The 72,089-nt window shown below is 41.0% G+C and overlaps 1 long non-coding RNA gene across 1 annotated transcript; it reads right to left on the bottom strand.

Annotated features, from left to right (window-relative positions):
• Nucleotides 1-36,217: 36,217 nt before the first annotated feature.
• Nucleotides 36,218-67,616, bottom strand: LOC134071586 (uncharacterized). The gene is made up of 5 exons (XR_009937088.1): nt 67,488-67,616; nt 45,677-45,716; nt 40,260-40,438; nt 38,086-38,202; nt 36,218-36,874 (listed from the first exon to the last, which is right to left on the bottom strand). It is a non-coding gene; the product is annotated as an uncharacterized LOC134071586 (long non-coding RNA).
• Between the last annotated feature and the right edge of the window lie 4,473 nt (nt 67,617-72,089).

The raw sequence follows: 72,089 nt of genomic DNA, 5'->3' as shown, positions 1-72,089 counted from the left end.
AGCAGTGACAAGTAAACATAAAGGTCAAGCCCGAAATATAACCATAGAGTCTCCCATGGCAGCACACTGAAGAGTGTCAAAATATCCTTTAGCGAACATTTCATTGTTCCGTGACCTGTTCAAATGTTGTTACACAGGCACGTCTAACAATTGTGACCTTCCACGGCGAAATCAGTCACAATGTCCAAATTTTCAAAATCAAAGTTATTACGTTTTCAGGAAGGGGCATAATCAACCTTCAAAACGATACCTATATCTAATGAATTGAACGTCATATTGCTGAAATATAAACATTCAAAGGAGTTGAGTTCATCCTGTCATGCCAATAGAAAAACGGAGAAATCTGCCTTTGAAGTTAACCGTCGGCTCAACACTCACGAACGCTTTGTAAGGTCGCCGCTATTACAAGATTTACGGTACTTGTATCAACGACACAGCACGCGGATGGCTTGGTGGTTGTCGATGAGTGCATTTGCCGTAAAGCGGCAAAAAACGAGACGCCTCTAACTTCCTGCTTCCTCTAACTTTCTCACCTCAACAAACTCACGTTTTTAGACTACAAAGGGTCAGTTTTTCGGCGAAATGTATTCACGGCCGTACAGTGTAGACCTCCCACTGTTTCAAAACACTTACAAAAAAAAATCCACGATTTTAGCACAAGTGACATACAGTGCCTATAGAAAGTTATCATACCCTTTTGAAATAGTTATTTTTTTTGTCTTACAGCCTGAAATCAAAACCCATTTAAAAAAAAATCTTTTCCAGTTTTATTTACAAATGTAGCTGTACAACATCAAAATAATGAAAAAAAAGTCAACAGTTCTGAAAATTAATAAAAAATTAAAAACTAGAATAGCAGGGTTGGAAAAGTCATCATACCCCTGACTTATTACTTTGTAAAGCTTCCTTTTGCTTTCATTACAGCCATCAATCTGTTTGGATATGTCTATTACAGCTTTGCACACCTAGATAGGGGAATATTTGCCCAATTTTCCGTGCAGAAATGTTAAAATTTCGTCAAATTCTGTAGGGAATGGCCATGGACTGCTCTCTTCAAGTCAATCCACATATTTTCTATAGGATTTAAGTCAGGGCTCTGAGTTTGCCACTCAAGGATATTCACCATCCTATCCTTAAGCCACTGCTTTGTTCTTTTGGCAGTATGTTTAGGATTTTTGTTGTGTTGGAAGGCGAATGACCTCCCCATCCTCAGCTGTTTAGGAGAGGGACGCAAGTTTTCCTCAAGAATTTTGGTGTACTTGGCAGCATCCATTTTCCCTTCTATCCTGACCAACTGCCCAGTCCCCGCTGAAGAGAAACATCCCCAAAACATAATGTTGCCCCCACCATGCTTCAAAGTAGGTATGGTGTGTTTTGGGTGTGTTTGGGTGTGTATACTGTGTTTGGTTAGCGCCTGGAGCTCAGTCCAAAAACTTCAATCTTAGTCTCCAAAAAGTTCGATCTTAGTCTCATCTGACCATATAAGCTTTTTCCACATGGTAGCAGAATATTCCAGATGTGTTTTTGCACTGAACTCCAAGCGCAATGTTTGGCGAAAACCAACACAGTACACCACCCAAAACACACCATACCTAGTGTGAAGCATGGTGGGGGCAACATTATGTTGTGGGGATGTTTCTTTTCAGCGGGAACTGGGCAATTGGTCAGGATAGAAGGGAAAATGGATGCTGCCAAGTACACCCACATTCTTAAGGAAAACCTGCGTCCCTCTCCTAGACAGCTGAGGATGGGGAGGTCATTCGCCTTCCAACACGACAATAATCCTAAACATACTGCCAAAAGAACAAAGCAGTGGCTTAAGGATAGGATGGTGAATATCCTTGAGTGGCAAAGTCAGAGCCCTGACTTAAATCTTATAGAAAATATGTGGATTGACTTGAAGAGAGCAGTCCATCGCCATTCCCTACAGAATTTGACTAAATTTGAACATTTCTGTACGGAAAATTGGGCAAATATTCCACTATCTAGGTGTGCAAAGCTATAATAGAGACATGTCCAAACAGATTGATGGCTGTAATGAAAGCAAAAGGAAGTTTTACAAAGTATTTAGTCAGGGGTATGATGACTTTTCCAACCCTGTTATTCTAGTTTTTCATTTTTTATTAATTTTCAGAACTGTTTACTTTTTTTTCATTATTTTGATGTTGTACAGCTAAATTTGTTAATAAAACTGGAAAAGATTTTTTTTAAAATGGGTTTTGATTTCAGGCTGTAAGACCAAAAAAGTAACTATTTCAAAAGGGTATGATGACTTTCTATAGGCACTGTAAATGGCCATTTTTCTCAGAAACGCCTGTTGCGACAAGCGACTGGTTTTGCCGTGGAACGTCACAATTAGGACACTCCTTGGTTATCAGAGGCCTGTGCAGTCGATTGAGGAACCAGCCTTTTCTCCCCCCAAAGATTAATGACCAACAGTCAAGCAGCCATATTGGGATGATAAAAATGCCACCTGTCAACACTTTACTTCTTTGGAACAAAGAAGGGGAACTCTCAAGGATGCAGAGCAAGCACAGCTTTTGTGTGGAGATCTTTATTTGGCACAGTATGTCAGTGTTGTCGTCGTCTCACTGATTAGTCAGCTTTCCTTTTTGTTTTCACTTCAAGATGTGCTGGACAGCCCCTGCCCACTTTTGTGTAAGGAAGGACAAATGTGGGTGGTCAACAGAGTAAGTGATGACAAAAAAAAAGATGTATGGCAGCATCCTAAGCATGTTGACTATTCCTCTTTTTCACAAATCTGTGTTTTTTTTTTGTATTACCTATTTTCTGGGGTAACAAAGGATACTAGTTGTGCCTTTTCAAAATAGGTTGTAGGGGGTTGTTGTCTGCATGTTGTAACTTTTAAGAGAAGTCATGATAGTCATGATGTGACACAAATGCTGCCAGTACTTTATCTCTCTGTTGGAGTTGTACTCAAACTCAAAAAGTGTCTCATTTATTCTCACTAGTGGTGTCAGGGGTCAGATCTCAATCAAACAGCAAATGGACCATGCTCAAACGTTTTTTGTTTTGTTTTAAAGAAAGAAAGAATGAATGAAAAGTGAAATCTTTTGATTTTGCACATTGATTTCTGTCATCCAGGTTGACTCGTGATTTTCAACCCCCTCTGAATCGATAGTTGCCCTGAATGGTGTCTGCTGTGCCTTTTATGTGTTGCTGAAGGGCACCAGTATTTAATTGGGCTCCTATGGGTCCATAGAGTTTATTTGAGCAGCTGGACACAGTGATCTGATGGCCAATCAAAAAGTAGACAAAACTTAATAGTAATGTGATGTGTGATAGAATGGGGGAAAGGGTGGTGTGTGTGAGTGGGTGGGCTAACAAGGTCTCCTTTTTCCACTATGAAAACCCAGTGCTGGCTAACACATGCACAGCAACAATGGAAGATTTGAAGAGTGCAGTGGGGTGGTTTCATTTAGAGCTCTGACCTATTGAAATGATACTTTTCGAACGTCTGGGGTTATTGTATTGTTGCTGTACTGAGAATGCTCTGGCAGTGGAGGAGATAATATCATAATTATCCGCATCTGCTTTGACCAAAAGATTACCCAATAGGATGTGAAAATGACTTCATTGACAAACGCTAGGGATGCACCGATCCGATATTTGGATCGGATATCGGCCCCGATATGAACAAAATAGCTGGATCGGGGATCGGAAAAAATGAGCCGATCCATGGGCCGATCCGAATTTAATATAGTCTCAAAAAAAGCCTGAGCTATGACGCGCAACCAGCCATTTAGCGCCGCTATAGCAGTAGCTCACTGCTGCGGGTTAGAGTGTGCCTCACCTCACTGTGTGCTCTGAGTGTCTAAATTCATGGATGGGATAAATACAGATACCAAATTTATGTCATAGGATCAAAAGAATATCTATACTAACCACCATTTGTCATAGATTAATTACGATCTTCATGCGTTTTGTTGCATTTAGGCAACACGTCTAATGTGTAACAGTCAACACAAAATAGGCTACTCAAACTAAACACATTGTCATTTTCATCTCATCTGTATAAACTGTTCTTGGTATAAAGACATGCAAATGTTCAAATTGGCTGTTAAAAACGTATAATTTATTAGATAAAACGTACAACTTCTACCGTTTACCACCATTCAAACTCCGTGTGAACTAATTAGTTTATCGTGGGGAAACTGCGGGACCGTACCACTATGAGTAAATAGAGGGGTTTCGCGGGTGACACCATTTTAGCAGGGGTGTTTCAATGTTATTCACTAATATGGGATTTTTATCTGCAAAATTGTTTTTTGTTAGATTTATTATTTAGTAATAACTGTGAACTTGAATTTGAATGCTGTTCCAAGTTGCTGTTGGTGTACAACTGTTTATTTTTAATACTAGTAATATAATCAATAATGATGATAATAATAATAATAATAATAATAATAATAATAATAATGATAATAATAATACATTACCTTTATATCTAAGTGTTATTTTGTTAGATTTTTTAGGAAAGTAATGTTTAGTTAGGGAAAGAGTGAAGAATCAAGTCAAGCCTGATGCCTTTAGTCTTTTCCACATGGTGAGGTATACAGTTTATTAATTAACAATGGTATCGGATCGGTATCGGATATCGACCGATACGCAGAGCCCAGGCATCGGTATCGGTATCGGGACTGAAAAAGTCGGATCGGTGCATCCCTAACAAACGCACGGACAAACGTATTGAGCATACAGGGCCATGCCTACCATGAAAATGTCACTCACATTAGCTGGTACTGAACATTAGAGAGTTCAAACTTGGGTGTGCTGGTTAATAGGTTTTTAGTGGTGCCTGAAAGCTTGCTAAAGAATGGTCTCAGAAGCATGAAGTTAATTGTTTGGAATGGCCCAGCCTTGACATTCTTCCAATAAAAAATGTTGTTGAAGGCCTTGAAGCTATAGCAGTTCATGCAAGGAAACCCACTAACATTCCAGGGCCGCACTTCTCAATAACAATGGATCTCAGACACCTATGCGGATGCTTATCAGTAGATGTGTGCTGTATTGTAGTGTTTTTAGTATTGGGCCCAACGAGTTGAATACAACTAAAAGCTCTTATTCACACACACGTACATAACCTTGCAGCGAAGCTGGCCAGGTATCATGATGAATCATTTATGTGGTGGGGTCAGATGATGTGTGTGTGTGTATCTGTCTGTGTTGTTAATCAACATGATTGAATTTAGCTGGCAGAAAACTCAGAGCTTTGGCAATCCGAGTACTAATCTGTCAAATACAGAACCCTGGATGTGTCATCATTGCAAGATATTTTTTGGTATATATTGTTCTTAGTATAGTAAATTGTGTGCACATTTTACTAAATCGTTCACACATGTTACAAAATAGAAGGCTCATTGTACTAAATGTACTCTTATCTTAATTGAGTGCACAATTTAGTCAAATGAGTGTACTATTTACGAAAACGTGCATACAATTTATGAGCCGACAATATAATAAATTGTACACACATTCTCTCGATGCACTCTCTTTGTCAGTGGTCTGTTAAAGCAACAGTCAGTTATACAGAATTGTCAGACCTCCGAATGTTGGAAAGGCCTATTCAAGTGAATGGAGCATTCTAATCTACAGCATTATGAAGATCGGTGTAACAATAAATGATACGTAGCACAGAAGTAAAAAAGAAACACGGCATAACATGGGATGTCACAATTCATCATAACATCTATATTAATGCAAGGAACATCTGTGTGTGTGTCACTCTGTCTGTCTGTCTGTCTGTTCCACGCATAACTCTCGAACCACTCATCCGACTGACCTAAAATTTGACACATGTATAGCTAATGACATGCGTGAGTGCAGTGCAAAGATTGGTCGTGTTCGGACAAAAAATGACTTTTACTTTGCAAAGTGAGTAAAAAGCGCTACTAACTGCACGGACATCATCGCCAATCTAACATGATCAACCTGCATCAAGTTTCTTGGAAAACGTTGGTTTGTACGAGCACTGCACTAGTGGGAACAATTCGGCATAACATGGGATGTCACAATCATGTAATTGTATGAGTGCAGTCTTGACTAAATAATTGTATAGACCTACAGTATGTCAATCATCATGAGGTGTTATAAGCCCGTAGTAACCCCTTTATGAACATGTTATAATACTTTATGGATATTAGCTTAATTAGTGTTAACCTAAAACAACTCACGTGCGCTTACGGTTTTTACTGGTCTTTTTGGGAAGAGCAGTTTAGACAAAAATGTGGACGCCAACACTAGAATACAAACCACCCCTGAATTACTATTTGAACATTTTTGTTGGTCAATTTTATCAGCTTTATTTGCATTGGTTAAAGGCTATTCTTGTTTATATTTAAAACATGCAAGCGTCTTCTGGCTTACACAATGACTGAAAAGACTGTGGACTGATAATGTCAGGTTTCCCCCTCAATGTAGTTAGGCCACATGGCCAAATTGTGTTGTGACAACCAACTAGGGCTAGACTCTGAAATAGCCAATCTTCACAGATAATTTATAGAAAGACCAGTTTTTCCTTTCGTACCACTGAATATAACATAAACCTAAGTGTGCATCTCTCCATTTAAGGTTAAGTTACCTCCAATCACCGTCCTGTCACTACCTGAACAAGCATAAATAGATGCCTGGAATGGGAAGATCTGCATGCAGCATGCAGTAAACAATTTGTCATGAGATGACACTATAGTGACAAGTAGCCTAGTACTATGAGATGACAGTTAACAGATAACAGTTTATTGGATGAAAATCGGAATCATTAAATCAAATAAAACATTTAGAATTTGTTATGCACATATCTATGGCTATGGCTATGGTTATGGTTATGGCTATGGCTATGGTTATTTAGCAGACGCCTTTGTCCAAAGCGACATACAAATAAATAACAATACAAATTAAATTAACAGTGAACAATTACAAACTAGGGAGAATAGTAATATTATCAGTAAAACAATAATTTTAAGCACTAACCTAATGAGAAATAAAACAGTGAAATGAGAATAGCAATCAAATAAGTCACTCAGTTAATTATATATAATAATAATAACTAAAGCATGGTATGGCTAAATTTAAGGACAATAGCAAAATAAATTTCAAATTCTATCAATAGACAAATTATAACAAAACAATACTATTATACAAACCATAACACATCACAAACTCAAAGGACTAAGTGCATATTAAATAAATATCTCTGTGCACACTGCATCACCATAGACACCTGAAGAGTTTTACTTTGCTTCAGAGTATGTGTCTACACCTACAATTGCTTTCAGTAATCTCAGCTCACCACAACTACAGAACTATTTTTTGTAGAGTCTGATAAAAGCAATCACTTGTGCATTTGTAAGGGCTATTGAATAATAGACAATGTTTTAGTCTCATGCATTCATAATCATTGCTTAAAAGATGAAATAAAAATAGTACCTGTGCATGCAGTTCATGCAGTATTCCTTTGCTTGTCAGCTTCTAATTGTTGGGTCATTACTTATTTCTAGAATTTTGAGCCATCTACCATCTTATCCCCTGAACTACCATTTAAAATAATATTTGAAGCATTCAGCATATCAGTTCTTTTACACACTTCTGATATATTATTTTCATTATAACTGGGTAATAACAAAGTTATCATGCCTACTTAAGCATGTGTTGTTAGCAATAAATGGTCGTAATGGCATGTGAAATGTATTTTGTTACATGACATTAGAGCTATCAGTGCATGGATGTTGGAAAGGATTCTGTAAACCATCACAAGCTTTATCATTACAAACTATTATACGGCTCCGACATAAAAGGAAGTGTTATCCAGCACAATACAGAATAGTGTAATGTGGTGTGTAATAGTGTGAGCGTCTTCAATGAGACATGTAAATCATCTCAAAAATAAAGATGCACATCTTTCTAAAGGGTTGCACTGCACAAGGCCATATTAATGAGATAGCTTAATACATACATTTTCCTGTCAGAAATCCATAGCTCTAGGAGGTGAATACCCCTGCTAGACTTCTCTATTGTGTATTGAGGTGAAATTCTGCTTACTATTCATGTCTAATATAAAGACTAAGGAACAGCTGAATACAGCAGGAACTGGGGTTTGAAAGCTGCAGAAAAAAATAAGGATGAGGAGGAGAAAAGTGAAGATCAAGGGGATGTTTGAAAACAAGTCAATGTCCAAAGCCCAGGCTTTGGTGTTTTTGATGAACTGGTGATGTGATTGTGTATGTGTCCGATAACCTTTGATATGGTGTGTAAGTCATGCAATCTGCCAAGCTTTGAGGAGGGGATAATTGACAGATAATGACTATCCCTCGAACCGAGCCGAATCAGCTCTGCATATCATGGGGCCACATTAGGATACAGCCTTCTCATTTAAGGAGATCTGCTTTTGGACCTTGTCCTTGGTGTTTATTTTCTGCTTGGCTACTTTTGTGAATTGTTGTTGACCCATGAGACGAAGGGAGAGAGAGAGAAAGAGAGAGAGAGAGAGAGAGAGAGAGAGAGAGAGAGAGAAAGAGAGAGAGAGAATGCATATTTCTTCATTAGAATTGTATGCCTGTAGTATGTAAAAGTCTCAGAGTTGAACCTTGAAGGTCAGATAGTTTCATCCTCCTCACCCAGTCCTAAGAGATATACAAGTAACTATGGTAACCATCATTCAAAAATCAGCTAAATGTATTATTATTATGACGAGCAGTGTAAATAGTGGAGCAAACATCAGCGATAGTTCAAGAAACATTCACTGTGTTGATTATGTCACAGGCAACAGAAGTGTGCCCAAAATTGAACTGAGAAAGTGTAGCCTAATCAACATTCAGGAATTCAAAGGCTTGTACTGTAAAACTTCTGGTGGAAAATGCCTTTTGAAAGATAATGGCATTGTGCCATGCAAGAACAGCTCTGAAAAAAGAAAAAGAAAAAAAAAACTGTCGGTAGAATGATAAGTGGCATGGCAGGGTCACATCAGTCATTGCATAGCCCACTAGCAGAGCTAAAGTTATACTGGCTTGCTGTTGTCCCTTACATAACGGCACTACTTCAGGTCTCAGAACAGTTTTGCAGTTTAACTTTCCAAGAGAACGGAAGGCGAAGACAAAATATTACAGGGAGACATGTAATTGTATGTGTTGTCAGCTGTGCTTGACATTTGAGACACAGGATGGCTGGGGTCTGCATTAGCCTCTGTGAGACAAATTCCCACCATCACCTGCTAGCATGTTAAAATATGTTGTTGTTGTTGTTGTTGTTGTTGTTGTTGTCGTTGTTCTTGTTCTTTTGGTTGGCAACACATCGCTTTAAGACTGACAGAACCATGTCATAAACATGTCATGGATGATGCCATTTCCTGTCATTTACCATCATGACAGTCACACCCCCAAAATATGAGCACCTTGTTGTCATTATCGATTCTTATGACAGCTTGCAGAATTTTAGACACCATAAAGCTTACGTCACATGCTAACAAGCTGTCATAGCCTCAGACACTTTGAGAGTTGAAATCATCATAAAAGTCCCTGATAATAGTAACATGACACTGATATACTCAAAACAGAGTGGTATGGTGATTTAAGGGACAATAATAATATGCCATGGCATGTCTAACACAGTTCAGATGAAATATTGGATAAAATAAGCAACGGTATACTGCTAGTGGAGCCCCTAAATTATGAGAGTGCATCTGAATAGTTCACGCCAATGTTAACACCTTGTTTTTTTATCCACTATGAGGTAGACAGAAGACTACTCAGACAGAAAAAGAGGAGATTCTGCATGTTTTAAGAAGTTGTTTATTATTTATCATTTGTCTTTATTTTCTCACAAATGAGAGACAAACCATGGCAGTAATCTTGAAACTCAGACACATTTAATAGAGGGAGAGTGCACTCACTAACCACAATTGTTTTATAGTGCAGGAATAGATAGTAATAAATTAATCAAATGTATAAATAAGAAATGACACATCTGATCAAACTTCAATTGTGTGAGTGCGTGATCTTCCATTCTCAGTTTTCCGTGCTGACTGTAGAATTTACCCTCAATATACTCTCCACATACAAAATAGAAGGCTACTTGGTAACAGACTGTGTATCAGTGTTTGAAAGAAATTGACTGTACATGGTGATATTTGCCACTGTGGAGCTTTAACACTGTTCCATAACGTGGTGTTGTTTTGCAGATGTCTTCTGAGTGCTGTTTAGTTTGTTTGTGTGCACTTAAGTTTATAATAGTAGAATAAAACAATAATAAAATAATAACAAGTAATAATTTGACTACACCTCAGAGTTACTGCCGCTTTAATATTGAATAAAAAACTGTTATTATACAATTAACCCATTGAGAGGTATGGAGCATTAATGTTTATGACATAATACTTCTGTTATTCAATGTCATTTGTTTTTTGTCATGACAAGTTAGGGTCAGGGTTAGATTTGGGCTGATTGGGGTTAGAGTTAGTATTAGGGTTAGGGTTAGGGTTAGATTTAGGGTTCATGTGTCATGAAAGTATCATTTCACTCTTATATACCTTCAATTAAAGCGTTACCTAACATTTTTTAGATGAAATGGCTAGAGTGGTGGGTTTGCAAATCAAGGTCATTATCAGCAAGAGGTATATGCTACATAAAATGGCATAAGAGGACTTTCATTTCAGAAAGTTACATTAGTGCTGCAATTAGTTCATTAGTATTTCATCTGAAGTATTTATGTACGGTGTTGTGATAGATAGATAGATAGATAGATAGATAGATAGATACTTTATTGATCCCCAAGGGGAAATTCAAGAATACTGTATACTGGATGGAATCATAATACACATGAGATGCTATCACCGTTTTAGATGAATGTGTGTCTTTTCATGCATCATGGTTCTCAGACAGAAGCTTAAAAGTGTTAGAAGTTAAACGCAGCAGATCACTCTTGTGTTGTTTTGTAATTTATACTAGTCACAGGCCCTCTTGTTCCCTCTCCTCTACCTAAAAGTAGACAAGGTAAAGGAGGCCATTTGTCATGTCAGAACAAAAAGAGAGTCAGACAGCTTTATTGAAGCCTCATTGGCCCAGAGCTCAGCTTATAATATGAGGCAGAAAGAGCATGAGGTAACCTTACTGAAACACACACACACACACACACACACACACACACACACACACACACACACACACACACACACACACACACACACACAAACTCGCAACACTGCCATGCATGAGACGTTTGTCTAACTCATTTGGATATCTGACACTAACCAAGATGAATTACCCCTACAGATTAACTCCAGGGTGTTCTCTTAATATGAAATATAATGATTGTTATGTGTTCTTGTGCTAAAACATAGCGGTGGGTCGGAGGCTGTTTTCAAACACTGAACACACAGGGTATGGACCACGACGCAATTTGATTGAAGCCACTTGTGGGAATCTATGTATTAATTGACTACAATCATACATTTAATATGCAAAATATATCACATGTGCCGGGGAGGGGGGATACTAGAGAATAAGTGAGCTTTGATGATGCTTTACATTACTGTGTAAGAGTTATGCTTTTTGATTTCGCACATGCACTAGAGTATGAGCGAACTTTGATGACGCTTTACAGTACATTACTGCGTAAGAGTTAAATGTTTTGATGTAGCGGTCAGTTAAGGATGCCATCACTATTTTGCTTACGTTGCGCCTGAAACGTTGAGGATCGCGTAATCTAAACAGCAGCATAGCAAATTAAATCCGCGCCAAGGCATCCAGCAAGTGTTTAACCATATGACCTTTATCAAAAGTAATTTCCAACAGGAGACTTTATCACGGTCCTCACAGAGCCCATGCATAATACACTATCGGCTAATGGGGTGCATGAGTTATTTCGCGGCAGCACTTCGCTTTGATGAACTCCATCTTGTGTGAACCCGATCAAATTGAAGCATAAAAATGTGGCCCACATAGCACTAAGAGATGGGATGAGCGAGAGGTTTGGGGGATGGGGAGGTGCGGTAACATGGGAGGCTCACTGTGGTGGGTCGCTGTTTATTGCATCCCACGGTTCACATCTTGGTGATCAACTGTCACTAGTTTGTCCACAGGAATAATTGGTCGTCTATCTGGACTCACTGCTGAAAAGGTTAATTAACATGGCATTAGAAATCTATTAAAATGCCATGATGTTTCTACACATTTCATCTAATATTTCTGTTTGTCTATACTGTTTTGGAGGAGCATGGCCTTCATTTGGAAACAACAACAAAAACAACGTTGCAATTTTTCTAATTTGCCAGATTTTTTTTTATTTTGTTCCTGCATTTCCAATGGAGTAGCGAGCTAGCTTTCTGTTCTGTTTAAATGCCAGAAATGATGCTTCCCAACATCGCTTAGAGCACCTTTAAATTAACATTTGTTTATTCCTTATGGAATTAATTATTGCTCTTCTCATGCAGACAGGTCACAATGATGACCCAGTGTAATTCATGTCTTAAAACCACTCATCTTGTTTCACAACGTTGAAGACGGTGGGCATGACTATGAATCATTTCCATAGAAACAGGACTCAAGCAAGACAATTACGAAAAGTGGTGTTTTGAATAATATTATGTTTGTAATAGTTAAAAATAACTCGGATTATGCCATTGCAACCTCTGGATCACCCCCATCAATGCTTAGAGTTAGCCATACCCAGAGTGTTGAGGGATCTGGCTCTCTGAATCCAAGACCTGGAGTTTCTGAGGAGAGTCATCACAAAATCTACCCCATACTCCCTACCCCATCCCATTACGTTTCAGAACTTATTGCCTCACTCAGACTTCCCTGACACATTCTTCTGATAGCTCATGTCCATGTATCATCCCACTTCTGACACCATGCTTGCAAAGCCAGTGTACATTTCAGACTGTGCCCTGGAGCTTCTTGAGTTCAGGCTTCTGACTGCTCAGCTGAAAGTTTCTGAGCTTGATATCAAGCCTGTGCTGTTACTGTGCTGTGATATAACTGGAATATCCCTTTAAAAAAAAATGATGCTGCATCTTGCATTTTCTCTTCTTCACTGGACATAGTTGGCATAGCATCCTGGTAACTGAATGGAAATTTAAGTGTATAGTATTACTGAGACTGACCTTGAAAAGGCATAGTTGAACGCCGTCAGTTTGTACACAGGAGGAAGAAAGTGTTAATGAGCATAAAGTGTTGGCAGGTCTGCACAGCTGTTACCACACTTGGGGCCACTACCAGTGGCTGAAAGGAAAGCTACCAATGAGGGTGCTAAAACACAACCCTCAGCCTGAAAATTACAAGGAATTACTCTCTTGGTGTGATACAGGAATAAATTGTCAGAATATTCCAAAGTTCTCTGTCTGCCACTTTGTTGGCCGATTCCCCGCACAGACGCAGACTTGTTAAAGGATAACATCATTATCAGGCGATTGCAAAGTCTAAGCGCCGTTTTAATGGCGTGCACCTCTTTATAGTTCCTGTTCCAAGTCTGCTGTGAGTCCCGTGTTTCTACCACTGCAATAAAACCATGACCATTATGATGTGTGGTGTGGAGACGTCTGGTATATTAAAAAGCACAAATGAGACAGAACGGAATAGAAAGTGTTTGATGAGATTGGTGGGGGAAAAGCATCTGAGGATCCATGCAACACAATGCAATCCACAGTAACTTACAGTAGAACACTTTCAGGTCACGGTTTTTGAAATTTATCACTATACATGTTGGAGTATGTATGTAGTGGCGTTTATGTAGTGGAATTATGATGTGTTTATCATGACAAAGTAATTTGAACTACTTTGCTACTCTCTGCAACTGGCTATGTAGCCCAATTATCTGCAGTGTCAGAGGGCTACAAAGCATTGGAAATTTTGATTATGCCTCCTGTGATTTGAATTTAATTAAAAACCTGTCTTCAGTCTGAACCTCATCACGATGTCCTCCCTTTAATGCACTTTTTTATTTTTCAGTGATGTGATTTTTAATTGCCAATTGATTATACTCACCCTACCGCCTCCCCATTTCAGGAGTCTATTGTAGGATCACACTTTCATATTGTGTCCAATTCAAATAAGGAAACCTTTTTTCCCCCTCCATTTTATGTGGTGATGAGTTGGAGATGTAAATACATGTAAATTAACACCTGAGCCACTGTGGTGTGTTGTTAAAAGGCAAACCTTTCTAAGAGTATGACACCTGAGACTCCTGGACAACAAAGGTGAGTCTCTCTGCATAGTGCAATTGTCTTTAATGTCATACTATCAGCAGCTCACACTGTCCTCATAGAGATTCTCGGCCCTGCTGACGTTCATGCACTTTGACACGTAACCTTTTTGAACACAAAAGTTTATGGACGAGCATCACACTCAGTGCCACTGACCGTATTCACCCTGACAGCGCTTTACCTCTGCAGTGGAGACTGGGCACTTCAAACAGACCAGACACGTGCACTGGACTGGGAGGGCAGGACTCCTTAACCACACACTCCCCACCCGAAACAAAACTGCAGCGGAACATTTTAAAATGTAAAGCCATGACTATCATCAACAACTTATGAATGCAAATTTTATAGGTTGTTTATAAGTTCCACCAGAGGATTGGCATTTAATCATCAGAAGTGTAGTATCAATATGCTCAGGAATTTATCAGCTGTCTTTTTAATCCGGAGATTTGGTGCATTAGTATCCCATGCACTGTCCCCAACACATCCAGCCCACCCAAGATAGTCAGGGGGAAATTTCACTGTAGTCTACAATATATCCCTGCAAAGATGCAATTTCCATAATCTCCTTAGGGGGATCATTATCATGTTTTATTTATTGTAGCACCACCCTTAAGCATTTAATAAAATCGTGGTGATTCCACCAAACATACTTATTAGAAACAGATACAGCATTTCTCCTACTACTATTTACAAATGTCAATACAAATACTGTATTAGGGAAAATATTACATCGGTTACATATTGATTTATTTCCAAACTATTATGGTCGAGTATGCAAGGCAGTCGGCATGATCCTTGAATTACACGACATTCAGAGATCCACAATTTACAGGGGAATGACATGTTTACAGGTGAATAACATAATATATGGAGAGCTGTACTAACGTGTACTTGATCAATAGTGTCATGCCCGAAGGAATTCATTTTATTGATGTTGTCTTGTTGTTTTTGTACTGGTCTTACTGCAGGCCTTCACTGCCATGTATTTCATGCCACACTAATGAGGTGTTATGTGTGAGGCTTTTCAGAACATGTTCTGTTCAGTTCAAAGTGTATTGTCTTGCCTAAAAGGAAGTGTACATTATATGGACATACTGCTCACCACATACACAAAGAACTAACATTTTATGTTAGAATATACTATATTCAGGCCGGTAGCCTACAAGTAACATTACAGCTACTTTTGCTTGCACCCTTTAAATATGTTTTTAAAAAGTCTAATATTATTGGAACTTTCTATAGTTTGTTCATAGACTGGGTATCCTGGAACTTGTTGGGTGTCATGTTAGTATAGCTATTATTGACAAAGATCGATAGGGAGTGGAAATTACAAACTACAGCAAAACAAAGGACCAGACTATTGCTCTGAAAGACACATCTGGACAAATAAGCACTGTCACTCATCTCTTCCTATACAAACAGTCCACAGGCTTGTCAACGTATGAAGTTTGTTTAAGGAGTGCGTCAACAGAAACAGGTTACCTCCTTTACTGTCCCCATGGTAACCGGAGCCCGAGTGCCCTTGATCTGGTGCAGAGGCAGCTAAAAAGCGCTATTGAACCCGACAGCCCACAGGCTGGCCTCGCTGCCAGCGCTGCATTGTGTGAAATCCCTCTCCGAGAGGGTTGAACTCCAGCGGAGAACAAGTGGAACCTCCCACGTGATCCAGTCACAGCAGCAATCACATCAAGCCCGCCCGAAAAACACCCCAAGTCGCTCGCGAAAGAGAGGCGGTGACTCCTGTCGAAGCCCACACTTCCCGTTTGAGATTCTGATGAGGCCAGTACTTTATATTTACAGGAGGTCCCATTTCAAATTACGGATTGGATTTTTGGGTGGGCTTAATCAGTGTCTATACTTAAAGGTTTTAAATTTGCATCATATTACGATGTAACTTGACACAAGACTGACACAAGCTTATGCAACAGGTTCACTGTGCTGTCTGACAAGAGGGGCGCACTGAGAAATGACGTTAGTGAGTTACCGAGGCACAGTATGTTGGTGAGCTAAAGACAGGCCTCGCTTTAACCTGGGTACAGTAATTTCCCACATATAACCCACATTGTGTACAAGCCGCAGGACAGTGTTTTATGCAAGTTAAAAGAAACAAAACCATATTAAAACCATATTAACTGCCCCCCTACATTAACTTCATAGCGGAAGAAATTTAGCAAAATCAATGTATATGGCGCGGCTTATAGTCGTGAAATTACGGTAGGTCACTGTTATCTTAATTCTGCCGGATACAGAGAACCCCTGGAGAATTTGAATGTCTTCCCAGTACATCCCTCAGGTTGGCTCTCTCAGGAATATGTGATAGGGTGGTGTTCATGAGACATAAAGTAGTATGTTGAGCCTGTTGACAGGGCATTTTTCTTTTAAAAATTAATAATAAAAGTAGTCTGTTGAGTGTAACATTTTAACCTGCTATAGTAGATTGTGAAGGTAAAGTAGCTTCACAAAATCTGATCCAAGATAACTGTTGAACTTCCTTCACAGTGTACTCCGGTGTGTTCTTTCTAAGTAAGGGATAATGGACAACATGGTCTTCGGTTTACATAAATAAATGCAGAGTGGTCCTGATGTGCAGCGGTGGACTTTGGCTATAGGGACCATTTATTTAGAGGCCTTTGGCCATCATAAATATCCATTTAGAACTAGTAACAGCAGTTTATCCTGCAAGTTTAGAAATAGTTGATATGTGGCAGAAAGAAACAGTTCTAAAAACAAGACAGTTTTAGCAATATTAAAACATTTACATGAAGAGGAAATGAACACAGCGCAAGCGGTAACTGTGAAATACGCGGGATAATGGACTCGATGGTTCGTGGAAATAAATACACTTATGTGATGTAAACACCCTTCCACTGTGTGTCGACCGTGCATTTATTTCCGTGAACCCAATGCAGTGCCGTCCATTATCCCTTACGTGGATAGTTGCTTTGACCAAAGGTCAGTCGTTAGTTCTAAATGGATGGTTGCTACGGCCAAAAGACAGTTGTTAGTTCTATCTCTCCCGTTGTCAAGCAGGCAAATCTCAGGATTCTGATGAACTTTATCTTTGAAACATTGCTATTTTACGTAGCCTACAGTACGTGTCATTTGACTAGCTAAAATCCACCTATGTTACTATGTTCTGAGCGTCTTTACAGGTTGGATGCAACTTGACAATTGATTTAAACTTCACAACGAGTTTGGTGAATGACATTTATGATACAGCCAGAAGCTTTGTCATGATAAACACCTCATAATTCCACTACATAAGCAGCACTACATACAAGAGCTTCTTCATAGGTGTGGAAATAACATGTGGCTAATAGAAGTTCTAAAGAATGCAGGGCAATGGGAATTCAACCAAACAGTGGAATAGCATGATATAGGATTGCGTTTGGGAAAGAAGAAAATGTAACTGGACACATACAGGAAGGGAAAGTAGTACTTCTGCATAGACATTGCTGTATATGCATGGATACAAGCAAGCACACCATGCCATCAGCATGGTAGACACATAAGCATAACATGTCGAAACAGCAAAACACAAACTAACACAAATAATATACGTAGGTTTTGACATTTGTGAGGATTTGAAATAGCAAGATGAAGTTTGGACGTACTGGAAGCCTTTTCCAGATGATGCTGTTTCTGCTATCATGTGAATAAATCCCTTTTTTGTCCATCGCTGAAAGGCTCCTATTGTTCTACATTCTTATGTTTTCCATGTCACCTGTGAGCTTTCACAAAACACACCCAAGATGCACCCATGCATTCACTTGATCACACACACACACACACACACACACACACACACACACACACACACACACACACACACACACACACACACACACACACACACACACACACACACACACACACACACACACACACACACACACACACACACACACACACACACACACACACACACACACACACACACAGTCTCAGCACATTCATTCCATTGTCTAGATTCCCTATTTCATCAGTTCAGCTCTCTGTAGACCTTGGCAATGCTTTTTTTTTTTTTTTTTTTAGAATGGTGCACAGAAAATACCGAGGCACAATGTACATCAGAACAACCCAGAATTCAGTATTTCTGAAATAGTAATTGGAGGGGGTTTAAACAAAACAAACAAACAAAAAAAAATCATTTCTATTAAAGAAAATTCAGCTATGGGCAACACACAAAAGCCAAATGCTCTCTGGCCAGCTTTATCCATGTTGTTTACGTGCTGACAGAATATCATGTGACTCTTTAGGACAGCCAAGGGCACCCTTGTATTCACTGATCAATCATATTTCTTCAGCGGTAATTAGCTATTAGCCAATGACTTATATAACAACCGTATCCTCCACACTCATGTGTTTTTGCCCTGGTGTGGTTTCACATTAAAATTGCCTTTGGACTTTGTTTGTTTAAAGGGTATCTGACTGAATGCATTGATGAGTAGAGACATTGTGCAGGGATGGTTGATTTCCTTTGTAACAGGTAAACAACGGAAGAGCGGCAAACGGCAATGAATCCCCCACCACCACCTCCTCCTCCTCCCTGCGCGCCTCAGTTGTGATATGAAGTAGACAGCTGGCCCCTGAGACGTTAGAGCCTTAGCAAAAGCACATTTCTGTTTATTCAGTGTCAAGATTTGATACATTTAAATAAGAAGCACTGATGGTTTATGCACCAGCTGCAGCACATCTGAACGCAACTGTGAAACGAGTAGAGCAGCATCGAGCAGCATCGAGCAGATCACACAATGAGCTCCGTGCCACACGTCTGTCGAACATCTCTCAACGGGACGAGAGAGGAGAGCAAGATGAATTACCGATATCCGCAGAAGGGGGAAGGAGCGTCACATTTGTCATACACCGAGAGAAAACGAGTGCGGTAATCATCATGAGCTGCATATGGAACGTTGTTGGGAACGTTGCATATGCTAAAGATTGCATGTGTCTTAATGAATGTATGCTGTTCGGGACTTCTATCATTACCAGGCCCACAACACTTCACATACATCAATTATGCATTCAAAAAGGCTTATGTATTAGCACAGACTTTGAAGAAGAGAAAACATGCAAGTCTATACCCAATTATGCTGAAAAGATCCAGAGTCGGATAGGCAGGGCAAGAATCTGTTTTGAATAACAACAGTTTTGAATTTATAAACTGTCTCATAATTGAAATATTTCCAATTGTTTAACTAGGCCTGCACCACATCTAGGAAACAAACACGCGTGCACAACTGTTACATATTTATCTTTCCACAAATTGCTTTGTCTTTGAAATGTTTGTGGTACTGATATGGCTTGATCTGGTGTATCTTCCCTTTTTATCATCTTTCTACAGCATTATGCAGATCTGTGTCTGTCGAAAAGCAATCGTATTTCCCCGACAGAAGAAGCGTGACCCGTCAGACCGGGTCTTTTTCAGCTTGGCTAATCTGACAGTACCTTCGGAGAGGATCCAATTAGAGCATTCCTTCAAAGAACACATGTGGCTGCTGAAGCACGGAGGGGGAAAGAGGCAGGCGAGCGAACGAGCGAGCGAGAGAGGTGGTGGCCAGCTCGGCTTTTTTAAATCTAGGCCCATAATCAGTTCCTCGTCCCATTAGCGTGCTGTCACAGCAGCCGGTTGGGTCTTTGAAAGGACTGGATGCACAGGAGTGTGGGACCATCAGCAACTTTTATTGCTGTCCAAGCTGGTAAGACTTTTCCCCTTTGCCGTTGCATTTCCACTGGAATGATGGTGACGGAGACAACTAGGTGATAACAGACATGATCAATCAACATGAAAATGGAGAAAAATCGTACCAGTAATGAAAAAATCTACAATTATGAAAAAAATCTTCCCAGATTTTCTGGGGGAAAAAATCTTCCCAGTTATGAAGCGTTATGATAACATAACACAATGCATAAACGAATACATGAGGAAAGTATGTCTGGTATTTGGATTAATATTTGAGTATAGCATACACAATATCACAATTCATTAGTTATGTAAAGTGTAAATGAAACCATAAAACGTTCTGACATTTGAACACTCAATGTGGCATAGGAGTGAGGATGCCTATTCAGGCAGCACAGAGACTGGCACAAAGGGTACAGACTGGCGCGGCGAGGTCCATTCCTTATTTTCATGGAATAGATGTGGCACAATTTAAATCTTCTTGTGCCACGGGCAAAGCACAACACAGCACATGAGGGTGGCAGTGTGCAGCAAAGTGTGAGGACACTGTCACAACAAAACAAGAGGCCCCGTGTGCACAAAACCAAGTTTGAAATTAAGTCACTGATAACACAACCTCCTAGAATCACAAACAGAGATTAAATAGCCCGTGTTAATTAAACTTGTTTTGTTTTTTATGGCAAAAACATTTCATGATTTAATGATTTAAAACAGACTTTTTCCATTTCTTGTTAAAAACATTGCTATTATTCGCAGTCACTCAGTGATAGTTGTTGGATTTAGACATTCAGACTTGATCCTGGATTTAATTATAATAACTGTAGCAAAGCCCATCCCACAACACCCACTCCTATTGTCAACATTTTCATATGTTGACATCAGCTTTATGAATTGACACTGTCATGATTGAGGTCAAGCATAACAACATCAGCTGTTACAACTCGAGCCCTCAAAGGACTCCCATTATACCTTTCTACACTGAAGTTTACGGCATTAAACTGCACAGGTAACTATTAATTATGTACAATTCTGCCAGCCTGTTATTACAGAAGACACTAATTTTGCTTTCGTGTCTTCGTTTTAAAGATCTCTTTAACATATAATTAGGCACTATTTTGTACTCACCCGTTTTGTGCTAAATAAGATCATTAATTGTCTCTGGTAGGACTCACCGGCCAAAATTAGCACCTGCCTCTAGCTTTCTCACTAAATCCCTGAAAGTACTTTCTTTTTTTTTTTTTTGAAGGGGGGAGGACTCTGATTCTTATCCGCCCATATAGTTACTATTGTAAATAGCAGACAGCTTTTAAGGGGGAATGATTGAATTAACTCCCAGCTGGCTATAGTAGGAAAATTCTCATTGTTTTTTTTTTTTCCCTTTCTTTTTTTCAACCCTCCCTCCCTGCATGGAGATGCTGCCCAGCGGTATCTAACTCCGAGGGGCGATAATGGGAAGCTAATCTGGAGTTGCGCTAGCACAAAAATAATAACCCGCTCCAGCCTCCCAGGAGATGGCCGCCCGTGCTTCCTGCGGATGCCTGTAGTGACAGCTGCTCCCGGCGTGTCCAGCGCCGTCCGTCCGCCTCGGCAGCCTCTCTCTCTGGCATCTTTCACACTCGCCTTCCCCTTGAACTGGAGCGTGCGTTTTCAAGTGGGCCCTGCCATACCCGCAATCAATAATTGTAATGAGCGTGACAGGTACTTTTCTGCTAATTACATTGGAAATGACTGGTCACTCATGCATATTCCTTTTCCCCCCCTTTAATTGGCAGTCTACGCACACACAGAGCATGTGTTGACAGTTGAGAGTGGGCAGTGTTTTGTTCATGGATGACTGCAGCGCATTGGCTGGTTTAGATGGGGCCAGTCAAATTTTGTTATTACACTTGAGATAAGACTGTCAAACCTATGATTCCACCTTGACAGATATGTTTTTTTTTTCTTTTAAGAACTAAGGTGCTGACATGCCAGTATAGTCATCATTGGATCATTCTCTTTTTTGCCTGTAGCTACTTTTGATGTGACTCTGTGTGTGTGTGTGTGTGTGTTGGGGGGATGAAAGCCTCTTAGGTTTTAAACCGCTTAGGTATGGAGTCAGAATTTGTCACAGGGCCTTGCTCCAACAGTTGACTGAACACCACTGGACATCAGATATGGCACCATTCCCTATGTCTGTGGCCTAGCCACCAATATTATACCAACAGTTGGTTGGAAGACAAGATTGTTGCCCCCAAGTTAACAGAGTGAAAATAATGTTATCTGAAAGTAAGTGATTAGGTTGATTACAGCAAAGGAAATATTCCTTAAATATTGTTGCTAACTCTGTGACCACTCTCATTACTAAAGAGTATTATGTGTTTTGTGTGGATAATATCTACATTGCAGGTGTGCACAGTGCATTAATTGCTTTCTAAAGTATGACCTGATAAACGACTGGGACTGGTTTAGTGAAACCTTCTTAAAGGGATAATCCGGAGTGAAATGCACTTTAGATCAATTTTTCGGACTATTGGGAGTACATACGTTGAGTTGACACCAAAATCATGTCATTCGGATGTATTTTGAGAATGTTCGAGTTCACCGTTTTTAGCCGAAACTCGTTAGCCTGGAAGTGACCGGGGCAAGTCCTTTCGCCGCTACAAAACGCTATTTTTATACCTCTTCTACTGTTCCAACCAACACTACACTTACGTGGTAGTGAGTAGAGGGTCCCTAAAGCCAAACCGAAGTATCCCCACGTCTTTATGTGGTCGGATAGTAAGTCCAGAATGAATTTAATCGAGTCCGTACCTTTCCGGAAATGTTATTAAAATGTTGTTGGCCCCAGCCGTGGCGCAACTGGCTGGGGCACCTGCACCGCACGCCGGCGACCCGGGTTCGATTCCCGCCCCGAGGTCCTTTCCGGATCCCACCCCGATTCTCTCACCCATTCGCTTCCTGTCTCTCTCTACTGTCCTGTCAAAATTAAAGGCACAAAAGCCAAAAAAATATACTTAAAAAAAAAAAAAAATGTTGTTAACACGTTGCTAGCTGCAGCGGCGACATTTCCGGAAAGGTACTGACTCGATTAAATTCATTCTGGACTCTCTATCCGACCACATAAAGACGTGGGGATACTTCGGTTTGGCTTTAGGGACCCTCTACTCACTACCACGTAAGTGTAGTGTTGGTTGGAACAGTAGAAGAGGTATAAAAATAGCGTTTTGTAGCGGCGAAAGGACTTGCCCCGGTCACTTCCAGGCTAACGAGTTTTGGCTAAAAGCGGTGAACTCGAACTTTCTCAAAATACATCCGAATTACATGATTTTGGTGTCAACTCAATGTATGTACTCCCAATAGTCCGAAAAATTGATCTAAAGTGCATTTCACTCCGGATTATCCCTTTAACACTACTTTGACATACATGTGTTAGCAACACATAGGCCTACATTCTGCAAATCATACATTTGTAAGGTTGGTCTGGACCTTAACACCTGAGCTGTACCTTCACACAGTTTTTGATTAAACAAATGTTTTAGAATCTATATGTCATGTAGTGCCAAGGAAGACTGATATGTCTCCTATTATTACTGTATGCATGCTTCATTTAATAAAAAGGGGAAAACAAAACACTTTAATCCTTACATGTGAATGTGTTGCATCATATTTGATAAGTTTTATTTTGAGAAATGGTTCAAATTCTGGTAATTCAACAGTAAATGTTTTGGCTGGACAAGTGAAGGGTGTGTAGGCTATCTTATCCTTATGTGCACCGATGTTAAGGGTCTTGTCAGCTTTCCAAATTGCCAAAAAAGTGATTCGATGGCCACTTCATTTCAAATGAAGTATGTTCTGGTCCAAAACATCAATTTTGTGTGGTACAGTACACTAACTCAAGGCCACAGAGAGCTAATGAAGCATTTCTGTGTGGCATGACCAACTAAAGGTAAACTGCCAGAGTAGCAGAAGGAGAGAATCAAAACTGATAAACACTAGGAAGATCAAAGATTGTTGGCTGACTGAGGAGATTGATAGCAACACAAGTTACTAAGCATCTTCCACATTAACTTTAAACTTCTAACGTCAAGTTATAGGTTTGAAATAAAGTCTTCAGATTCATAACAAATTGAAAAAAAAAAAAAAAAAATATTTTTTTAACAGGCCTCTTAAGGAGACAGGTTTTGTACATCATTGATCTGAGCATGTTAAAGTGCATCAAATTGCATTGATGTGCATTAGCAAGTAAGAACACAACACCTTCCCTTAAAAAGCACATGCATATTGGATGTTGACATCACACAATTTTGCACTGGATCTGTGCAATGGAGAAGAGCATAATTCTATTTTGAGGACCACACGGCTGACTATAGGAAATATGGAGCTGGACTGTCAATTTGATGCATTGTTTCCCTCTGTTTGATACAATACTTTATGTTAATTAAATTCAGATGCCACAAATGGCCACATACATCAAGATGACAGAATTGATGTGAGGGGACTTGTCTTTTGAAGTAGTCTGTTGTGAATCCCTCGAGGACTGAAATATCATCTTGTGGTTACTATTCAGTTTCAGAGAAGAGGCTTCCACTCCTTGGGAGAGTATCTTGAGGATGTGAAAATGTTACACTGCATTAGAGGTAAATTGAAAAGGCACAATAAGTCCAATGAGTGCCATGAAGCACAAGTAGGTTTGCTGTGAGTAAACAAGGGCAAAAGGTTGCTTCTTTTTACACATAAATGATTAAAGGCATCCTACATGTTTCTTTTACCTTGATATAACAGCTTTAAAGTCATTTTGATGGTAAACCAACTTGTAATAGGGAGAATGCTGGGCCTTCTCAGCCGTAAACTACCAGTCCACGGAGAAGCAGCCTTGCAACTTCACTCTCCCCTGACCTGGAGAATCCTAAACTGCTTCACGGAAATTGTGCACTAACTTACTGTTTGTATTCAAATGTGTTTACCTTCTCAGTCATGTCTCTTCAGAGATCATCTTTGCTGTTATGTAAACACATCCACATAGACCATGTCCAGGGGAAAGGGTGCACGTCATGAGTGGTATTTATGACAGTTGTGTTCAAAACAGACACTCCGCAATTGTAGGAGAGCCAAGAAGCAAAAAAATAAAGCATCAAACGACTTCAGAACGGACGGTAGAACTGAGAGCTGTAAACATATACTGTGATATTTGTATTTTTTCGAGACTGAAGAGTTAAAGAGCTTGGTGGTGAGTTTACATTCTAGAACATTTCAAAGGATTCGTTCAGGACAGTTCATGACATGTTCTGACATACTGTAGATCTCAAATCAACAAGAAGGACATTCACTCATGTATATCATTGTCCAATGTTCTGGCCATCTTTTTTGTGACTATGACAGCATGCCTTTTAGTCCTGGCCAGTTTCAGCCAACAGCAAACAGCTACCGGCATTAATGGCGGTAGTATCTCCGAGTCCCAGGACACATTTTAAATGATAATTGCCTCTTTGTGTGTTTGTAGATGGTAGCCAAAAATATGACAAATGTGACCATTAACCGTAGGCTTTCTGCTCAGTTGTCCTGGCATTGTTTGTCTGTAAATAAACGGCACTGGTGCGAAATAAAAGACGTGCCTTTTTTTTCTGAGGGTTCTGTCTTTTGCACAAACCCAGTACATGACTAAAAAAGAGACACTTTGATATGTTTTCTCCTTGCTCTACAGTGTGCATCTAAAGAAGTCTTCATGTTCATACCTTCTTTAGTTCTTCAGCAAGCTTTGTTCGCCAGGGATAGAAAATTGTGTGGAATCGTTCTTTACCCAGACACCCCCCTCCCCCCAACCACCACCCTTGTCTCTGTCTTTTTTGTCTGCCAGTAATGATAGCAAGCCCTTTGAGGTGTACTTCTAACTAACCAATTACAGGTCTCGGGTTTGGTAGGCATGTAAGAGAAAAGGGAGCAGAGTGTCTAATTTTACCATGCAATTAGTATCCTGGAAGAGATGTATTTTCTCGTCTTTTATTAGATTGCTTATGTTATGTTGTTTGAACAATCAGATCAGGTAAATTATCTGGTGAGTTTTCAGGTAAATGATTAGATTTTTTTGGTCAATAACAACTGTTACAGTAGGTCATTGTGTGTGTGTTTTATGGATATAATTAAAAACATCCCTTCATCCATAGTAATTTCTTTAATCCTACCAAGAAAGTAAAACAAGTCAAGTGTATCCTCATTTTAAGATATAAATCCACACAAAACCTTAATCAAAGAACTTGCACAAGTAATTCCTCAAATCTTCTGTAAGCAGTGTAGTAGTAGCCACACATTAAAAGGCATGGCTGCTTCCTTAAGGAATATAAGCCTGGATGAAATCTTGAGCTTTTAGTTAACAGCACGACAAGTTAGAAGGTGGAGCTTGTAAGTTGCTACTTTAAATGGCAAATGTTGAGGAAAATGTTGAAAACTGGAGAATGAGAGAGAGAGAAAGAGCGAGAGAGAGGAAGAGAGAGAGAGAGAGAGAGAGAGAGAGAGAAGCCGTTTACTGACTGCACAGATAGCCGGCGATGCACGGGCTTTTAGCCGGCTAGTCCCGATTGTACTCACTGATAGCCGGCTAATCGCCGAGGTGATTTACGCTGCCAATTGTCCTCCCCTGAGGGTACACATATTCCCGGGGCGACTGCAGTGAGCACGCGAGCCGGCTATGCGGCGGCTAGCTGAGACATGGGCGGAGCTGTCAACAACGAGAGTTGTGCACACACTGCTGAAAGACTTAAAATCAGCAAACAGCTGACTGACTGTATGCTGAGCACAGCTGTCAGATCATCATCATACTGTTCACATATTAACACTGGTCCTTGTGGTCCATCTAGCACACTGTTCTTTCAAATGTCAATTAAATCGCCAAACATCTCAGCATTTATTTATTAATTGCTAACATATTGGGAAAACATAGCCTATCCTGCTTTATCTACAGCCAGGATAAATTAGCTAGACCTTGGCTAGCTTGCTCAAATAACCATTGACAACGTATTTCGTTAAAGCATGTAGGCTAGGCCTATATCATACCCACCCTAAGGTTTAAGAAACATAACAATGTTGTCCAATTTTAGTTTAATGCATTTTTCTGAATTGGAGAGGTCTCCTTATGATGGTAGGCTCTGCATTTTAAATGGCTAATCGCTAGTCGCGATTAGCATCGTTGGTTTAAACTTTGCAGAGCTGTTTTGTTGTTATCACAAAAATACTGATTGTAACTGCTGTTAGGAAGACAGTTTGGAACCTGGCAGACGTGAGGCAGTGAAAGGTATAATGCATAGTCCAAGCGGAATGAGTGGAGAGTTGATATTGTGACGAGGCAAGAATTACTCTGTTAGGAAATGTTTATTACCAGATGAATATGAGGAATGACATTACATGGAAGTGGCCTGTTTAAGATCCCCGTGGCTATATCCCACAACATGGGTGGCATCCCGTAACATAAACCCCTTATCCCACAACACATCAGCTGACTAGTCTAGTACACCTATATAATGCGTAACCGTCAACTATCTTATGACAACAGGCTGCTTAACCATCTTAGCCGTAGGCTACATTTCCCCCTTGCATGAACGTAACACAAGCATATCCGAGCCGCTACAATATTGTGTCACATCGAGCTAGCAAGTCTAGCTAGCCACAAACAACAGTGCATACCAGACTGTACAGAACAGGTGCATACTGCATAGGCTACTAATGACACTTTTTTACGGTCAGTGAATAGCACCGAGTGAAAATCAATGTTTGCTTTATATCTAGTGACAGTGGTGATGTCGTCAGTTTGGATAAGTAGAGTAAACTTAGTCAGAAGATCTAGAAATATCAAACGGAGGAGCAGAGAACTTGAGAGGGAGCTGCACCGCTGTTTTGAGAATGACAGTAGTGTCACGAGACTTCGACGCCTATGTTGTTGTACGTCACTGTTCAACTTCACACCCAGTTCTTACATGTTTACGCCTACACCGAGGCGGCTTTGGAATATCGCGCCTCTTGTCCTCACTGACCTAGCCGGGGAATGGCCGGTTAAACCTAGCCGCGGATGAGGCGGCGTTCAGTCAGTTAACGGCTAGAGAGAGAGAGAGAGAGAGAGAGAGGAACGAGGGGGTGATGAGAGACAGAAACAGTGGAAAAGCACCCGGGGAGAGATGATTCTGCCTGACACTTAAAAACCCTTTTTGTCTCACTCCCAACCTGTGGTGCAGCCGCTTCCACACTTTCCCATCCGAGTGAGCGTCTGTCCTGCTGAGCTGAAAGACAAGGCAGGCTGTGCGCAGGGGGGGGCGGAGGAACCGGGGGGGGGGGGGGGGGTGATGTGGTGGGGGATCTAGATTCAGCACACCCCTCTCTGGGGTGGGAGGTACTCGTGCAGAGCCTTATTATGTGCAAGACGAGCCCTGTTATAACGTGCAGAGGGAAATATTGATCAGGCCTGAATGTGGCAGGCAGCAGACGCAGGAAATGGGCCACCCTTGGTATGAATAGAATAGACACAACAAAACAAAACAAAACAAAACAAACAAAAAAAATACAGACAAAACAAGATTGTGGAGTAGTTCTTTTCTGTTAAGTCATGTCGAACTTGCCTTGGCATGCTTACTGAGAACATGATTGTTGTCGAGTATAAAAATGACATTTCAGAGAGTGGAATAGCACACAAATAAGTGTCTTTGTGTCGAGAAAAAGCCACTTTTACTTTTTGATGCATTACAAGCATAAGGTACAACATCAATACAGTCATATACTGTAGGAAAGTTAGATGTTTGTATGTCATTTTTCTTTGATGTCTCTTCAAAGGAAGCAAGTTTTCCTTATGATCAGTAGCCTATATCAGAAAACATAAATGATAGCTTCAAACCCCCAAGAGATTAACACATTGTGAAAATATGATCTTCTCATTCTTGCCTTCAGACATGATAACACAAAAGGTTTCAGGGTCAGATATTTTTATCCAAGGAGGAAAGATGAACATCACAGGTCGTTCCTATTACGGTGATGTCTTAAGTACTTCAGATAGGATGAAAAAGGAATGGCTCATATTCATGTTAGTTCCCAGGGATGTTCTACTTTTTCGCAGGACGCAAGAAACAAAGCTTTTTTTTCAGACTTGCCATGAAATATCAACAGGATCTTCAAAGATCATCACGGAGCGAGGTGACATTTTCTTTGGGGAGGTGAACATTTTCATTTAGGGTGATCTTACACTTCAAGAAAACAAGCGCTCACCCGCTGAGGCTGAACGGGGGAGCTGTATCAAAGGTTTGGAGCCTTCCATTATCAGATGTGAATAAGCCGACACAATGAGAATATGACTCATTAGAGATCAGTGTGCCTGACAAAAGGACACACTGAATCTGACTCCCGATTCAAGTCTGCAAAATGTGATGGAGATGAGGGAGGGATTGTCGACGGAGGGTGCATATTTCATTATCTCTCTCTCCCTCTCTCTCTCTCTCTCTGTCTGTCTCTCTCTTTCACTCTTTCACTTGTCTCATGCCTCTTCCCCCCCCCCACCCCACCACCAATCTTGACTTGGCATTTTAAGGCCTTTGAGATTGAGAGTATAGCACCATCAAGACTGCAGTGTGGCGTGGTACGTGCGGTGTGGTGCGGTGTTTAGGGAATGATAAACTCCACGCAGTGATGAGAGCGGGGGAGGGAAACGTGAGGACTCTCCTCCGTGATCCTCGACTCTCTCCGACTGCCTCTCGCGCCTCAGCTCTGCTCCAGCCAGGCCCAGCTGCTTCGACGAGGCGATTGTTACGCAATGGCAATTATTGCATCTATTTTGGGAGCCGTGACACATGTTCTAGAAATCTGGGGAAGTATAATGAGCGGGTGTGCGTGGCATGCCCGTGACACTGAGTCTTCCTGCTTGGTGCACTAATAATGTTTTATTCAATGGCTTATAGCCGAGGTAGACGTAGATGGGTTTTAAAATGTGTTACAAAGATACATGCATTACACTAATTCAAATATAGGCACTGTTCTTCGCAAGAAGTCAGATCCTTGACCTGTCAAAAGAACATACTGTCTTGAGGAAAATAACTTAAGTTACAGTTGAAGCCAAGACTTCCGCAGTAAAATATCCACAACCCACGTTAATACATTTGTAATTGAAAGTGAGTGTGGCATTATTCATGAGCTCGGTCTGTCACTTTCTGAAGTTCCATTTTAATTATTGTACTTGATAAGAGGGATTTTGAAGAACACCAGTTGGTTAGGGTGCAAGGTCCCTGCCACTGTGGCATGGAAATGGGTAGGTGTCTGTTAATTTGTTGAAGTACAGTAAAGCCTGCAGCTGATACTTGGCAGGTATTGCTGGAGGTGTTCGCCGGCCAAACTGTAGTGTCAAATGTGCTAGTCAGAGAGTTGGTCTAATATGGGCAAGTGTGCTTGTTACCCGGTAGAAGCTCAGTGGGCGACTGCTGCCTATACTTCCCCCATTATCACTCTCCACCGTTCACATTTCCTTGTCCATACTTCTCACTGGGACAGTCAACTGGAGTTAATCCTAATTGCCAAGAATTTGGTCCATCTACTGCATCTGCAGGCTGAAGTACTGTTATTATCAGCTGATAGTCTCTAAAGAAACTCATAAAATACTCATAGCCCATCAATAAATTAATGAGGGTAGCAAAAATATGTATTTTGTTCTTAATTGAAGAGCAGATCAATAGATGAAGTAAGATTCAACTAAATCTGATTAATCACCATGGCCCTGATCGACTTACAGTTTTTCTCAGCCAGAGCGAGACGCATAATGAGAAGACCCAGGAGTTTCAGTGGCAGAGGTGGGGAAGGTGTAGAGACATGGAGAGAGGAAGAGAGAGAGGGAGGGATGGATATGGAGATACAGTAGACCCAGGAGTTCTCACATAAGCAAGGAAATGGAGGAGATGGGGGAACAAAAGGCATAATGCAAGAGAGAGAGAGAGAGAGAGAGAGAGAGAGAGAGAGAGAGAGAGAGAGAGAGAGAGAGAGAGAGAGAGAGAGGAAGAGGAGAAGAGGAAAAGTGAGATCATCAAAGCCCTCTGCTTAAGATGCATGATATATTCTCAACAGCGGAGGGTGAAACCCTTTGTGTCTCATTAAGTTGCATTTTTTGGGGGGTTGCCTTCGCATAAAAGTGTCAATTTCGAATGCAATGAAGCAGGATGGAGCCCTGTCAAAACAGGCGAGCAGAAGGGAAAAAGCGGGTCATTCACATCCCAATGCAATCGCCTGAACGAGAATAGTAATGCACCATTATACAATACGAACAGCAAGGGGCCCCCCGAATCAAATGGTGCATATGTGCTACCATATGCTTCTATTTTAAGATAAATTTCAGGTCTTCTACCTTTTGTCACCCAATTTCCCCCTTGCATTTCTCCTCACTGGGGGCTGGCTTTCAACCAGGTAGAGACGTGATGTCAGGACAAGAGACGTCTTAAAGAAGGGCTGATCTGATTTGCACAGCTTGAGTGCTTTCTTTTTTCTTGTGATGTAATGGCATTTAGGGATACAGTCAACCATGTATGTAAAGTGACAGCTTTCCCACCATCTGGACTGAAAAGACAAGTCTGTGGGTTTAATGCCGCTACTTGATTTCAGCTTGAGATGAAACATGTTACCCCAAGTCTCCATAAAGAAATGGGGCTATTCATTATGCCTGTCTCTAGCCTATGCATCAAAGAACAACATAGCATGTTTCCAATACTACAAATCAGAACATGATAAAAGTTTGAATTAGAAGCCTCGTCATATTGATTAATTTAATGGCACCTCTACCCACAGTCAGAATGAGTTTCACAGGCTTGCCTTGTGAGAAATGTCAAGTCTAATAAAAACATCAATAATGGCATACAGAACTGTAATTGTTCCCCAGTCTGTGCACACAGAGGGAGCTGTGTGAGGTGAGTAACAGGTGGCTTTGTGTATTATGAATCAGACATTAGTAAGAGATTAGTAGGAGGGACAATCCCAATTTTCTGCTTAAGATATTCAAACAGACCCGTAATCCACAAACACAGGCCTGACAAAGCACCGGGGCCTACGGTTTTCTGGCCTTAAAGTTGTGATGGGGAGCCAAAGTCGTGATCTTTTGCATCTTATGTTGTTTCCTTCAATATGCTGAGTTGGGTTTGTTTTTAAGAAGTTATTTTGATAAATAACATAGTATTTTAATATATAAACACCCATGATATTGTATGTGTATAGAACCTCTAATTTCATCCACGTCTGGATTGTTGTAACTTCTTTTTCAAGTGCTTTTACCTATCCTAAATGGAATCCATTCGGCACGTGTCAGAACAGATGGATGTTTAAAATAATTCACATTCCGTATCTACTGTCAGGCCACTGAAATATTGATGCAAAAGGAATGAAACACAAAATGAAATTTACATCAAGTTATAAATCAAAGGTGCCATGTAGGCAGCAGCCAGACGTCCACACAATCCCCTGCCCCAGCATTGGACCAGCACATTGTGCTCGCCACATGCCTTAGCCCCAGAAGAGAAAAACAGTGAGGGAGCACGGAGGAGTGTTTCTCGGCTCCGATAAATCAAAGAGAAGAGTTTCTGAGACGAGACCCATCTAGGCCCCTTGCATAGAGCTTATTTATATGGTTTTGCTGTGGGCTGTTCTGATGCCTGTTTATGAAACATTTATGATGAACACACAGTCATTGCGTAGGTCCAAACTGATTTGATACCCTCATAATCATTTTCTCAGGAAGACTGATGCAAATCATATACCTTTCATGTGTGCCCTCTTCACACTCAAATGAAATATTCTTGCTCCAAGTGGTGGATTCGGAATTATTAAAATGCATTACAGGCACAGGCTGTGTATGGGAAAGAGGCATTGCATAACCTGAGGACATGTATCTGTATTTGTAAGTTCCATGACCTCGATAATACATTTTAATGCATGGTGTGAACAAACCAACAGGGAACTCACTATGGAAAGGACTTTAGTGTTTGATGATAAATTCAGGCTTGCAGTATTGTTTGTATATGTCAGGGCAACAAGATATCAGTTATTAAACGAGAGCCACATTTTGATGACAGTTTTCCAAAGAAAGCACTGGTTGATGTTTATCTTATTTAAAAAAAAAAAAAAAAAAAAACTGATTGAGATGGACTGTGAGTGTGCAGAGCTACTGTCCCTCTTTCGCCATGCCCATCTGTAACCTGCTGCCATTAAGTATGACATAACATGATACATGCCCAGCCTCCACAGACTCAAGCCCAAGGACTGCTTTGCATAGGGTTGGGGGGAAAAAATAGCGCTTTTGCTTTGATTTATATATGATGTACTGTGTTCATTAGCAGCAATCACTGAGGCTTGTCAAAAGCAAACTAAAGTGATTCTGCTAATGACTGTGGAGATGGATCAACGGGATGTATGTGGGTGGGTGACGAGCACGCAGAATAACACTGCTGCCATACTGCCGCCTGGGATTATGTAAGAACCGTACTGAAGCACTTGGAGGAAGACAATGCAATTCAGACACTCAAGTGACCTGTTAGCCCAGTATTGATGCAGTTTATCTTATCGCTAAACGCAGATTCCACAGAGTCAACATTTTAAACAAGCTAAGGATATGAGAATATGTTATTATTAATTGATGATATGTATTATAAGATAATTAGGTCTGTACATTATCACAGATTGTCTTATTTCTCAAGTTTATAATTATACTGTATATTATTTGTACAAACGTATTAAACTATTATGTGTGTACTGATGAAGGCCTACCTCTTTTATGATATTTTTCCTTTCCAGGCAGCAACTCCTCCACACACTTGGAACATTGTGGTGAAGGTTTGAACATCCTTGTTTACCTCATAGTACTTTTGAAACACACAGGAGCAGCGGAAACCTTGAGCATACTGTTCTGACATTTTACTGCAAGATTTGACAATCACAACTTGAGAAGTATCTGAGAAGTTCAAAAACACTATTCTACTGTGTTTTTTGTTGTCGTTGTTGTTGTTTTTGCCAGTTCAATAACAGTTCAGTAGAAGTTGTTCAAACTATTCTATTTATCTAAATGCCTTGTCAGGCAATACTAATTAGAAAACTTTTAATTTGGCTTCACCAATATTGGGCTGTGATTGGCTCTGTGTTTGTCTTACACTGACTGGTGGAGGAGATGGACAGTTGGAACAGTCCTATTAATCTGTATAATCTTGCCAATTCTTTCTGTTTTTCTTGTAGACTTCCATCTGTTTTGCATTCAAGGTTTATAAGCACACTTCAGAAAAATATATGAACACACTTCAACAACGACACAGGAGTAGCCAAAATCCAATATAGATTCAGGTCTTATTATTTCTCCTGCATAAGATTCAAGATTCAAAAAGCTGTATTGTCTAATATGTTGCCATGTTAGAACATTTTCTTTTGACTGAAGGCAGTGTGTGTGTGTGTGTGTGTGTGTGTGTGTGTGTGTCGTTAGCATGAGTTTTGTATGTGTTGCATTGGCAATTAAAGATTTTTTGTATAATGACTTTTTACCCAGAGGCACTCTAAACCTTCTTCCTGATGGTAATAGCTCAAAGCTTTGGTGGAGGGGGAGGGAGCCATCCTGGATGATGAAGTTGATTTCCTCTCCACTGCTTGTACATAAAGATCAGAAGGCTTTTTTGTGGAATGGCTATGATCTTAACGGCTTGCCTGGCTAACCTCGCCAGCTTTCTCTTGCAATTGTTTGGTAGGAAGCTGTACCAAGTGATGCTGAAAGCGATGACAGACTCTATCAGTGACTACATGTATATCAGTGAGCAGGTATACTCTGGATAGAATGTCCCGTCTCACTTCAAATCCTTTAAATCTTCTGAGGAGACACATGAGCTGTTGGGCCTTTTTTGTAAATTGTGTCAACATTCAGGGTGAAGGTAGTCTGGCTAACGCCACTACATCTCAATGTGACGAGGTCTGGGAACCAAACATTCATTTTCCTGCATTTGAGGCATGGTTTATGAATGCTCAGAGCCATTTATTGGGCGCTATGGATGTCTGCCTTAGGTGCCTTGGCAGTGTGAATGAAATTTTATGCAAAGCAGCATGGGAATACCCAGGGCAGGCATTGGTGAGACGGTGGTCATTCCAAGTACCAAGGTACTTGAAACTTCCTACCTGTTTTCAACTACTACTTGCTCTATAATCTCTGCAACCCGAGGGCTTGTTCACAGAACTGGAGACTAAAGCTGGAAGTTGACATTAAACATAAAGTTGCGCTGACCTCATTGAAACATACTGTATATCTAAATTATATAGAGGGAGGAAATGGAGTGTGTGTGTGTGTGTGTGTGTGTGTGTGTATCTGCCTTCAGTTGAACAGAATGAAACCTGCCCTTCTATTGTGACTGTACAGTACATGCTTATCTGTGTCACGTTAGCACTAGACTTTACCTGGTGACGATCATGTGAGTAATTGTTGAGTGAGTGATTCAGGAGTTAAGCAACACAGATATTCCCACATGCTCCTGTATTAGGGGGCCCTTGCCTGTGGTAATAGGATAATTATGGTGTCGAACTCTAAGGGACAGACATCTTCATTAAGGGAGCTGTCACAGAGCCTGCTCATGCCCCGTGACGCCTCATGCGTTTGTTTAAGTCCAACATTACCTACAGTACAGACAAGCTCAGTCACTCACAGTAATCATGGAGGTCACCAAATAATTATAACAACAGTAATCATGTCTGTAGTAGAAGTGGTTAGTGTTTGTTAAAATTAAAAAATATATTTTAAAAAATGAGTTTGTGGAACTATTATGATAACAGCTGTGAGATCACACAGATTACATGGTCCCAATGTAGCCTCGGTGCCAGATAGGTGGTGTTTAGGGATACCAGAAGTCAAAATATGCATCAGTAGAGCTGATATGGACAGCACAAAAATACAGCATTGTTTTAGTTATATAGACAGGAAAGACAATATTAGCATGACCCAAGTGAAAACAAAGAAAAAATCTTAGCCGTATGCACTATTGGTCAGCAAGGGTCAGTTGGTGGAGTTAAGCCCTAGTAACATCGAGGTCATGGGTATCGATCATGTGCCTCTCCTTGACTGACACACGCTCAATGATGTAATCCATAGTAAATGTTGCAGAATTTCTTATCTATTTAATTAAGTTACCTACTCTCTCAGAGTGTTGACCATCTGCATTGATCAACATGCGAAAGGATTGAAAAGTAAACTGGCTAGACAGCTACCAATCCATCGTCATTAAATGTATTGTAAACATTTGTTGTGTCTAATGCAAAAGCTGAACGTTCTATTAGTCAGACTGCAAATTTGTTATTGGCCACTTTATATAAAGAGTTCATATGTAACGATTTGTGTAATACAATCTGCATTTTGACAGTAAATACATATTTGCTGCTGTAGGTTAGAAAAAAATGCAATGCAAATATAGAGCATAGATACAAGCATAGAAGATAGATTTCCCATCTAAACAGCAGGGTACATTGAGAGATGTAAGAGGGGACATCATTGAAACATAATGACATACACTTGATGAGAGACTGAAAAAAAAACGAGCCATTGCAAGAATTTGCGTCTATGCTGTCACATACAGGAGAAAAAAAATATCTCCAGCACAATTACATCAGTTGTTGTGGAGCACTTACATTTGAATGCCCCCATCAAATAACCATGGAGTGCTTGTTATTTTCAATCTAGCATCTAGCACTACAATCTCAACCAGATGTGAGACACCTATTACCTGATAATGACGTGATTGATCAATGCCTTTGTGAGCGTGTCGCCCAGGAGACTTCAGAGCATCTCAGTGGTTCAGTAATCAGTACATTGAGCATCATTTGAGTATCCCCCAGAGAGTCTGTCCCTTTGGTCTATTGTTTCCGCTGCACAAGTACTTTCCGATGGACTCCTTCTTTGTTCACAGGGGAGAGCTGCGGATGGGTCAGGATTAAATGAGCCTACGCTTTTGAATATTTAGCTCATTGTGGGTAGTCCATCCAGGAGCCTGAGGTTGAGTGAGTGGAGAGAGTGGATTTCAGAGACGGGTATTTGCCTTAATGAGAGCTTGCTAACTGCTGAAACTAAATAAATGTGTTTAGATATCATTTATATTGATCGATAATGAGTGAAATGTTCTGCAATACAATGCCACACTGGAAGGAATACATGTAAGGTTGCGTGCTAAATAAGAATATAGCATATAAAGACTCAGATTTTTTCCCCCAGCTATTCCATATTTATACAAACAGTATAAATGAACAGTTATATATTTATATATATATATATATATATATATATATTAGGCTTAAAAAAAGAATTAAAAAAAAACTGGTCAAACAGACAGTCCAACAGACTTTTGAAATTATGTAAGCACAAAATGTAATCTGATTATCAACAAACGCAGTTGGTACTTTGTCTGAACTAGTGCAGTGCCCGTACAAACAATGTTTTCCAAGAAACTTGCAAGATCAAAAACAGCTAGGGCGCTAGGCAACCGCGGTTGTTGAAGTAGGCTAGCTTATGCAACGTTACGTTACTTTAACAGACTGCTTACCATGGGTGCATGTGTGTCGGACTCGGCCTGTTTATCCAAGTTCAACAATCTTGAAACGGTCCGTTGTTTAAGTGAGACATCGTCATTTCCATGAATGGCAACACCTGAGTTTGTCAGTGAAATGGGCTTATTTTTCTATGCTGGAGTAAGTGAGAAAGGGAGTGGCTGAGTAAGGAGGGGGCGGTAGAATTGTGGGATTGCGGTAGAGTTATCGATTTGTTTGTCATTTTTTGACCAAACTTTGCACTGCACTCACGCATGCCATTAGCAATACATGTGTCAAATTTTAGGTCAGTTGGATTAGTGGTTCGAGAGTTATGCGTGGAACAGACAGAGTGACACACAGACATGTTCCTTGCATTAATAGATAGATAAACTTCTCAGTGACCCCAAACTTTTGACTGGTGGTGTATATACATCTCTGTGTGTGTGTGTGTGTGTGTGTGTGTGTGTGTGTGTGTGTGTGTGTGTGTGTGTGTGTGTGTGTATATGTGTGCATATTTGTGTGAATGTCTGAATACTTTTCTTAACCCTGTAAGCACAATGGGCTTAAATAAATAAAAATAAATAAATAAAACAAGCAGGAGAAAAGAAAAAAAACTTTGTGGACAGGACAGGATGACTTGTCTGGATCTGCGACGGGCAGAGCTAATGAGGCCTACCTGGATCCTCCTCGACGCCGCTCCCTCAGTCCCCCCGAGGGTCGCCTGATGATGCACTCCCAGGATTACGGGGTGACACCACATCTCCACACTCCGCGGCTCCTCGCTCCTCTGAGTCTGGCGTAAGGGGGCAAAAGAGGGGCCGGGACAGTCATCCATCAGCCGACACATCATCAAATGGAGCTTTCACTTCATCTACGGGCCTAATTATCCACATGGTCCTTGGACACGGCCCAGCATGGGGTGACTCTGATGGGGGGGGGAAAGGCTCCGCTACATTTGTCTTCTGTGCACTGACTTTTTCCACAATTTTAGTTTTTTGTCATCACCACCGGGGCAACATTGTGATGAGAAATTGAGAGGTATGATTTTTTATACAGAACCATAAACATGGTGTGTGATTGATGAGTACAATCAGAGCCAGATATTTCCTATTCTACTGTACAGTATGTCTTTCCAGTGTTGTGTGTAGGTGCGTAGATGATTATACACAAGCGACTGCCTAGCAACAGTGTATGGCTTCTAACACTTACGTATACATTAGTTCACCCAGAAAATTGTTTATGCGGCGGTGTGTATAAACAAAAGGGGAAATATGCATATTGAAACCTGAAACTTTATGAAGTTTGTGCATTTTAAATAAGCAGTTAATGGACATTTATCTTTTTTTTTTCAGAAATACAATCAGGTTATACGAGTTGATATGCATAATTCATCAAAGTATGCTAATGCTTTTTGCTTGTGGGTTAATGTACCTGCTGCATTTATTTGGGTTCAAGTTTTAAGTAGTTGAAGGTCAATTTTTGCGGCCTGGGGGCAGTATTACTGTATAATTGATTGAAAAGCATTCCTCCGCACACCATACTGTGGGTGGAGCAGTGTGCATCTTAAGTGTTCTAACTTCAAACACAGAACTGCGTAAGCACATCAAATGAGGTTAATGTCTTCAGGAAAAATTCATTGGTTCGGGTGAAACTCACGCGAACCGTTGATGGCAACCGATGGCAGGCTTAATATGTTTTTAATCTGTGGAGCTCTCCATGTTAAAGTCAGGGTCATCTGAAAATTGACTTTTGATTAATCACCTGGCAAGACAATCGTGAGGGCCTACCTAAGGAATTCTGCAGTCACTGCCCTAGGCCTAATGAAATCGCATTAGACATCTTGTAAATAAAGGGACGATAGCATCATGATATGTTGATTGCTCCTCTTAAGTGTAAAGTCCCACGTCCCATTTACTGCCTGAGCCAGTGAATTAGCCTAGCTTGTAAAATAGGTTATAAATGGACACATCTATGAGTTTCCGCAGCTTCAAGATAAAGGACGAAACAAGTTCAACGGTTATGAGATGTGTCAAAGATTCAGCGGTGGGGTGACAACCTAATTTGATTGCTATTGATCCCAGCGGCAAGATAACATTCCAGAATGTAATTTGTAATCAACTCCCAGAGCCTTCGAGGGGACAGCAATTCAATACCAGATGATTAGGACCTCCAACCTGTGAGTATTTGCCAGTTTTCATTTAATAAGCCTTGTTAAACATGGCACTCTTTATCATTCTCTAACATTCTCATTTCAATACATAGCTCAAGGACAGTAGTGTTCTCCGAGAATATTTAGACACCAGCAGATATGTGAGCAATAACTAAATCCAGTTCATAGGCTAGTCTGGTTTGCAATTGCAATTGAAAGTGATCCGACTGATTGTTGCCGATCGACATCTTGTTCAGGAGTAATCTAACTGTGTGCCATGCATTGTCATGAGGAAAGGTATGATCAAGAATGTAGTTTGCAGGACACTTCAGTTTAGCAGAAAGATAATGCATGTCTAATACACTGTATTGAGTATTGACCAACAGAGCAGAGCTGAATCTTGGTGATGGAGAGAGAGAGAGAGAGAGAGAGAGAGAAGAGAGAGAGAGAGAGAGAGAGAGAGAGAGAGAGATAGAGAGAGAGAGAGAAAGAGAGAGAGAGACCTGTTTACTGTGCACTGCAATCACAATGTACTCAGCAACTAACTCACTGTGGTGTGTGTGTGTGTGTGTGTGTGTGTGTGTGTGTGTGTGTGTGTGTGTGTGTGTGTGTGTGTGTGTGTGTGTGTGTGAATGTGTGAATGTGTGACAGAGACAGAGAGAGACACAGAGAGAGAGAGAGAGAGAGAGCAGTGTACGTACGTGTGTAGGGAAGCGAAGAGTAGGATGCAGACATCCTCTCTCCTGAGAGACTTGCGGTCTAGTCATTAGTCCCACAGACTCCCACTATTCCCGGTGGTCAATGAAAGCGGCTGGAGGGACTCCTGAACCCCCAGCACAGTGTCGATTTGAGCTGCCTGGGTCACCTCCCCTAGGGAGACCTGTGGAGTGGACAGCAGTGGGTAAGACACTCCAGCCCCCACAGGCCACACAGGCTTGCAGACCTCAGCCAGACTGCCCGCTGAGGAGGTCATGACTAAGAGGGGGGGTGGGGTGCTGCTGGGGGGGGGGGGGGGGGGCAGGGGGGGTTGTTCCAGTGAGAAACAGCACCACCACAAAAGACTGAATCCCACATGATGTAGGTGCCAAGTGGAGTCTTCAAGAAACAACAACGGCAACAAGAAAAAAAAAAACATGGCTTTTGTTACCTGAGGCACAGACTCTAGTGACAGTAATTACGGTTTAAGGTCAGCGGCAAGGTTGTTGAACTCTGTGGAAGTTTTGTACGACCTTTCAGTTATGCTAGTCTAACACTTGTAAGACTGGTCCTGAATCCATTTCAGGTGGACTTTTAAAGGCTGACCACTTGATTTCTGTTTGTGTGGCAATGGCCCATATCGTTAACATTATTAGTGTCTAGTCTACATGGACCTGGTTGGGTGTTGCAACTATCAGCAGTCAGCACGTTACGATTCAGAATGATTTATGTGTGTGTTAGGTCCATTTTGAACAGAACACCCTTAAATATGATTAAAACGAAGGAGGTATATTTTAATCACACTGATGACATACTTAGTTAGTATCATATCATGGGTCATTGCACAGGGGACTTTCTTAGTCAGAAAAACACAATTCATGTACCTCCTGTATTTTTGGATTTCCTTGGAGCAGACTCATTGAAAGGGTCTAACCTTACTATGCAAATGTGTCCTTAGAAAAACAGTGTCATGGGAAGTATTTGATAGCCACCATTTCACTTGAAGTAGGTAGTCATAGAAATGAATAATTGTCACCATTTTAGGAAGATAAATCATTGTGAGTAATAAATTTGTAATGAAAGCATTATAATTGAACTTACAATGCATTATAGATGAAGGACTCGAATAAAGTGCGACCAAACACTTCTTTTAGCACTTCACTCATCGGCTATCCCAAGGCATAAACGGGGCCTTCGTCCAACTACAGATAATGAACAAAGGCTTGAGCGTAACCTTTCACTTCCCCTGGACTTTGATGCACAAACTACAGAGGAAGTAGAGGGCCTTAACTGGTGCAGTGCTCAAGCGAGAGAGAGAGAGAGAGAGAGAGAGAGAGAGAGAGAGAGAGAGAGAGAGAGAGAGAGAGAGAGAGAGAGAGAGAGAGAGAGAGAGAGAGAGAGAGAGAGAGAGAGAGAGAGAGAGAGAGAGAGAGAGAGAGAGAGAGAGAGAGAGAGCGCTGCAATGCTGGCAGCAGTACTCATCTCCAGCACTGTGTGGCTTCAGGGTGAGTAAGCAAATGATTCTGTGTGCTGCAACCTCCCACAACAGACCAGAGAATGAAACAGATCCCTGCATACAATAACAGTTGGTCCATTGTTAGAGAAAATTAATAATGTTTTGGGAGCAGTCCTACACGTTAGACAATTAATAATGGTTGCCCACATTCTGGGGTCAAAACACAGGTAAACACTGCATCTGGGTTAGTATTTTGCAGTTGTTTGAATGGATTTTTGGGAATTAAGTTTTTTGGGGGGGAACACTCATTCAGCTGGCCCTTCTACATTCACCACTATAACAACGAACAGCCATTTCCCATTATTTCATTACTCCGACGGCCTCAACTGAATATGTGTCTGACCTTCAGGGACACACTGTTGGCAGTGACTTTCAAACAAAATGTAAAGCATTCAATGGCACGAATATGGGAAGACTTATGCGACAGATATGGTTGGGATTTTTCATCTGTTCCGCCTATAACGTTGACGCGAAAAACCGCAAATCGAGGAGCGAGCACGAAACATCTTTTGGAGCTTCTCAAGCAGGCAATGAGAAAATAAGCAGGCATGCTTCATTGGCTGCCACTCTTGTGGCAAAGCAGTGTAGGAATTGACACAAAGAATCGAATGGCACCCTTAATTGCACTACTATAAGAGGAACTTTTTCATTTTAAATCGGGTGTTAACTTATTGACCACAGCTGCGTGCACCCGCCACACGGTTCCGCTCGGAGGTTATCTGTCAAGAGGAAATCTTTGAAAGGAATACGTCATTGCAGAACGCCAAACATGGATTTTTTCGGTGTTCCGTGCTAAATCTGGAGAGCATGAAGCAAGAATTACACAAGCCAACTGACAATTGCTCTGATAGAATCATGTTGGGGTTCCATATGATGCAGACTAAATGGACAGTCCCATTTCACCTGTGTATTTCTAACACAGTGTCTGCACATCAGCTTGACAGGTAAAAGTACTTTAACAATGTATAAAAGGCTTGCTCCTGGCGCGTCAGTGTGGTTGGAGCGATAACTTTTCACTGTCAGGATGTGGAATTACTGCTTCACAAGTGCACCCAGTCACACAAGGCCCTCACTCACGTCTAATTGACAATATTGCAGAAGAACATGCTCAGAGTCAAAGGTGAGCGAAAGGATTAGGGTAAGTAGGGACATCTTTTCACTGTCGCAAACATACATATAGAATGTTCAAATGGCATGCTGCTTATATGATGCTTTTATTTATTCAAGTGCCTGGAGAACTATTCAATTGGTAGTCCAGGCTTTTACTTGCCTCAATTGCACACAAGGCCAGGCCTTCACGCACAGGTTTTGTCAGCAGATATAAAATATTATCAAATTGAATGCTATGAAATCAAATTGATCACAGTATAAATAATCATGGAATGCACACATGTAGGCTACTACTAAATCATCATATCGTATTTTGCTATGGAAGTGCACCAAACCAACACTTTACCAAAGCTCCTTTTCTGCTCTATTTGTACCAGTTTTCTGATTCTTCCATCATGTACACCGTATAAATATTTGATCAAATTGATCTTGTGTATTGGCAATGTGGAGGTCTTTTGGGGGGGTTACATGTTCATGAACTACCTCTGACTTTAATGAGCTTCTCTGTGAATTTTGTCGGACACTTTTTAATTATTGATGCCACAGGTATCCGTTAAGTTTGGGGAATTGGCTCTGAACTCTGCTCGTCATTTTCTTACCTGAAGCCTGTTCTCTCTACAACAAAACAGCCTGCCATAGAGAGAGGGGAAAAAAAACTGTCATCCTGTCTTCTTGCACTTTTCAACTCTTCTCTCCTCAACAGGCCTGTTAAAATAAATGGGGGTGGCCTGATTTCAAAACGGATTAGCTTGCCTTGCAGAACAATCTATTCTCGGCAAAGAAAGTAACTCATTGTCTCCGAAAAACTACTTATCAGCACAAATATTTTGGTAGGAGGCCAGGTTCAACTCCGCGGACTAGACAAAGCACGCTGAAGGAATCGTGTGCCTTTGCTTTGCAAGTTAAGCCGGTACGTAGCATGTAACTACATTAGGCTAATCTGCTGAGTCGGCACTGCCATGCCCAGCTCATTATCGAGTGAATAACTGTTCTCTGCAGAGAATGACTGTACATAAATATGTATGCAATTGCATAATTGCACCCACGTATCTATACACTCAATTGTATTTTTACGTGACAATTTGCAGAGTTAATTTGAAGTGCTTCATTGACTACAACACAGAGCTTTAAAATGACTGTATGTATAAAATACTGTATGTACTGTAAATACCACTGAGTTCATCCCAAGGGACACAGAATTCCTTGGATGCCAACATATTTGACAGTTGGCAGTGCATGCATTGCTTCTAGTTGTATTAGTAAAATTATCACAAGCTCTGATAACAAAAAAAAATATATATAGGCCTATATATATATATATATACAGTATATTGACATTAATAACATACATTTCCAGAGGTGTAAAGGCATAATTGCCTTTTAAATGTAGAGATGAAGACACAATTCAGGAATTCAATGGCCTAAAACAAGTAAAGGTAGTCCATATTATCTCCCCAATCATCAGCAGGTATTACTGTAAATTCCCCCTGTCTTACCTTCACTTTGATAAAAGAAACAGCTTCTGCTGTGTTGCACCAATGCTATGTGTTATTTTGGAATTCCACACAGAGAGGGGGGAGAGAAACACAGACACAGAAAGAGAGAAAGAGAGAGAGAGAGAGAGAGAGAGAGAGAGAGAGAGAGAGAGAGAGAGAGAGAGAGAGAGAGAGAGAGAGAGAGAGAGAGAGAGAGAGAGAGAGAGAGAGAGAGAGGGGGGGGGAGGGAGAGAAACACAGACACACTCCTGTAATGTACATCATTTGAGCCTTACTTCCCTTTCAATGTGCAACTGTTTGCAACTGAAAAATGAAGTACCAATGCAGGAAGCGAATGCCAGTTATATCACGGGCAGTGCCTCCAAAACTCGTTTGCTCAAATAAAATCACATTTGCAAGAAGGGGGAATAAATTATGCTGCCAGCTCCCTGTCTCTGCTTCACTGCTCTGCATACAAATCAAAGGAGGAACATGAACCGCTAATTGTTGCACATGAAAGTGCACTTCCAAGGAACATTTGACAGTTCCTGCCTCACTTGCAATGGTAGCAACTCCTCCCTCCCCACACAACCTCCCCCTCCATCCCCCTTCCGCATCCTCTAGCTTCATCGCCCATCCATCCTTTCCTACCCCCACCACCACCAGCACCACCAGCACCACCTTTTTGCTCTCCTCCTTTTTTTCCATCACCCTCTTCTGAGAAGCAACACTACCACACTACCAGACCCAGCACACAATACATAATACACGTGCATTGGGCTAGATGAAGAATTACGACCCAGCTCGCTAAGGATTGTCAGTTTGCCTTGCACAAGTATCATAACAGCCTGTTCCTAGCCATCAGAGGGACTCCTGCCTAATGTGTGGCAATGATTCAACAGCAAGCTCCAGCTCTGAGACAGTGGGCTTAAGGGCTTGTGTTTTAATACTATCGCACTGGTCTACTTTATTGCCTGTGCTGACGTGGTAATTTGGCATTTGTTTAATGAGAGCCATCCCAGACACATTTGACTTACTAACCCTTGACAGTAGACTCTCCGGCAGCGCGATGAGTACAGATTGAACTTAAATGAACCGCCATAGCTCCTGCCAGTGTGGCAGAAATTATCCGTTTTTTTATGGCTCTTGACAATTTCTCAGCTAGCAGTACAACGCACTTTAATTGCCGAGGAAAATGAAACTACAGGACAGAGTAAAGAGTATTTTACTGGGAAGGATGAAAAATGGACCCAACAAACCAAAACACACACACACACACAAACACACACACACACAGGGATTTACTCTCACAATTACTCACCACAAAGTTAAGAACGTTGGCTTTGCTCCCACAGCAGGACCTATAATCAGACAGATAAAAACAACGGGAGAACAGCAGAGGTTAACATCATGTGTTTCCAGAGGACACACCGCACCAAATAGAATAGAATGCTCACTGATGACAGTTGGGATATGACTAAGAGGAAAAGCAGTTACTTGGAATTAATATAACACGCAAATAAATCTTATATAATTAAGGATGACAGGGAATGACAGTCCCACTTCAATTAGAGTCCATGTTCTTCTTATGGAAGTGTACATTTCCTTATGGATTAGTGTAATCCTTTTTTCCTTTTTTTAAATGGTAGTGGAGGAATATGGTAAATTCAACAAGGAATGCAATCTTATCAACCATTGGCCAATTTAACTTCTATTATGAACTTCAATGAACAATGTGTAATAAGATGAAATATGTTCCAGAACATTCTACAGTGCCACATATGTCCACAGAGATAAGCTACCGCAGACATATTTACACATCCATCAGGAGTGCCGCATAGGATGAGTTGAAATAGTATCGTCACTACAGCCAGATCAAAAGGCAAAAAAACAAACAAACAAAAACAAACAAACAAACACAAAATGATACTGCATTGGATGCCTTTAAAACAGCTGTATTAAACAGTTCATATTACTCACACCAAGTACAAAATGATAACAAATGCCCAGAGCGACTACTTAACACAGCAAATACAGTACCTACAATGGCGTGGGACTAATGTGACATTTTTATGCACATAGTACTACTCTGTGTATGCAAATTCACAAGAAAGAGCCTCACATTGATTCAAAAGTGTAAAATTAACACTTTGATGATGAGTCCTTGGTATGATACATACATACATATTTAACTTTTCATAATTGTTTGTAAATGAATGGAAGGTCCTTGCTGCATGCAATTGACCCATATGAGTTGCCTTGGGGAGGGCCCCAGTGGTTAAAACAGCCCTGGCCATAAGCCCTTGAATTTTAAAACTTGAAGAATTACAAAGTTTGACGCTGAGTTAATACACATGGGATGGTATGGAGAAAGTTTGATTAAATCTAGACAGAGCTAAAAGCAAACACATTCTGTAAATGTTAAGGCAGACAGCATAGTGACTACAGCAACTATGCATTTTTTATCAGTACAAAATGCAGCACAGAAGGTTTTAATGGTTTTCTGTGAAATCAAATAGATCAAACTATTCACAGAATGGTTTTGATTGTTGACACCCTTTTATCTGCAGTCCCAATAGGAGTGTTAGGGGGCAGAAGTATTGCAATCTGTATGGTCTTCCTGCTTGTCTAGCTGTTTGTCTGTGTGTGCGTGTCTCTCTCTCTCTCTCTGTGTTCTTCTTCACTAGTTACTGGTTTAATTGCTCCAAAGATAGAGCGTCACTATACCTTCGGTGCTTGTGAAGAATATAGTCTGCAGTCACCGATCTGATCTTGTTAAGGATTTAATTGTATATGTTGCATTATGCTCAAGGGCACCATAGTGGCAACCAGGAATCGAACCCATAACTTTTGTGGCTATAAAAAGAGATAGTTTATTGATATCATGGGAAATGATCAAGTACCAACCTCTTTGTTTTAATCCAGATATGACATTTTACGACTAAATTACTTTTATTTGCATCCAGTCTTTTATGAATTTATTTTCAATCAATAGTTATTCAACTAACAATGCTTTGTGGACATTTATCTCCTTATCTCTTCAAACGTAGCACTGTGCTGTACTGTGCATTAAGTGTGTTCTGCTTTTGGTACAGTATTTCCACTCACCATCACCATGACTACATTGACCTGATCGTTTTCAAAAGGAAAGGAAAAGTATAGTTTTCAAAAATGAAATCTTGTGAAGGTTAACAAATAAAGTCAATCAAATTCACCAGTTACTCTTATACACTCCACCTCCTTAGCGGCTGACACCAAATAAATAAAGAAAATTGACACTACTATGGAGGTCATATATACCGTTTATCCCTTTTGACACATCAGAGCCTGTTTGAAAATTCTCCTTTTGTGTAACCCCTCTTGAAATTCATTGTGTGCTGACCTTCCACAAGTGCGATGAATCAGATGGAGGACTGAGAGTGGCAAGCAAAAAAAGAAAGAAAAAGATACAATTCATTTAAACAGATGAAAACCCGTCAGAAGCTCCAGAGATAAGAAGGTGTCCTGTGTGACTCCTCGGCCCTGACCTGGGAGTGGAGAGGCCGTCCTCATTAGGCCTTAGTATATACAGGATGCCACCTATGATTCTGCAGAGCCACAGGTAATATCCCCTGGGCGTCACAAGAGTATTCTATGAACCCACTCACGATACCTCTCTGCATATTATGGCCATGTGTTAGATGAAATGGGCTGGATAACTCTGGAGTACTTTTTAATGGCTTAGAGTTATTCAAGTTGTTCAAGTTGAAAGCATACAGTAGCTACATGTTTAGTTTGTCTGTGTTTGCAGCAGTTGTTTTGGGTATAAAAAGTACACCTTAAATTGATGCTTAATATAGTAATTAAAATTGTTCACTATCATAGCAACAATATCTTTGCACAGAGGAAAAGAGACAAAGTTCCTTTTAACCTCTAAGAAAAAAAAATCTAAAAAGCATTATTATAATGAAGGCGCAGTAGAGCATGGGTGTGAACTGGTTATAATGAAATTTGTTTGGCTTGCTAACCTCATATGACACAGTCAGGACTCCAGGCCTTGGTTTTGTATATGGCACATTAGCAAACTGTGTCTGTAGGGGCATTTAGTATACTATGACCTTTAAGTATGCTATCTGCGATGACATTTCAGTTGATGAATGGCAGCTGATATTATGGTCATTGATACTTCATCATGAAGTTACCCTTTTACTTGCCAATAACATTTCCAATGGTGATTTCCCCTACGATAATTAAGGGATTTCTTGTCATATAATTACTGTTTGTGTGTGTGTGTGTGTGTGTGTGTGTGTGTGTGTGTGTGTGTGTGTGTGTGTGTGCGTGTGTGTGGACTGAATGTGTGGTGTAAGAATTCAGCCCCACTTCAAATGAATCAAATCAGGGTATACATCATACTGTCATACAGTATATCCAGATCTACGTTGGTATGGTAATGAAAACAACATTCCATTTTGAGCCAAAAACACATTATTTGTATGCAAATTCTATACAAAATTAGAATAGAACATCTAAAGCTTGAATGGACATACAGTATGTGCTGTTTATCCACACATTCATTTTTTTTTTGGCACAGGGGAATCAGGCCTACCTGAAATAGCCTGAGAGTAGTTGTGATGCAGCACAGGTTTCCCTCAGATTATAGCTCGAGCTTTTTAAGCGCCAACATCTCAAAGGACTCGTGATTTAGTTTTGTGTGCATGGATTTAAAATGCAGCATCCTGATCTGTGGATATTATTTGAATGGACTGACAGAAAGAGTGAAGAGTAAAAAAAAAAAAAAAGAAGATGGGTTTGGGATTTGCCGTCCATGTAATTACAGACAGACAAGTGGACAGGCTACTACTCCAGCATAAGGAAGCACCTGTCTGTTGTGGACCTTGACCTTTCAAATGTAGGTTGTCTAGCGACTCGGTAGCAGACCACTCACTTGCTGCTTCCTCTCTCTATGCCTATTACCACAGCTCACCCAATCACTGTCCAAGAGAGGTGCCTGATTGCATGGATAGAACCGCTGACATCCAGGGAGAGCGAAATGTCCAGAATTCATTTGAGAATGAACGTTTGGTTAGACTGTGTCTATCTCTCTCTTTTTCTTTCTCTCTCTCTCTCTCTCTCTCTCTATCATACACCCACAAACACACAACCCCCGCCCCCAACACACACACACACACACACTTAAACCTCACCTGTTTCTATGTTAGTTAAGTCAAAAGTACATTTTCTCACTTCTTTCCAGATTTTCTACAACAATCTAATCCATGTCCTATTTACATCATTCAAGCCTTGTATGAATGACACGTTGGTGTTGATCCCTGAATTTAATTAGCACATACCATTTCATGTTCTATAACAATTAAACACAACACATGCCGCTGCTCTGCTCCAAGTGACTTTTGAGAGTGAGATATATCTCCTTCTAGTCCAATATGACCCCCAGTCCCTGCCTTCTCACCCTGTCAGAGAGGAGCATGGCGACAAGGTTAATACAGATGTCACACCTCATTTAGATCACTCGCACATCAAGGGGCTCTGAAGCAAATCCGCTGCAATTTGGCCCCAAACCTCTCTCTCTCCTATACAGGGAACGAGGCGAGTTGGAGGAGCTGGCCTTTCACACACTCCCACAGTTTTGAGTATCTTGCATGGGAACTCTTGGAAGGAAGCTCGGCTTTGTGTGCTTCAGCACGCCTTCCTGAGGTTGTGGCTGTGTGCTGCAGTCAATTCCCGCGTGGCTGATTCCACCCCAGTTTGCACAGAACATTTGCTGAGTGTGCACTTGGCATTTCAGGTAGGGACAAGGAGTTGGAGGTGTGCACACTGTTTTTTTTTTGTTGGCAGCGGAGTGCAGGATGTATACAGTGTGGAAAATGGCAGCCCTGCTCGCTTGTGTCCCTCTCACACATTCCTCTCACAGCCTCATGCAGTGGATTGAATGAACCATGGGGGTTAGGGATGTTTCCCCCTGTAGAGACCCCCCCATGCACACACACACACACACACACACACACACACAGGCACACACTGCCAGTACACACACACACACACAGTGAGACACGGCCAGTACACACACACACACACTCACTCACACACACACACAGACACGGCCAGTAGCTTGTCACTCCCTGTTCAGAGAGTGTCCCTGTAGAGTGCAGATAGAACCCTCCGGGGGCCATGCAGTCATTGTTTACCATTGCGAGGGGCCGCCGAGGGAACTCCTGCCGAGTTCCAGAACGCCACTTATGGCCCCAACATGCATCAGAGGAGTGGAGCACCTGCCAAGCCCAATAGCCTAAGGTATCTTTCCCTCTTTCCTTTTCCTCTCTGTTCCTCTCTCCATCTATCTTACTGCAGGGTGCTGCCTTTAGGGGGATCCCCCTCCACCACCACCATTGCTAGTGCCCCCACCACCCACCTGCTCACCAAAGACTTCCTGCTTGTGCACCCCACCCCCCCACCGTGTCTCTTTGTTTTAATCCGCCGCAGAGACATTTCCGTGTGGATGGCCGAGCACTCCATTCTTCAAACGCAACATGGTTCCCTCACTTTGAACTGGTAACTCCAAGGTCTCCACTTGATCCATGTCGCCTGCAAGGGTTTTTTTTCTCTCCCTCTCTCCCTCTTTTTTCGCTTGTGTCCTTTGATAAAGTGCAGTCATCGTATGAACCAGAGGCACCGCACCGCGCTGAACAGCGAGCATATCCCCCGTGTAAAGGTTAACAAGTGAAGCAACCCGCTATATCGGATCATCATCATTTTTTTTTTAACTCCACCCTTCTGCCGACTACGTGCTAATTTGACAAGGCTAAAGTGTTAAGACATGCAAAAAAGTTTCATTTGCAAACACATTGCTGTCTGTTTCATCATTTTGCCCTTTTCCCTGGTGAGTTGGCCAATTGAATTGTAATGAGTCACCTGACTATATTGCCAGAAGGGAAAAGAATCCTTTAAAAAGTCTTCTTTTAGGGTACATGGGCGAAAACCATGAAATGTGTTACGTTGGGGGGTTGGGGGTTGGGGGGGGGGTGGATCTGTCCTCTCTTTCTCAAAGCAGAGTTGCTAAGGCTATGGGGGAGGCAAGTGAACATCTTATGAATGTGATATTTATTCATAGATAGCCTATACACACCATGTGGAGAGAGCAGAGTCTGCCAACATGCCATCTCATTTTCATAACAGGTTAAAGTTGAAATATGTGACATTTATGGGTACGACAGAATATTACGCTTTACGTGTTTAATTAAAACACATCAAAAGGCCAAAGAAGAGGACAATGGGAGACGCCATTGAGTGGTGAAGTGTAATTAAGTCACTCTCTGATATCCAGTCAAATATCTTGACTATGATACAATTAAAAGCATAATTCAAGATAATAGAAATATTCAATTTGCCAAATATGTAATTTGAGAGTTGGCTCTCAGAGTTTCTTTTATTAAGGCAATGATTCTGAAGCAGATTAAAAATTAAAGTTTGATGATTTGGAGTTTTTAAAGACTCGGAGAAAAAAACAAGCTCAGACACTCAAAGGAGATTCAAAGGAAATCTTCCTATAAAGACTTTCCAACCAGGCATACTGAATTGCACAGAAGAGGTCTGAGCGAAAGGATTTTGCAATTCACAGAAAAAAAAAAAACATAACATTCCCCTGGGTTTCCTGCAGTAATTGAATTGTTCATTCCATTGTGGATGAAATGTTACATGCGAATGGACTGTCAATCAATATGCATTCACGAGGTTGTCTATATGTGGATGCAAAGTTGTTTGTCTGGAGTGGGCTCCGGAGAAAGTGTCCGCTCAGCACCAACATATGGATGATGCTGCTTTGGAGATCAAAGGAGAGTGTTGCAGAGTGACTCGCAGCAAATACAATTGCACAAAAAAATGTAAACATTAACAACAAAAGATGCCGATTTAATGATGCCTGTGCTATGGTGCACCAGCGTCCATTATGACAAATGCAAAAAAGATGAAGACAAAGGGGGGAGAAAGCCAAATGCATTATTATGCCAGTTTGTTTCCGAGGTGACGTGGCGACCCAGAGCAATACGCGGTGAAGCATGTGAGAGCATTGATTAAAATTCACCAGCCTCCATCTTAGTGACTTGCCCACTGAGCTACGGCGATATGTAAAGAGGCTTTTGCTGCCAACACCGGTTGCCCCCATTTACACACAAAGGTTAATCAGAATGGAGCTAGTCATTGACGTGATTTCATGCTCCTCCTCCTCCCAACTTCGACAAAGCAGTTTATGGTTTCCGACGTGACATCAGGACATACCTCATGTACCACTAGCTTCAGGCATCATTCGTCAGCTGGACTATTGATCGCTAATTACAAACGTGTTAACACAGAGTAATGCCGCCTCTTTACTCCAACATTAACCATGTGAGTGTGTGAACATCCACATACACACTGACTGCTGCATACTGAAAGGACTAACATCTCCTTTGGATATGTGCCACATATCAGCTATGATTTTACGACTATCAAATGATTGCATTTCACTGTTCTGCTTTTTACTGTAAAGTTTGATCATCAAACGTCGGGCTGGAGGCTGTAAGGACCTCGTCAGTGCAAAGGTTGTGTCATTATAAAAAAAATACACTTAAGATTAATAAATGGCGTAAATCAGCAATTGACCTCAACAGAAGAAAAAGCTAAATAAACCCATAAGTAAGACATGCAAGGCATAACTCTTCTACTCTATTTCTTGTCTGTTGTTTTCTTTGATCTCCCTGCGCTGTTTGTGAACTCTCCATGGTTGTGATCATTTTCCATGCTATAGCAGCGCAACAGTGGAGGCGGCGTCCATGCAGCACACTCAAGCCCAGTGCCCACAGGGGACCCTGGCCCGACCTGAGGTCATTTCCTGAATCTCACTCCTTCCCACTCATTTCCTGTCTACTCTTCTACAATCTTGTCAAGAAGCTAGGAATGTATTAAAACATATTGTCTGTGGAAAAAATGGAAAACGAGGAGACAATTTTTGTGAACAAACTTGAAATGACCAAAGGGCTAATGTCATAACAACAATATGACATATTATGCCCCTGGTAACAAAATAAAAGAGCATAGAACTAACACCAAAAGCTGATTTCAGATGCTCGTCAGCTCATAACTCATTGTGTTGAAAGAAATGTTTCACAGAGGAGAAAAAACAGTGTCAGAAAAAGCTTTTGCTTTTGCAGTCAGGGGCAAAGTCCCTAATTAAGGACATGTGTTGTCATGATGTAAGAGTGTGATTCTCCTCACGGCCTACTTCGGCACTGTGTTACCCTGCTCAAGGGAGTAGAGGATTCTCCACGTGCCCCATCTCGTCCTCACCATCTTTTTTTGGGGAGTGTGTGTGTGTGTGTGTGTGTGTGTGTGTGTGTGTGTGTGTGTGTGTGTCAGTGTGTGTGAGTGTGAGTGTGAGTGTGAGTGTGAGTGTGAGTGTGAGTGTGTGTGTGTGTGTGTGTGTGTGTGTGTGTGTGTTGATTGGCCTGCTCCCCCTAAAACTCTCTCGTCTGTGAAGGATGTGCTCATTTGTCCACAGTGGCTTGTCTGCTGTTCACTTGGCTCAAGTTGCCCAGACTTTTATTTCCTACAAATCTGTGTCTTGGTGAATGGTCACTTTGTTATCAGTCTTTCGCTCATGGACAGCTCCCTTTCTGTAACTCCTGCCATCTATTTCATACCTTGTCACTCAGTTGACCACCTTTTCATAGCTGGTGCACACACAGATATCTCTGCCTGTGAACAAGTGCCAGTTGAGCAGTGTGTGTGTGGAGAGAGTGTGTGCTTTTGTATGTGTGTAGCTTTACTACTGAAATTAATGTTAAGGGGAGCATCGGGTAAATGTGTACAACATATAGTGAATTGTTCCCGGTTGACCATCTATGCAAATAAATCAATATCAATACCACTAAAATGTAACAAAAGGTCTTGAATTAGCTGAAGTGCATTAGAGACCAAACATTTAAAAAGTGCATTAGCCCCAAATATACAATGGCCAAAGTTAATCTAATTTTGTGAACACAAATGGCATACACACTGTTTCTATTTAAGATTACACTTTTGTACTTTTGTAAAGTTTTGAGCCGTTGTTGTTTTAAAATGTTACCCATTCTTGTTAATGTATTGATATGCAAATTAGTGTCGTTTTTTATGCACTTTTCTGTGGATTTTTTTGTGGGTTCTCTCAAAGATCTCTGTATACACAGCAGTTCTGGAGACTGCATAGTGACTGTCACCTTCACAAATCACTTTTTCGTAAAAATGTTTAGTTTTTGTAAGTCACTGCAGGCAATAAATGTACTGAGAAGGTTGAGGAGAAAGTCATATGAGCCCATATGTTCTGTAATAATTTTCTGTAGGAATCATCATACTCATTAATCAAACATCTGTTCCTGATACAAGGACATTGTTCCTATATGTGTAGCAACATTACAGCAATGATTTAAAAGTCATGCCTTAGGTCTAATGTACAACTTATTGCATAAAACTTTTGTATAATGCCTGCAGTATGTCAGTAAACTTTAGCGGTGGTAAAGAACTTTGTTTTTAGCAGTACAACAATAAACACTGGCTTAGGAAATAAAATGCACTTGTGGAATATGTGTTAGTTAAACGTTAATGCAAGATAATAAACAAAACAAATCTAAAATTGACCACACGTAAGATTTTTAGAAGCATGACACTTGTATGAATCTCTGACATTTTTTTGTGAGAGTACCATTTTTGTCATAAACAAAATGCTCTGTTATTTATTCAGTTGATTCGATAGATAGATAGATAGATGGATACTTTATTGATCCCCAAGGGGAAATTCAAGGTTTATTAAGATTCTGCTGCTTAAGGCCCAGTTCCTTCATAGCTGACAAATCACAGGCCTAAAGGCATCCAATGCACATTTGTTACCTTAAAAATAACATCTGATGGTAAACTAAGTTGTAATAGGGAGGATGAGGAACATTTTGCATGGGTTTATGTAGCTCTAATTAATGAAGCAATATGGCACATGAGAGTGTCATTGGTAACAGATATCAGCTTCTCGCCTTGTTCCTAACAGCTGAATCACAGTCTTGGCAATATCCGATTCCAATGCCATATTGCTTTTATACTACAGTTCTACTCCCAACTAATAAAGTTTAAAGACAATTTGTGTTTCTGGAATCTGATTTTTTGTTGTTGTTTGTTACTGCTCCATTCCAAAAAAAATAATTCTTATTTTAGTCTTGACTTTTCTTGTTGCCAAGCAATGCAACACCCAACACTCAAGAGCCAAGTTCAATGAGAGAGCATATGCTTGTGCACATAATAATTTACCTACTTGCTTGTCTATTTGTCATGCTAAATCAAACTTCCCCCCTGCTTCATTTTCTCATTCAATAACTGTCAAATGATTGGACCATTCACATTCACACAACACCATCCTCTCTTTTCCTTCACTTTTCCTACATGTTTGTACAGTATATGAAGAACGTATGTGGAGGGCCCCCATGGCTGTGTTAGGGCCCCCAAATAGCTAAATCCGCCCCTGCTGTGGAGTTATTATACCTAGGGGGGATGTCCAGAGATATCAACACTCATGCAATAGGCCTACCTACTGTATCATCCAAACCAAAATTAATAAATATTTGCACCTAACTGTTGTATAAATGCTAATAATCAACTGGAAGCTGGCATGTGGCATGTTGACTTCCTCCCTCCTGGACAACCACAGTTCAGCTTTGGAAGGGCTGGAACATGTGATTAGACATCACAGAGCATGCATTAATTTATGAGGACGACAGCAGAGTGTTTTTTCTTTTTTTGCCTCCCTAACTGGCTCAGTGGATTTGCTAAACCTCCCCCTCTGTTTTTTAGAATGGCACTGTGGATTTGGGTGAGGTGGTAGGGGGGTGGGGGGTGTGTGTGGGGGGGGGGTGTACTGCACCTGTCTGAGGATGCCTGGATGGAACAGGAACTCTACCCCAGCAAATCTGACTGCGTCCTCTTATCGTTTTTCACGCTTCCGCTCCCTGTGGAGCCAGTGCAAACTTTGGCAGATTTACCCGAATCCTTATCGCGCAGTGCTCCCCCCTCCCCCATACCCATTTTCTTTCAAAGGTGTTCATGATTATCATATTCCCCCTTTTATTCCCACACGAATAAGTAAATAAACTTTACCAAAAAAAAAATGAGGGGAAAAAAAAAGTTTTGGAGTTAATCCGCACAGATATTCCAATGGTGCCTTGCTTATGCCATTCTGACCAGGCGCCTCAAGTCAGTCGGTAAGCGTTGATTGAAAGACTACCCACACTGCAATGAATAATTGACAGCTACGAAGAAGCTGGGATAAAATTGTGGAGAGAAGATTACATTTGAAAGGAATTCAGCTCAAATCCACCAGGGTCAAGTAATGTCCTCACAGAATGAAAGAATCCAGTCAATGTGGACCGAGCCCCCCCTCGGAGGCAACGATAAAGCCCAAAGACTCTCTACCTTGATATAGTGTCATTAAATAAGCATTAATCAGCACTTGGCTGACTGTGTGTGTCAGGCTAAATTATGACAGAGTGAAGTCCGAATCGGCACTCTAGACACTATGCAGCCTCTTCAACCCCCTGGCACTTTTTAAAGGCTCGGCGCGGAACCTGTGCCCATGCCCAAAAGATATTTTGAATAGCTGAGTCATGCTTTCTTAGTAGCTCTGAGCAGGTGGTGGAGCTCGGAAAGCAGATTCTGCAGGCAGCCCACATACCTCACCAGGAAGAGAATTCGATAAGAGAGAGAGAGAGAGAGAGAGAGAGAGGGGAAGGGAAAGGATGGGAGAGAAAAGATTGTGCTGTCCTTCAGTATACGTGTTTCATTGTCTGTAGATGGGCTGTCTTTAGATGAGGTGAGATTTGTAGTCATGTGCACCGGCTTATCTGATATGGCTGCTTTTTGTATTCTCTATTTGTATTGTATTTTGTATTCTAAAAAAAAAAATAATACTTGAACTTAATTAAGGTGAATATGGCAGGGAAAAAGTCTCATGAGGTCTCAACCTTTGATTTAAGAGGCAGATTTGGCATTTTTGAAAACATTTAAAATGGACTGCTGGTACATCCAAAATGTTGATTGAAAACAATTTTGATCAAGTTTGTGTTTCAAACGGAACTGTAATTATAGTCTTGAATTGCTTAGGAGAGATAACTGTGAGCTTACAAAGACAGACATGGCAAGGCCATTACTGAAAGGACAATGTAGAATATTTGCAAATGGTAAATGCAACAGGTTGCTACTATGCCTGTATACTTCTTTGGACAAATACAAAGAAATCCTCACTATACTAAGTCAATAACTAAACCTTGCCTATAAAACGATAAGTAACTATTCATGGGTCTCATCAGGTCCTTTTCCATAGGTGTATAAAATCAAGCACCCTGATTATCAATGCAGACTGCACACTTCATGGTGCACCTATGGAAAGGGACCTGATGAAACCCATGAATACTGCATTTGACCCCTGCATCATACACCTGCTATTTTACCCCACAACTTGCTATTTTCACAGGTAACTTGCACTGCATATCATAGGCATATGACAAGACAAATGCCATACATTTCAGTCATGGAGCAGTCATGTGAATGAAATTAGTATGTTCTTTATGCTGCAACTGGTTGAAAAATGAATATGAATAAAACACTCAGCGACAAGGAAAACAAATAGCAGGCTTTTTGAAATACTTGGACTGTTGATCTAGGTATGTATGCAACGAAATGGAGGGTTCCTTTTTTTTCTGTTATGCAGGAAACAGGTGGTCAAGCGGCATAAATCTGAGCCTTGTCTGATGTCTGCGGTCGAGCAATCAATCACGCTGGACATAGTGTCCCCACCCATCCCGGCTCTGAGGATGAATACTTCACCATTCCAATCAAGACCTCTCTGTACTAAAAATGCACACACACACACACACACACACACACACACACACACACACACACACACACACACACACACACACACACACACACACACACACACACACACACACACACACACACACACACACACACACACACACACACACACACACACACACACACACACACACACACACACACACACACTCAATGCAAAAGGGGCCGTGTGAGGTGAGGAAGAAGCTTGGGAAATTTACATGTGCTCCACCATTTTGAATTTCAAAACAAGTCAAAAATAAAGATAGAGTTTGAAAGATGTCAGTTGTATGATTGTATACGGTCTTGTGATCTATAAAAAAACCCTCAGTGTCCTGATGAATAAAATGGCTTTTGTGGAGTGTCATGCAATCAACAAACATGACAATAATCAATATACACACAGACACACACACACAAAGCATAGCAAATTTGTTCTCCATCAAGGCACAACCAGAGAGTACATCTCTGCGCTAGTTATTAGCAAGTCAAATTTTAATTGTTGAGCACTCTAGAAGGAGAATTGTAAATGAACAGGAAGCTTAAGTGTGTAATTATGCACATTAGCCAAACGAAAAAGCATAATTTGAATGCTTTTAGAAACACAGCGTAGATTGTGATTTTTGCTGACAACACTCACTCTTGCCAATGCCAATCCATTCCTGAACGGATGTCATTGTCATCAGCTGCACACTATTACAGTACTACGTTACCATATTTCCCTTGTGGATAGACTTAACAGTCTATCTAACGACAATTAAATTATCATTATTATTTCTCTATTAATAGCCTTCAACAATGAGAGTCTCTATCAGAAGGACTCACTTGTGACTGTTGTTGGCTATTATGACAAAAAACATATCTTTCTGGCACTTTTCAAATGATACTGGATGATCAGTGTGCAACCTGAAATGACCATCCAATCAGAAAATAGGAACTGCAATTTCACTGCCTGGCAACATTGATCAAAGTGTTGCTCCATGAAACATGACCTTCGCTGCATGACGCTGGACATTCTGTGTCACTCACCATCAACTGCCGTCATGTCCAGAGACAGGACAAGACATCTGTCCTGACATGACACTTGACTAAGGGAAACACTGATAAAGATGCTAAAGTGCTAAATATGCTGACAAATATCTACTCACTAAAAATGCTAAAAGATCTACTCACCATAGTGCTAAATGCTAAAGATGCATTCATTTATTCTGCCTCTTTTTTCCCCCTAAAAGCTGGGGCCATTTTCTTTGCTGACTACATCCAGTCACTCCTTAATAAAAAATGGCTCAGAGTGGATTCGGAAGCATCTCATTTGCCTAGAGTATCTGGCTGAAGCCGTTTGTTGTTTATGTTGATTAGTGCAGGTTGTTTCCATTCCAATTAATATTCATGGAAATCCTCTCCTTATTTCAGTCATGAAAGATGGCACTTGTCGTTAGCTGAAACAGTCATTCTTTGATAAGTGCAACAAGGGCAAACGGAGCCCCCTCTCTTTCCTTTTGTGTGGCGAAATTATGCTCGGCTTCCCCTTTCATATTGTAAACTCTGCTTCTGTGAAACGTGAGTCCATTATTTGCACCAAGTAATTTTAGAAAACTCGTCGGGAGGGTGCGAGTCATTATGCTTTCTCTGACAGCATTTTACATATTTTAAATGATAACTAAGCCAGGTCACAGTAAATGACTATTTTGATGCTCAAAGGAGTCTTTCAACTTGAAATGGAATTCAAACAGTTTCCCCTAATAGCCTAGGGATAGGGAGATATTTCATATTGGATCAGACATGGTGGGCATACTTATAAGGCTTTACGGATATGCTTCAGAGTGTTTAAGTGGTTTGGATGGGTGGATGACTGGTAGAAAGGAGTATCCGTTTGGCCAAGTCACCAAGTGCATTTTGAAATTCATCTCTACAACATCAATACATCAAACAATGTATCATTCTCAGCTCTACTACTACTAACTACTACTACTACTACTAACAATAATAACAATAATAATAATTATTTAAAAAGTATCATATAGTGTTAGTGTACATACACTGTACAATATACAGTACAGTATCTGCACCTATAGTGCAGTGTACTAGAGTATGCACCTACAGAACATATTGCAAGTGAATTCTTACGTAGGCCACAGATCCAACAACAGGTTGACTCTCATATGGCTTCTGGCCTTACATGTCTAGGAAACCCAACTGCTAGGGCTGATGACTCTCTCAGAACACAGAATACAAATAATGATGATGAATGCAACAGGAAAGCAGAGTATATCATCTACAGAAACCCAATCCATGACTTGAATGTGAGGCTTCTGGTTCAAAACTGAGGAACTCTATTCCAGTGCTGATGTTTGTCCGAGCAGAGAGAAAATTGCCAGGGTCTGAATTTGAATCTGAATATGCTCTAAAGATGACAGGCATACAGTATAAGCGCTGCAATGAATTGATTCAAAAGAAAAACACAAAATGGGGTAGCCTAGCTGAGGAAGGGGGGGGGGGGTCGGAATAGGAGGTAGAGAGAGAGAGAGAGACAGAGAGAGAGAGAGAGAGAGAGAGAGAGAGAGAGAGAGAGAGAGAGAGAATAAGTGTATAAAGAGAGAGGACCCCATCAAACGTGAGAGAAATCATCCTGACAGGAGCCCGCCAACCCACTGCCCCAATCATGCACAAAGGAAGCACACATACACACACACACACACACACACACACACACACACACACACACACACACACACACTGCACATCAAAACCCTACATGCACATTCAGAAACACTTAGAAAGATAGAGTGAGCAACACTCATACTCACAAACGCACAGACACCCAAACGCACACACACACACACACACACACACACACACACACACACACACACACACACACACACACACACACACACACACACACACACACACACACACACACACACACACACACACACACACACACACACACACACACACACACACACAAACATACAAATAAAGAAAAGTCATAAACATATGAAATACACTGTATATCATTTGCACAATCATAAAATACATTTGCACACAGAAAAACACTCAAATGATACAACCATGCAAAACAACACACACATCAACTCATCCACACACACAGAGAATACAGAGAATACTCACACTCAGACGCACGCACACACACACACACGCATACGAATGGCCTAAACCACTGTAGGATATTTGGAGTTTTCTCTCTCTCTCTCTCTCTCATTCTCTCTCTCTCTCTCATTCTCTCTCACACACACCCTCTCTCTTTCTCTCTCTGAGAGGCATGGTCCGGCGAGTGATGTTTTGCAAAGAGAACCCCCCTCAGTGAAATTAAAGCATTCCTCCAGTTGAAAGTGTTGCAGACGCCGTGAGAAAAATTAAATTAATACTACTCCTGACGTTGACGGCTCCAGAGGTTTCATCGGCCGAGAAAAAAACATTCCTCTCCCAAGACCCAAATGAAAAATAAGCCACAACAGTTGCGGCAGGGCGAATCATGTCCACCGCTGATAAGTGCACATCCCTCCACCCCGGTTCGAGACGACTTTACCGGCAGACTCCTATCATCATTTGGTGTATTTGCTTTCATTCTTCCCGTTTCTCTCTCGAGGCGGAAAATTTGCTTCGTATCATCGGCTGGCTACGCATGGAAAAAAAAAATCAAGTTGAAGTGCAGCCGCTTGAGCGGGCAGCGTGCTAAGACATTAGGCTGGTGCCGTTCAAGTGGGCCTCTACGGGCCAAACGTTTGACCCCCCCTTCGGAGTCTGTAAAGGGAAGACAGAAAAGAGAAGAAGAGCAACTGCATCTGAAAACTAGTCCGGACACGCGTGGTTGTTGGGCGACGGCTAAATACTTATCTGAAATACTAATCAGTTATTCAACAATGTAAGAGGACAATCTGTAATGATCTTGGATAAAGGCAAAAATGTGGCAATAATACAGCCTGATTTGCCTCTACCGTGTCCAATTAAGTTTTTGTTTGATTTGTTAAACCTGATTAAATATAAAGAACAAAATATAAACAGCCACTTGGCCCTGCAAGAAATATGCATCTGAATGAATTCCCTCCCATGACTGACAAAGGCAAATGCGCTATAATTTCAGACAGTTGTTCAATTTCCAGTCTGGAGGACGAGTACTGTCAAAACATTTTATTTTCACATGCATCAGATAGCCTTTTTTTGTTTTGTTTTGCAGTCAGCATGGCATTGCCAATCTGTTTGTCATAATAATACAAAGAGTACCTAAAACAGCATTTATCATCGCAATACTCAAGCCACAGCTTAGATAACAGGAAAACACAGTCCACCCCCTCCCAATCAATCTTCGTGACAGAGAAGTGCTGTGTCACATCAGCTCATTCATTTCCTTACAAGCAATGCTCTAGCAACACTTTTGGAGCAAGTAAATCAAAGTTGTGAGTCAGTAGGACTGCTGTCTTTGTCAGTGGAAGTCTGCATCTCAAGTCTCTACATGGTCATTATCGGCAAAATGTTTTCAAAACAGTTATATCATTGTTCATGATTATAGTAATTAGAATGCTGCTGCTGATGATGATGATGACGATGACAATTATTATTATTTAAAATTATTACTCTTTGCACTGTAGGTTATACTTTTAGACTTAATTGCTGAAAGTTCTCTCTATCTCTCTCACACACACACACACACACACACACACACACACACACACACACACACACACAGAGACACACACACAAGCACCTTAAGAAAAAAAAAAAAGCAGACCTACTGTAGCTTGGCGATAGCTAGTTGGCACATCTTCTTTTGTCACATGACCGCCATAACAGACATACAGCCATGAGTGAGCATGTGCAGACACAGAGCCAGCTCAAGCCAACGCAAACACAAAAGCCTGACACATGCGGGAGTGAGGTGGAGATTGAGGTGGGGTGGGGTGGAGAGAGAGAGAGAGAGAGAGAGAGAGAGAGAGAGAGAGAGACGGAAGCAGGTCTACCCATGAGACGCATGGCTCCGCCGTTTACTTCCTGTCACGTAGGATCAAGCCATATGGCATTCATCAGAAAGCCTGGCTGATACACCCCATACAGCTCCCCTGAGCCATAGGCATCTGTCACCGTGACTGATGCCTAAAGCCTCTGTTTAGATGCACAGGTATAGCTCTTCCACTCTGTGTGATGCTCAATGTACATTAACAATCCCCCTCCCCTCCCACCTGCCATAAAGAGGTGATGGGGGAATGCATTACATCTGATCACAGCCATGTTTAAGCCTCTAGCGTTTTGAATGAGAAATTATTTTGCCAACAGGTGAGAAACAGAAAACGGAGGCAGTTTTTGCAACTTATGCAACTTACATAGTTGAACTGTGCTAACAGGTTGCAAAATGACTTCAAACAACATTGCAACAACATTGGAAGTTTTTTTGTTGTTGTGACTGACAGTCAAAAAAAAACATTAATATCCTAACAATAAATCCATGCGGCTATCACAACAGATGTTGACATGGCACTTTGTTTTGTTGATGCTTCCTCAATCTCGCAAAGCTATTCAAGAAGCCGTCGGACTAATATTTCATTTAGAAATAACGAGTCATATTCCACGGGTGCGAGGCTGAATGATCTTTGTCACACCCCAGCTCACTCCAGCGACGCAATTCATTTTCACCGTTACACGCCTGTCTGGCACACCAACTGCTGAGGCCCTTTGTCATTGTGTCGTCTGCAGACCAAATTAAAGGTCATTACATGAGGTGCCAGACGTGGTATCACAACAAAAAAGACAAAGTATATCCAAAACAAAACAAAGCACACAAATGCAAGACGATTGTTTCCAGTATAGCTGGCTCATATTCCTTGTGCTGGTGTGTTACAGATGCCACTTTTGAGTATTATGGGAAGTTTGACTCAAGTGTCTCCTCTTATCTGCACATGGAATCGCTCTGTTTTTGCAAACAAAGGCAGGCGAAATTCGAGCGCTGATTCCTTTTTTTATAGCAAGACATAAAAAAAGTGCCATAAGCAGTGACATACTTAGGGATTCCTTCTTTAAAACATACAAAACTGGACAGAAAAAAAAAGTATGCTGACTGTACCGCACTGCATATTTAAAGACAGTGTCTGTGTGTCAGTCTCTATGTGGAACACGGCATGATGCACAGCGATAGCTGTCCCATCATCTGAAGGGAGGACGGAATTGCTAAAGACAAGAGTGCAACATGAAGCATCCCAGAGGAGGGGAGAGAACCGAGGGGGAAAAAAAAAATCCTAAGACAGATTCATTTACATTCAGTGACTTAACATGCAACCCATGGGTGTCAGACAATGTGTGGTATTATGCATATGAAGAGGCGACCTTCCAGGATGTACACATCCCACAGGCTTGCTGGAGACTTCAGCTAACCTTTCGCTCCTCCTCTTCCTCCTCCCCGTCTCCCCCCTACCTCTTTCTCCCTCGTGTCTGTCAGATCAAGCTTAATGAATGCTGCTCTTGAGTCATCTCCTATTCAGACTTGATCATAAGTCGAGCAAGTCACATCTGACACGGCGGTGCACAGAGGATGGCTAATAGTAATACGAACTCCTATCCCCGCCCCCCCCCCCCACACCCCCTTAGTCCAGTCCAATGTTGCCAAGACACGCCATACAATTCATCTACGCCATTGAAAAGCAAGGCAGCGACTGCACTGAGACCCCATGGCATTTCGTCTGTGATGACACACTGAGGCCACATAATTAACATGCAGTTGGCGGATATTCCAGTGAGCTACCTCTATCTCTCTATCTTTCTATCATCTGATTTTTTTTTCTTATCCTGACCTTCAAGCGACTCCCTGTCCAAAGTATCAATAATTACACTAAGCAGGTTTTAATCACCCCCAGACATGCTATTAGCTGTAATAAACTTCAACTTGGTCCAGGAGGGGTGGGGGGAGCTTATCTTTGATAACTCTCACTCATTAGACACAAATGGTTGCACCATACCCCTTTGCATGGGATTAATTCGGACACATACGCCATCCTACCCCGCTGCCTTTGACGACCCAAACTTGGCACCAGCCATAATCAAATGTGGCTTAAATTAATGAGGCTCTCATCAAAATTCAGTATACTGAGCTTTAAAAAACAGTGGAAGGCTCTATGGTTAAAGCTATAAATTGTAGGAAGTTAGCAAAGTCATGACTAAGCAATATTTGCACAGTAGGCCTACAGTACATCTGCTGGATACCTCTTTGATGGTTAACGTGACATTTACTTGATTCGTGCAATACTGCATCGTAAGACCGTGTGTGTCATTTATGATGCACAGACTTATGTCTGGCGATAGTGAAGACATCACGGAAGAGAGGAAAACATAAAAGATGATGTTGAAAGTGTCTGGCAGATTCAGAGGGTTAGCGGTTATAGGGTATTGCAGTGACTCACTGAGGACGAAGAACAAGAGGAAGAAGAAGACAGAGAACTCATATGGCCTACGGGAGGGAGGGATGGGGGTGGGGCTGTATATCTAAAACAGACCTTTGTGGAGGTGGAAATCATGACAGGGGGATTGTTTGAGGAGATACAGCCATGTATCAGAGAACTATATGAAACAGTATTGTAGCGACACCATTACAAGGGTATTAGTTACCACACACACAATACACAAACAGGGCAGTCACATTCATCACACGGGGATAAACACTAAAGAACATTACCCCAGCCGTGGAGCGAAAGGTTGGGGCACCTCCTGCACCGTTCACCGGCGACATTGGTTCGATTCCCGCCCCGCGGGCCTTTCTGGATCCCACCCCAACTCTCTCTCCCATTCACTTCCTGCTATTCTCCACTATCCTATCTACTTAATTAAAGGCATAAAAAGCCCAACAAATATAATTAAAAAAAGAAACACTACAAATGCTAACGCATACAGAACAAGGTAAATAAAAAAATAAAAAAAATAAAATTAAAAATGACATTACACAAACTCTGGAAGTCCAACAAGTCCAAAACACACCGATGCTATAGTATGTACCCTTGGCACTCTGATATGCCTTTTTCATTTGGTTGAGAAGGCTCTGGGTCTGTGGTATGTGTTCATGACCTGAACTTCAAGAACCAGAGCCACAACAGAACTCCCACTGCCAAGAATATGCAATAGGCCTATACGCTTGCTTACTGTACAGTATACCTGAAACTGATCAGGCTTATAATCGGTCAAATCTCATAATATGAAAAGACATGCCTATAATTAGTTGCACAATGTGTGATCATTCATTTGCTTGCATACAGTAAGAAAGAGACGATTGCAGCTTGAACACACTAAGAAGAAGAAACTGAATGAACTCTTTCTATGGCAACCGAAGGTAAAAAAATTAAATAAAATAAAAAAATAGGAATTTAGATTGGATACAGTTCAATTAAACATTAGGATGGGAATAAATAAGTATGGCTATGGTCATCATGGTTCTAGTTATTAGCAGACGTCTTTGTCCATATATATAAGTAAAGTAAAAGACCATGCCAATCTCTTGCTATGGTGAAGGGTATGTGATGATGTGGGGCTATTTTGATTCCAAAGGCCAAGGGAACTTTATCAGGATGCATAATATCCTGGATCCATGAAATAGCTAGCTGGCCTTTGAAAATAAAAACATATACAAATTTTTCTCCTGCTCCTATGGGAATTTAGCATAGGGGTCAAAGATAACTAGTTTACTTATATATATAAATATATATATATATTCCAATGTAATACATTTAATTTATTTATTTCTGTAGTGTAGGCTTCGCTAGGCTAATCGGTTGCAAGAGTTGAAAGGTCAAACCGTGCAAAACAAGACAGAAGAAGCCATGAGAATTAAGTGTTTAAGCTAGCTTGGCTTCTCTACTCTGCAGCTGAAAGTTAAAAAACCGAACGTGACAAATATTGTATTCGCATGTAATGTGTACGGTCTTCTTTGTGTTCGGACCGAATCTACAGTTGAACTGAATAGTTAAGACTGAGCAGAGTTTTCGATGTGAAGAGTTTATGATATGAGTGAACTCGACACAACATTTAAAGTTAGCTATTCATGCTAGGCGCATTGAAGCTTGAAGAAAGGAGTACTGCCGCTCCGCAGGTGAATGAGGTTATGCGAACTATGGAGGTTCCAGACTGCATGTTCGTGAGGAGTTCTACACAGACTGCAGACATGGTAGCCCTAACCACCTACCGAGAGACCAAATTGCATCAAGGTACTGTGAGTTTGTTTCCCTTTTGCTTACCTTAGTGAAGAGCAATTGCTTTTAGGGCAAGCCGAACCCAGCATTCGCCTCACGCAGCATTTGGTTGGTATTTGCCAGCTAGGAGCTGTCTGGGGCAACATGGAGGACCGAATTAAGAGGTCAAGATCGGCCTATCAGAAATTGTTTTGTGAATAAGCAAAACTGGGTGTTCAGTTCATAAATAAGGTTCATACAGTATGTCATGCTAAATACTAGTCATACTACCTACTGTAAGTCACACTATACAATTATAGCCTAATTAGTAATTTTAGGTGAACTGATAATATTGAATAATGTGTGGTGAAGGTTGTATGCAAAGTAGCTCAGAGGTTCCCAAACGTAAGACTACGTTAGCACCTACATTCACCAAACGTTACAGTCTTGTACATAAGGCTTCCACAGAGGGGTTTCTTGGCATATTATTCCTAGCTTGATTTGTGGCATTTTATTCCTAAAAAAACATGGCTTTTTTAAGGCTACTGGCAGTATTTTCTGATTTACAGAATAACTAAAAAACCTTTAATCTAAAATTTCAACACAATGAAAAAGTTATTTTGAACCTGACTTAATCCATTGCTCAGATTTTTTTAATTATTATATATATTTTTTTAAAGTTTATGCAAACCAGCATTTATCTAAAATGATGCCCAATTTGCATTTTTGCCTAATTTGCCTAACTTCCAGACCACTTGTAATACCTTTTTCCCCATATGTCAGTAATCAATTAGGGACGTTTATAGTGATATTTACCTGCTTGATAACTGATATCTGTTTGTTCATTGTAACCCTATTCATCTGTAGTGTCTCGCCTTATATTCAATACATTGGACAAGAAAGGCTTAATATCGACTATTGCCCGAGGAATATCTCCGGGCACCCATCTCTAATCTTATTGAGTTACCCTTTGGCAATAAACAACAACACAAATTAACCGAAAAAACTAAACAAAACAAGTTTGCCTAAATTATGGAATTTGACTGCCGAACTATAATGTTAGAAAGTTGACGGATAGAAAACAACACATAAATAACACCAGACATTATCAACAGTTGCAATGACGAGATAGTACGCAGTGTTTCTTTCTCACTAGATTTTGAAAAACCTGATAGTATTTGAAGCCTACCTTACACTGACAAGATTTGGGAAAGATTTTTGAAAGATTGTAGTCTGTTAACTTATGCCCCTCATTCAAGCTTTACTCAAAAGACTAAAATCTTTCAAGAATCTTTCCCAAATCTTGTCAATGTATGGTAGGCTTTAGAAGGTAAGAAAATAAAGTTTGATTGGTTTGGCCATATGTCCTGGCTGTGATTCTAATCTCATACTCTTGTTTTCTGCAGTCTCACTGTTAAACATTAGGCTATTGAATTATCAGGGACACTGTATCAGTTGTTGACAAACATCTGCACTCTCTAAGTTAATTAGCTGAGCCATGCCACACAGTTAGCTTTGTAAAACACTGCATTGGTTTGTTTTAACAGAACGTCCTTCCTGTAAGGGACACTCACTTGAGAGGATGATTCTTTTTTACTTCCTCTAAGGATCCACTAAAAAGCAGTATAATCAGAGCACAGGGCGTGTTTGGATGCATGGCAATAAAGCTCAGATATTTACTTGATTGAAGCATGTTTTATGGATGAGGGGTGTGCTTGCTCTCATGGTGCGACTCAGGTTGTTGGACATTTAATTGCTTAAGTAAAACACATTACTGGGGTCATTTATTATCTCCCATCAGTGTCACTTAGTGCACGCCTTCATCTGACGTGACTTCACAGGACACATATTAAAACTTGCTCTCCTGATAGCTCACCACAGGAAACTATTATTGTTTACTCTCGATGCCTGTTACTGCTGCGCCTAAGTCTAAAATAAACAACAACATAAAAAAAATAAATCATAATTCATCTTGGAGAAGACTCCCAAGACAGATCATTTTCATGATTGAATATACCCCCCACGATTAATTTTAATGTGTTGAGCCATCAGTCATATTTCAACAGGACACTGTTGAGGCAATGAATGACTAAGGCGATTTTCAGATGTCAAGCCCTGTAACATTAATTAAAGAAGTGGACATTTCAGTGGAAAAATAGTTATGTGATGAAAGGAAGGTTGAGACAGAGAAACACAAGACATGTGTTTCATAGATTTGCTGATAGTACACTAATATGCATACAAATTGATGCAGATAATGCATACAGTATAAGTTATGTGCGCATAAACACACACACACACACACACACACACACACACACACACTGGTATAGTAAACGGTTAGTGTATTGATACATACCATGTCTACCACATTCAGGATCTATATTTCAAGATCTTACATACAGGGAGTTCATGCACTGTGCAGGTAGTAGGCTACAGTATGTGCCATGGTGGTTAAATACCACCTGAAAGTAAGAATAATTGTTGGCCAAGGTACCTACTTTGCAGCAACCATCTACACATTGTCCTGATTGTTAACGGTTTTGTTTTGTCAGTGTGGAGTGATTCTGTGACTTATATGAAGGGGGAGAGCACAGAGTCTGCCGCATAATGCTCCCACCACTCAAGGTCATTCTTTCTGCTCCCCCGATTAAGAGACGATGTTTGGCAACTCTCAGAGCCCCATACAATGTTGGCTTTAAATAGTTGCGATCTAATGGCAAATCAATAGCAAACGGAAGGATGATTAAGCATTTGCCCGGTGACTAATAGCATTAAACCCCTGGCTCCGAGAAGCATTAATGGTTCTAACTCGCGTTTCTTGCCAGTGAAATGAATCCAGCCAATTTGTCAGGGGCAAGAGCCCAAATTTAACTGAGACATATGATGGGCGCGCAATTACTTTGTATTTGTGTGTGTGTGTGTGTTTGGTGGGGGCTGGGGTAGGTTAAAAGAGCATGGATCACAGAGAATACAAAAGGCTTCATTTAAATTCAATTAAAAAATGGCATCGATTGGCAGTCTTGCGCACACATTGATATGCATGAAAACTCAGTGGAACCAGTGAAGTATGCTCTAATTTGTTTGGCTGAGAAGAGTGTGAAAGGCATTTGAGCAAATCAGACCCATTTACACACACATACACACATGCACAGATGCGGGCACACACACACACACACACACACACACACACACACACACACACACCCTGAAACATACAAATTAACAGAAGTACCCCACAATATAATGGGATAATAGAACATTTTGCTGATGACGATCAAGGTGACTGCTTAGCAACCTTTCTGACAGGTTTTCTTGTAGCCTATTATTCTTCAGACACACACAAAAAATATGGCATAATGTTCTGTGGCCCATATACAGTAATTGAATGTAATTTACGTCAGTATTGTCTGTGCCATGAAACATCTGAGCGTTGAGCCCTAATCAACTGAAATTCACCCACTGTTTGAGAATGGCTTAGCCTGTCATTTGATGATTATTTTACAGGCCCTCTTTTCAAAGTGTTGACTAAATACTTCAATCCACAAACACAGTCATTGACTGCACATGGGCACCAGTAACTCAGGATGAGTGAAGGGCAATGACCTTGCTTTGTATTGACAGCAGTGCATAGTGGAAGCCTGGTGGCGTCGGGGAAAAAAAACACACGCTCACCGCTGGGCAAGCTCGGCAGGTACTTCGACTCCATCGGCCTTGGACCTCTTGTTTCCGCCGGGAGAGCACCGAGTGTGTCGGGAGCACAGAGATCTGCCAAGACTCTTGACTTTAATCACGGCCTGTGTGCAGGCCGCCAACGTGGCTTTCGCTCAGAGTAGCCTCGGGCTAATGTCCAGCAGGTGTGCAGTCCCGCCATGTTCAGCTCCGCGTGATTTCGCTAATTAGCTTGCGACTCAAATCAGAGTCAAGAGGCAGCTGAGAGAGAGAGAGTTAGCCAAGGTCACTAACCTCACACCTGAGCACTGTGAGTTAGAGCATGTGAAGGTCATAGAGGTTGAAATGACAAAAGTTTGCTGGAAATACATTTTGCATAACGTATGGTGGAACCTATTCACTTGTGCTTTCACAAATTAGATTATTTAGCTATACAGTAAATTAGATATATAAATAGATAGATAGATAGATAGATAGATAGATAGATAGATACTTTATTGATCCCCAAGGGGAAATTCAATTAGTCAGATGGTCCCAGACCCCAGAATGCATGTCTTGTAATCAGAATGTCATGGAAAATGTAATGGTTTTGACATTGACATTGTAGTCATAACAATTGCAACTCTACTGTCTCTCACAAAGCATGCACCACTATTTGTATATATAAACAGCTACTTTTACACCTGAGAGTTGCATTAAATCAGTTACAGTCCTCAAATTAATGAATCACAATGAATCATCTGGACTATTTTCATAGACGGTCCATTTCAACCCACAGCTCATTAAGTCAACAGTCACCCTCGGTTGAATCAATTCTGAATAAAAAGAGCTTCATAACAGTTTGGCAGGTCCTAAAACTCCAGGCAAAGTTTCCCAAAAGTGCCGTAGCGGTAAGAGGGTCATTAAATGACAGAGCCGGCATAAATCTGAATCCCGTCTCACTTGACGATCGTAATGCTACAATGCATCGGGGAGCTAGTTTGCAGCCTCGACTAG

Source organism: Sardina pilchardus, chromosome 23, assembly GCF_963854185.1.
Source record: "Sardina pilchardus chromosome 23, fSarPil1.1, whole genome shotgun sequence".
In the NCBI taxonomy this organism is placed as follows: Eukaryota; Metazoa; Chordata; class Actinopteri; order Clupeiformes; family Clupeidae; genus Sardina; species Sardina pilchardus.
This window is presented reverse-complemented; position numbering and strand designations above follow the sequence as displayed.